The following is a 71,170-nucleotide window of genomic DNA, read 5'->3' on the forward strand; positions in this document are numbered from 1 at the left end:
GTCTTATAGTTAAACCTTGTTGTAGCTAATACCAGGGAGGGTTTGACCTCCAGGCCAAGTGGCTATGAGAATCAGCTGTGTCTGCAGTGAGAGAACTTCTGTCCTCTAGGGAGGTGCTAATCTAGCCTTTGCCTGAGGCTATCCGGTAAATGCCTGTGTGCAGGGCTTGGGCGGGGCGGGTCGCACAGGATCAACAGGGTGGGCCGGAGAGAGCAGTTATGGCGGCTCTCAGTCCTGTCCCCAGGGGCTCTGCCTCTCTGAGTCCCAGCACCCGCTGCAAAGCTTGGAGAGAAAGCTGCACTCGCTCTGACCGAAGCCAGACAGTCCCGCTTCTCCCGTTTGAGTCTGGGTCCCTAGAGACTCGCCCGGATCTGGAGCTCAGAGTCTGCGACTCCCTCCCGATTGAAAACGCCAACCGCGCCCTCCACTGCCAGCCCGCTCCGCGCACTCCGCACCTCAGAATTTGACTTCAGCACTGTGCCTCCTCTGAGTGTCCGTATGCGTTTCTCTTTCCTCCTAGTTGTAGGACTTCCAGTCAGCCAGCGTTCCTGTGGTTCTGGGTGATGTCCCTTCCGTTTTTTGGTTTCAGTTTTGAAGTAGTTGTTCAAAGCAGCAAACTCCGGCGTTAACCTATGCCGCCATCTTGGTTCTCCCTCATCATCATTCTATAATAAGTCTTGAAATTGTATACTGTCAGTCCAACTTTGTTCTTTTCCTTCAATATTGTGTTAGCTATTTAGGGTCATTGTCTCTCCTTATAAACTTGAGAATCAGTTTGCTAATATCCACAAAATAAGTTTTAGGGATTTTGATTGGAATTGCATTAGATCTATAGATCACGTTGGGAAGAACTAACATCTTGTCAGTATCAAGCCTTATCCATGAACATGGAATATTTCTTCAAAAATTAAAGAAAAACAAACACGTTTTATTGCCCTAGCTGATTTGGCTCAGTGGATAGACCATCAGCCTGAGAATCGAAAGGTCATGGGTTCAGTTCCTGTCAAGGGCATGTACCTGGATTGCAGGCTCGATCCCTGACCACGGTTGAGGTGCATGCAGGAGGCAACCAATCAGTGTCTCTCTCACATTGATGTTTCTCTCTCTCTGTTTCTCTCCCTCCCTTCCACTCTCTCTAAAAATCAATGGAAAAATATCCTCCAGTGAGGATTAACAACAACAAAAACATACACACAAAATATGTTTTTTATTGATTTTTAGAGAGAGAGGGAGAGGATAGAAAGATAGAAACATCGATGAGAGAGAAACATCATCGATCGACTGCCTCCTGCACCACCACCACTCCCTTCCCCTGCTACCCCCCCACCCCCACCCCGTCCCTGGGGATAGAACCCTAAGCCTGGGCATGCGCCCTGACCAGGAGTTGAACTGATGACCTTCTGATTCATGGGGTGATGCTCAACCATTGAGTCACATTGCCGGGCTGAATATTTCTTTAATTTTTTTTTTTAAAAAATTGATTTTAGAGAGAGAGGAAGGGAGAGAGATAAAAACATTGATTTGTCATTTCACTTATTTATGTATTCATCAGCTGATTCTTGTATGTGCCCTGCCCTGGGATGAACCCGAAACCTTGGTGTGTGGGGACTATGCTCTAACCAGCTGAGCTATTAGGCCAGGGCAGAATATGTCTCCATTTATTTAGTGTTTTTTTTTTTACTTCTTTCATCCGAGTTTATAGTTTTCCTGATGTAGAACTTGTACATATTTTATTAGATTTATACAAAGTATTTAATTTGGGGGAGGGATGCTAATGCAACTGGTATTGTGTTTTTAATTTCAAATTCCACTTTTTAATTGCTGGTACATAGGAAAGTGATGGACTTTTATATATTAACCTTGTTTCTTGCAATGTTGCTATAATGGTTTATTAATTCCAACAGGTTCTTTTGGTCAAAAATTTTTTGAATTTTCTACATAGACAATCATATCATCTAGGAGCAAAGTTTTATTTCTTCCTTCTAAATCTGTATTCTTTCCCTTTTCCTGTCTAGACCTTAAGTAGGAACTGGAAAGGAGAGGTGAGAGGGGACTTCTTGCCTTGTTTCTGATCCTAGTGGGAAGTCTGAGTTTCTCGCCATTAAGTACGATGCCAGCTGTCGAGTGTGGGGTAGATGTTCTTTATCAAGCTGAGGAAGTTCACCTCTGTATCTAATTTACTGACTTTTCCCATTTTTTTAAATTGTAGCAAAAATACACATAACACAAAATTACCATCTTAACTAATTTTTAAAATATGTTTTCATTGATTTCAGAGAGAGAAAGGGAGAGGGAGAAACATCAGTGAGAAACATCAATCAGCTGCCTCCTACATGCCCTCTACTGGGGATCAAGCCCCAAACCCAGGCATGTGCCCTGACTGGGAATCGAACCATGACATCCTGAGCATGGGACAATGCTCAACCAACTAAACCACACCAAGCAGGCACCAACCTATTTTTAAGTGTACATTTTAGTAGGGTTAAGAATATTCACATTGCTGTGTAATCAATCTCCAGAACTCTTCATTTTGCAAAACTGAAACAATTAAATAACTTTCCATTTCTTCCTCCTCCAGCCCCAGGCACCCACCATTCTATTTTCTGTTTCTACAAACTTGAGTCCTGTAGGGACCTCATATAAGTGCAATCACACAATATTCGTCTTTTTGTGTCTGGCTTATTTCATTTAGCATAATGTCCTCAAAATTTATCTAAGTCATAGCCTGTGTCAGAATTTCCTTCCTTTTTAAGACTGATTAATTCCATTGTATTTAACTCTTCTTAAAATTTCATTCCTGTAACTTGCCCGTTCGTATCCTGTTTGTCCCTTTACTTTTGGTTGGCTCTTTTTCTTGCTCATACTTGGGAGGGTTTTTTTGTTTCATTTTGTAATGGAATGCTTTGCAAATTTGCGTGTCATCCTTTTGCAGGGACCACACCAATCTTCTCTGTATTCCAATTTTAGTAGGTGCTGCCAAAGCGAGTATGGGAGTTCTTTCTTAAGGCTCACTCCCAAAAATCTCCCTACCCATTAAACAGTTATTCCATGTAGTAGCATGTGGTGCTTTTGTGTTTGTTTGTTTTTTTTTAATAGAGAGGGAGAGAAAGAAGAGAGAGAGAGAGAGAGAGAGAGAGAGAGAGAGAGAGAGAGAGAGAGAGAGAGAGAGAGAGAGAGAATCATTTCCTCCCATAGGCACCCCGACCTGGGATCCAACCTGAAAACTTTAGGTGTATGGGGTGACATTCCAACCAACCGAGCCACTAGGTCAGGGCTGTATCTCTTTCTTATGGCTGAATAATACTCCATTGTGTGGATGGACCACAATCTGTCTTCACCTGTTGATGGACCTTGGGGTGGTTTCCATCTTTTGGCTATTATGAAGGGTACTGCTGTGAACATTCATGCAAAATATTTTGAGTCCCTGTTTTCAACGGAGTCATATGTAACTATTTAACTTTTTGAGGAGCTGCCAAATTGTGCTCCAATGTTAACCATCTTATGTTCCCAGCAATGTATGAGGTTGTTCCAGTTTTTCCCCATCTTCACCAACACTGGCTATTTTATTTTTTGCCACATCCATCCTTATGGATGTGAAGTGGTATCTTGTGGTTTTGATTTACATTGAACATCATTTGATTTGTTGGACATCTTTTTATGTGCTTGTTAACTATTTGTATATCTTCTTTGGAGAAATGTCAAGTCCCTTGCCTATCCTTTTTGTTGTTCTTGAACTGTAAGAGTTCTTTACATATTCTGGATACTGGGCCTTTTTCAGATATATGGCTTGCAAATACTTTCTCCCGGGTTGCATGTTGTCTTTTTGCATATCGCCTTTAAAATACTTTTTAAAAATTAAATTTATTGGGGTTTAATTGGTTAATACAACTGTATAGATTTCAAGTGTATAATTCTATGATACATCATCTGTGTATTGCATTATGTCCACCACCCAAAGTCAAGTCTCCTTCTGCCACCATACACCCCACCCCCTCTACCCTTCACCACCCGCTCAGCTCTCTTTCCTTCTGGTAACCACCATACTGTTGTGTCTATGAGTTTTATTAGTTCATTTGATGCTTTCAATTTTATTTTTTAAATATACATATATATTTTTTATTTCAGAGAGGAAGGGAAACGTCAATGATGATAATCACTGATTTGCTGCCTCCTGCATGCCCCCTACTGGGGATCGAGTCCACAACCCAGGCATGTGCCCTTGACCAGAATCGAACCCAGGACCCTTCAGTCCACAGGCTGACGCTCTATCCACTGAGCCAAACCAGCTAGGGCAGATGCTTTCAGTTTTAGATCCCACACGAATGAAGTCTGCATATCCCTTTCAAATTGTATTTATTAATAATATATCTGTCATCACACCTCACAACTTCAAAAACTAGAATAGTGACAGTAATTTATATCTACCTGAATCCCATTCCTCTGCTTCACCAGATCAAAGGTAACGTATCAGTCTTCTGAATTTTCTGTCTATATTTTGCTTACTAAATAAATGCAGTAGTGTCTCCCTAGCCACGCTTTCTGAGGTCTGTTACCTGTGGTCAACTGCTGCACAAAAATATTAAATGTAAAACTCCAGAAATAAACAAAACATAGTATACAGGGTATTCCCCCAAAATGTATACACACTAACAGCTGATAGCTCAATTTTGAAAATGAAACGCATTTTAATAAACACAGCCTTTATAAATATTCAAAGTGTATATGTTTTGGGGGAACACCATAAACATAGGATTTGGTACAATCGGTGGCTTCAGGCCATCTGCTGAGGATCTTGTATAAGGGGGAACTACTGTAGTTCTACTAGACAGAAATTTATGCCTAAACAATACATCATTTTGAGATGCTCTGAACTTTATAAAATTGTCAACAATTTTACATGATGTTTTTCCAAAAAATTGTACCAGTTTACACTGTCCCCAGTAATACCTGATTCTTATTGATCCCACTTGCTTTGTCCAATGTATTTATTTTTGCCAACTGAATGGGTCTAAAATGGTATCTGTCTTGCTTGGCATTATCCCGATTATGAATGAGATTGAGTGTGTCTTCATGTGTTTATTGGTCATAAATGTCTTCTCTTCTGTAAGTGTGCATTGTGTCTTTTCCCCTATTCTCTCTTTAGGGTTCTGCTTTCTTTACTGACTTGTAGGCGTACTAGGGAGCGCTGGACGTCTCTAGAGACAAAGATGAAATCACCCGTCCTGCCAGTGAAAGCCCAGCGCCCCTCACGGCCTGTGCCACAGCAGCTCCCCTTCCCTGCAAACACCACCACCAGAGGGCGCCGTCACCGGCACTTTTGCCAGGATAGCTGGTGAGAAACAATTTGTCATTTTCATTTGCACTTAAAAACATGTTGAGCATCTTTTTTATTTGCTTCAAGGCCAAATTGCACCTTTCCCCTGAGTAACCTGTTCATCTTCCCATGGCTCCCTCCTCTGAGGATCTGCTTTTCTCTCTCAGTATTTACTGTAACATTCCTATTTGATAACCCTTTTATACTCCGTTTTCCCCCTTTGCCATTTCTTAGTCTTCTCTCCCTTCCCCCACAAGGTCCTTCCACCTCACAGATCTGACACTTCATCCTCTGAGCTCCAGGCCAGCTGCCTCTGCTGTCAGCCCACTCTCACCAGGGCCTTTCCCACCCATTACCCCAATGTCCCTTGTTCCCCTACTACCTGCCCCGCTCCTCTCTGTTCTTCCCCCTCCCATCTTTCTAGCCCCTTTCCAGCATCCTAAACACCCTTTCTCTTGAATCTCTTTCCTCTCCCTCCACCCTCTCTCAGTGGAGACAAAGCAGAGACCTTCCTGCTCTGCCATGTGTCTGTCCCCCCTCCATTCTCGCCTGCTGGTCTGCACAGAAGACCTGCATGCCTCCTCTCTTCTGCCTTCCCACTCCAGTCCCTCGGCCGTCTTCACAGGGTGTCTTCTCTTGCCTCTTCTGTCCCTCTTCCACGGCCACCTCTCCTAGCCATTTCTTCTCTCAGATCTGCTCCTCTCTGCTTCCCCTCAATGACGTGCCCTCCGTCTCTAACCGTTTCCTCTCCCCCTTGTCCCCACGCAGTGCCCTCCTCTGCCATTTCCTACTTTAGTTTCTACAACTCTTCCTTTTTGTTGTTCTCCCGAGGGCAGCGTGTTCTGGTCCTGCATGGGGCCGGGCTGGCTATGATTTCGGGGTCTGGGACAGTCAGCCTGCCTCCGCTGGGGAAGACGGGGCACCTTCCTGCAGAGCTCTGGAAGAGAAAGTGACCTCACCCAGGTTAACCCTGGGGAAGCCCCACTCACGGGCCCTATTTTCCTGTCTCCAAGGAGGCCCAGAGGACCATGAGGGTGGGGTTCTGCCAGCACTGAGCAAGAGCTGCAAGGATAGGGATGAACCTCCCCTTCGCCCTTTAGCTTGGCCTCTGACCTCTGTGACCTCCAGCTGTAAGCTGGGCGAGCAGCTAGCTGAGGGCTGCTCTGGTGGCAGGAGGTGGCTTCCGCTCACAAGCTGCCTGTTGTCTGGGTCTCGTGGGACTGGGCGTGTGTCTTGAGGTGGCAGCGAGTGTCCTGTCAGTGGAGTATGTAAACAGAGTCCTGGCTTCCTCAGGCCTTTGAGGAGCTGTGACAGGGACACAAACTCTGAGGCAGAGGATTTGGCTCTGTTCAAGTTTTATTGTACCCCTTACTGCCTGGGGATGGCTCTGGTGGGCTGCAGCACCCTGCCGCTGCCCACCCCCAGCTCTGTCTAGTGGCCCGAGGGGAGGCGGGAGGGGAGGCAGAAGGAAGGGGCTGGAGACAGATCATCAGCCCTCCTCCCACCCTGGGGTGGGGCCCTCTCTGTCTCCACAGAGCTGGCCCAAAGGCCACCAGTCCAGGCACCCCACAAATCCAAGGCACTGGGGCAGCCCTCACAGCCAATCCTCAGCCAGCTATGAGGCCAACATGTGCCCATTGACCAGCCGCCCCGCTGCCCGGCTCCGAGGGCCATCAGTGGGGACTGCATGGGGGCCTTGAGCTGCTCCATTCTTGAGCTGCGGAAGCTCCTCCCCTTCGCTTGAGGCCGACTCCTCCACATCACTGCGAATGTCCTTCTCCATCTAGGGAACAAGGAGTGGGCACAAGGCTCGGCTGGGGCTCCAGGGTGGCATACAGGAGCCCACCCTTGCTCGGCCCTACCTGGCCTTTCTTTATGAAGCTGTGGATCATACGAAGGATGAGGCAAGACCAGAACACATGCAGCAGCTGCAGTATCACCAGAAGCGAGTTGAAGAAGTAATAGCCGAAGAAGGGGCCCGAGTTGGCAATGGACTCGTAGTATGTGGTATAGAGGATCCTGGGGCAGGCAGGTAGGCAGGCAGGAGGGAGAAGCTCTAACTTGTGTGACCTTCCCTACTCCAGAACCTTTGATGGTTCCCCGTTGTCCCCAGGGCATTTAAATGCCCCCCCTCACTTGGTTGTGAGCAGGTCACACAAGTTTACCAACTGGCCTGTGCACAACCATGAGCCCCAAGGGAGCAGCACTTTGTATTCCCACTGCTCTGCTGGTGGTCTTTGCACACCTTTCCTTCTCTTCTCAGGCCCCTTCCCCCCACTTCCCGCCCCCCGTCCCCAGGCTTTCACCCACCGCCAAGGCTCCCCTTGACTGGCAAACACCAGGGGCTCCAGCATTGGGACTCTCTGTCCATACCTGGTCCCTGGATGACCCTGTCCAGTCTCATGGGGGCAAACACTGAATATTCATCTCTCTCCCAGTTGGTGTGCCCACTGTTTCCTCATGTCTTTTCTGGGGGTCCTTGGAGGCCCCTCAACCCCAACACAGCCAGAGCTGAACTCCTAATCCTGACATGACAACTCTGAGCTCATAACCATCTCATGACCCCGAGTCATCCCTGAGTCCACCCACTTCACCTGCGCTGGTCCGGTCCCATCATCGCTCACTTGGATCAGGGCAGTGGCCTTTGCCCTGGCTCCCAGGCTCCTGGGCCAGGATTGGGATGGGGGGTAGGGGTCAGGGTGTTGGTTCCGGGGCTCTCAACAGCTGTTCTCTCCGCAGCCACCAGAGGGTGCCTGTGAGCATCTGAGTCAGGTCCCCTCCCTCCTCTACTCAGAATCCTTCATTTCACTTGGGATAAAACCCGTCTTTCCCAGTGGCCCATAAGGCCCTGCACAACCTGTCTAGTCCCCTACCTGCCCTCACAACCTCCCTCTCGGTGTCTAGCTCACTCTGCTCCTGTCACATGGGCCTCCTTGCTGCTCAGGCCCAGTCCAGCCTCAGGGCTTCTGCCTGTGTTGTTCCCACTGCCTGGAGCGCTCTTCTGCTGTGGTCAGCACGGCCGCTCCCTCCCTCCCTCCCTCCAGTCTTCCTGCATGAGCGCTGCCAGTGACCCCCTGACCGTCCAACGACCCACACACTTCCGTGCCTGACTTTACTTTCTCTTTCTTGTCTACTGGTTTGCCTTCTTTATTTTTTCCCCCAAAGTCAGCTCCACGTGAGCAGAGATCTTTAGATTGCTCCCTCTGCGGGGAGAGGCTCAGCAAATACACTGGGCAGACTTGAGTGAGCTGGTGACAGACCCTGCCATCTGTTCCATGTTCCAGGCACACAGGGGATGAGGACTGAGCCCAGTGTTCGGTCTCTTTTGCCTCTGGCCCTTAGCACGTGCTGTGCCTGGGGCTGGGAACACAACACCCTTCTTTGTCTCCTCAGGGAAGTCTCCCTGCCAACACCCCCTGCTCCCTGGGTCTGGACGGGGGTGAGGCAGGCCTGGATCCCGGCTGCGCCCACCCACCTCCCCAGCCCCCCACTAGAGGTCTGACTCACTGGGTGGGGAAGAGCACGAGGCGAGTGTAGAAGAAGACCAAGGAGAAGATGAGGAAGAGAGTGTTGCACACTCGCCGCTGGTGCGTGTAGTTGAACATCTTACAGGCCTGGGGAGACAGCAGAGAGGACTCAGGCGGGTGGTAGGGAGGGGAGCCAGGTAGGAAGGGGTGAGGCCTCTTCTCAAGGAAAAGGTGCCGTGGGGCAGAGCCTTATCTCCAGGAACTGCCTAGAAAGGTACAGAGTGGGTCTCTGAGCGAGAAGCTTCAACTACCTGAAAGAGGGTGGGGCCTCACCTTCCAGGAATCTTAGGGGGTGGCCCTCACCTCCTAGGAAGACAAAGAGGGTCAGGGACACGATTCCTAGGAAGCCTGGATAGGGCGGGGTCTCCTCTCCCCGGAAAGCTGAGGGGGCGGGGCCTCACCTCACCGGAAGACTGAGGGGCAGGGCCCCATCTCCAGGGGCACCTGGGAGGGTGGGGAAGGACTGCTGAGAGGGGTGGGCTGGGCCCACCTCCAGCAGGTAGTCTGCGGAGTCATGCAGCAGCAGCACCAGAGAGCCAATGCGCAGCAGGTTTGCGCTGTAGGAGAAGGTGATGAGGATGATGGTCACGAGGTGGTGCGCCACCTGTTCCTTGAAATCCTACGAGAGACAGTGGGTGACCCTGGGACAAGGCTGGGTGGCCAGAGGGCCCTCTAGGGGACTGGTTGGCACCATGCTTCCTGCCTGAGGTACCAGAGGGTCTCCAGGTCGGGGGAGGCCATCCCTCCAACTGAGCTGGATCCCGATTCCCCCAGGACTTTGCTTCCCCAGCGGGAATCTTGGCCGGCCCTCACCTTGCGCCTGATGTCGAAGGGCAATGTCATCAGCAGTGAGATGTAGAAACTCAGCTCGAGGAGGTACCAACAGTACAGGGCTGGCTTCAGGGGCTGAGACAGGGTGAGTGGGACAGGGTTAGCTGAGGGAGAACTCCCTCAGGGCCCTCCCCAATTTGCTCAAAACCAGGACCCTTGAATCCCAATAATCGAAGAGGTGTGAGATCCGTATCCCTGGAGATAACCAAGGGCACCTCCTGCTCCAAGTTTCCTGCCTCCTAGCCCCTCTGCATTCTGCAGGGGAGGCAGAAATAGACAGACAGGCTTGGAGGGGGAGCATACTGTCGTGTCCAGGTGTGGTTCTGCTGCCTTTGGCCACAGGGACTCTGACTACCCCAATCCCCTCTCCAGCCCCCAGGCACCCCTGCCACTCACCTGGTTTGGGTAATTGTCCCAGCACATTGCTGGCCTCCACAGCCATGACTCCTGGGAGGTGGGGAAGGGGGCGGGTGGGGGTGGGGAGAGACACACACACAGACGTCTGAAGCTGCCCAAAGATCAGACCCCAGCTCACCACCCAGGCCTGGGACCTCCTTGGCCCTTGAGATGCTGCTGTCACTCAGCTCTGATCTTTTTTTCTTTTTAAAAAAATACTTTTACTGACTTTTAGAGACAAGAGGGGGAAGAGAAAGAGAAACATTGATGTGAAAGTGGAACATGGGGTTGGCTGGCTGCTTCCTGCACACACACCTCCTGCAGGGAATTGAGCCTGCAACCTAGGCATGTGCCCTGACCGGAGTCAAACCAACAAACCCTTGGTGCATGGAACGATGCCCAACCAATGAGCAACCCCAGCCAGGCTACTCAGCTCTGACCTTTCCCACCTGGCTACCTCTCCGCTCTCACTCTAAGCCAGGGCCTCACTCACTGCCGGAGCCCAGCCCCAACCACAGTAGGTCCCAACAGGCTCCTGTTGAGGGAACATCTACCATGATGTGAGCCAAGTTCTCCCTCCCTCTCCTGTGCACAAGCCTTCCCCACTGCTCACACCCCTCCACACCCCCTCACCCCCAAGCCAGGCCCAGTGCACAGTAGGTGCTTGTGGGACAGGTGGAGGGACAGGAAGCAGTCAGAACACTCACGTGGTAGAGGACGGAGAGGCCACCAATGAAGGAGCACAGATAGAAGAGAAACCTCCAGCTGCAGACAGACAGGAAGCCCCTGAGGCAGCTGCTGACACAGCAGACCCTCCCCCTCCCCCAAACCCCCCAAGCCCTACCCCGGGCTGACCTGGCTTCACAGAACTTCTTGGTCAGGCAAGGCCGGTCCTGGTTTCGGCGTTTTCGGAACCAGCGTTGGGTCTGCCGAAGCGTGAGGCCACACTGCGTGGCCAGGACAGCCATCCGAGGCTGGGAAAGGGGTGATGGGGGCCAGGGTCAGAGAGATGGCGTCCCATTCCTGTCCCAGGAAAGGTGGGACCCAGCTTTGCTACTCCCTCCCCTGCAGCTCCAGACCTCACCTGTGGGGCTGTCTACCTATGGAGATAGGGGAGTTGTGGGGTATGGGGTAGGGCCCCCCAAACAGTCAGGCCTATGAGAACCCAGCCCTGCTCACAGGACAGGCAGATGACGGATGGGGACTGGGATTAAGGAAGGGGCTGGGGTATGAGAGCAGCTCTCCACAGAGGTTTTCCTGTACCCCTCCCTATAGAAGAGAGCGTTCTCAGCCCTACTCCAGGCGGGCAGTTAAGACCTAGTCCTGACCCCTACGTGCAGAGGGGGGCTGGGGTCACAAGGCTCTCTATTCTGCAGGAGCTGAACCCCCTCCTCCCCCCAGGGTAGGAAGACCTCTCCCTTCCCTCTTCCCCCTCAGGACCCAGCCCAGACCCTGTCCAGGGGGCAGCTATGCCATGGGCAGGAACTGAGGAAGAGTCATGACTGCAGAACCCCCAGAACAGTCAGCCCTTCCACTCTTCCCCAGAATAAGAGAGAAACTCCCCTCCCCTCACCCTCTCCAGGCCCAGGAGCTGCCCACTGGTCAGCTGAGCTCACTGATAAGGGACCGGATGGAGTGGGAGTAGGTGAGGCACTGGGGTGGGGGGGCGGGCGGGGCTGCCCTGGGCTTTCTGTCCCCAAGAAGTGGGCTACATACCATTCCTAGCCCCATCCACACTGCAGCCACACAGGCAGATGGAGACGGAAGAGGGTATCAGGAGTCCTCACCTTGTCGGGTCTCCATCCTTCCATGAGGAAGTGTTTCTCCAGTGTGGCGTTGGGTTCTACTGGCCTCCTGGCCTGATGCCGCACACCCAGCCACCGGCTCAAGGGCAGGCCGATGAGTCTGGGTGCAGGGGACACAGGGCTTGTCAGTCCAGGTGAGAAGGGATATACATGCTACAGGCAGGGAAACTGAGGCTCAGAAGGGGCAGGTCATACCCTGGGACCCTGGAGGATAGCTTGGCTGCTGCATTAAACTGAACATAAGAAAAGTAGCTGGACTGGTCTTCAGAATTGGGGTGTGGTCAATTTTGGGGGTACCAAATCACCTTCATTCAATCTAACCCCAAACCAGGGGTCAGAGTCCCCTCACTGCCTGTCTCATGGTGGCCTCATCCTGGTCTGGCCCCCACCAGGCTGGGGCTATCCCCCCTCTCCCACTCCAGGGTGGACACTTGGAGGAGCTGGACTCTCATCAATCATCACATTGCCCACAAAGGGGCTCCTAAGCCAGGAGTCGGGACTGAATTTCATACCTATCATTCTAATATCGAGGCTTTATTGAGGAAACAGGCTCAGAGCAGCCCTGCAAGGGCTGACATGTGCTGAGTGCTTACGATCTGCCAAGCACATGCACTTAACCCTATTGTCGTCATCCTCTGTCCTGATGGACAAAGGCTCAGAGAGGTTGGAAATGTGCCGAAGTGACACAGTGGGTGGAACACCTGGAATTCAAATCCAGGGCTCACCTTCCCTTACTGAAGGGGAGAAGCCTGCCTCCCCCCCACTCCCACTGCCCTTTGGCAGCAATTGACGCCTTTGGGACCGGGATAACACTTTCACCTCAGTTGGGGCCCTCAGTTAAATATGCAAACCTCCCTTGGGGTCCAGTAGCGAACCTGGGCACACCCCTCTGGCACTTCCCACCCCTGTGGGAAAGCAGACCACCCATCAAGGACTGGCTAATTGTGCCTCCCAGAATCCCTCAGGTGAAGCCTCAGTCTCCACTGGCCAACCCACTGTGTGACCTCAAGCAGGTCACCTGACCTCTCTGTGCCTCCATTTCTTCTGTAAGATGGGGATGATAATAATAGTACCACCTCTCAGGGCTGCATTGAGGGCAAAGTGGGTTAAGACACAACTGCTTAGAGCAGCGGTTGGCACAGAGTAAGTGCTCAAAGGGTGCCTGTAAGATAAATGCATCAGTGGGTCCCCCGTGTCCAAGAAGCCCGTATCCAGGAAGCTCCTTATGCGTAGAAGAGAGAAAGCGAGATGCAGGATGCCTCCATGTCCCTGTGGTCAGGGCTAGACAGAGGTGGAGACCAGAGTGGCTCAAGGGAGTTAGGGCTCTGTGGTGGGAGGGGCAGGGCAGACTTCCTTGGGACCCAGCCTTAAAGGAACTGCAAAGGGGTGTGTGCAAACCAGGAATGGGTGTGAGAAGTGGAGGAAGTGCATGTGGAGAAAGGGGAGAGAGGGACCATCCCCTGGCAAGGCAGGTCTAGTTGTGATCACAGCACTGGTCACACGGGAAAGGGCGGGACTACCTGGGACAGGGGGAGGGAGCCCAGGAGAAGGACACCCAGGGAAAGAGGAAGAAACCCAATTCTGAGCAGCGTCTGGGTCATCTGAGAAATGACTGAAAATCTACAGGGTTTGGCAACCGGGAGGGGCTAGTGCCGGCTGCAGGAGACTGGGGGTGAGTGGAGGGAATCCCAAAGGGGAGGCCAGGGGAGGCCCACGCTCCTTCCTTTGGCTAAAAAGGGGAGTAGGGGGAGGGGTGATAGAAGGAGCAATGGGGAACCAGAGAGAAGTGGTCAGGGTGAGGGACTGGCTTGCCTACAGAGGAAGAGGAGGAGGGAGTGGACAGGAGTTTCTCTGACTGACTGGCCTCTGCAGACGTGTCCTTGGTCAGCAAGTTGGGCATATGCCCACCCGTTTTCTGAAGATGCTGGCATAGCCAGACTAGAGCTGCAGTCAGTGTTGCGACAAAACAGCCATCAGAGACCAGAAGAAACGTGGTGGCAGCTAGGGGCAGGATGGAGTAAGGGGCAATTTGGTTCAAAGCCAGAGACACTTCAGGACAAAGCCCCGCACAGGGTGGTAGCACAGGACCACAAGACACTCACCTCTCGAAGGCGAAGCGCATGACTACCAGGACCAGTGCCAGGGGCAAGGCTGCCAGCAAGTCCTGGGGGTGGGCATAGACCAGGCCATCCCGGTCCTCTAGGTCAGCCCATGAGTTATTGGGAGGTAGCCAGAAGCGGTCCTGCCACAGCCACTCGTTCAGACTAGACCACATCCTGCGGACAGACGGTAGGTTAGGGGGAGCTCACCGGTAGGGTGGGTGAAGCTGGAAGGCCCATCACCCGGCCCTCACGCCCCCAGCACCTGCAGTCCGGAGTTTATTACAGCCAGTGTTAGGAGAAACTTGGTCTGTGCGTCTTCAGACAAATGACTCGATCTCTCTGAACCTCAAGTTCATCTGTAAAACAGGGACAGTAATACCCACCTCTCAGCTGGGCCTGGTTAGGTACACAAAGTGCTCAGCCTGGCGCCTCCTGACCTTTAACAACACGGCTCATGACAGCAGTTATTATTCTGCACTTGACAGACAAGACGATGATGGCCAGAAGTTAAGGAAGTAGGGTCACGACCTCATGCTGTCAAATGCCCGGAAAAGTGGTTTTGGATGCAGCCCAAACACCAAAAATTTAAGGAAATCTGTAAGTCCCTCGCTGGCTTCCCTTCCCAATGTGGACTGCCCATGAGGTATGAATGTCACTGTCTCATTCGCTATCCCAAACCACGGTGGCAGCTGGGTGAGAGAACCAACAGCAAGACCGAGCTTCCTGGGTAACGGAGCAGTAACTAAGGTGAGTCAGCTTTCCACCAGGGGCTATCACGGGACCAGCCCCATCTGCAAACCCCGCCATCTTGAATAGCTCACAGTTTCTCCCTTTCTCAAGATCCTCCTGCCTCCCTCTTGTAAGGACCCCTGAGGTTACTTTGGGACCCATAGGGAGTCCAGGGTCATCTCTCATCTCAAGGTTAGCCTGTTAGTAACCTTAATTCCTTCTGCAAACTTACTCCCCTTTGCTATGTGAGGTAACATGCTCCCAGGTCTAGGGATTAGGACATGGACATCTTCAAGGGGTGCTGTTCTGCCAGCCACATAGCCGGCCATCAGGAGAGTGGTGGCTCTTAGGGACAGGTAGTGACCGGAGGGGCCTGCAGAGGGCTGGAAGGTTCAGCCCTCAGTTAAGAAAATTCACTGAGCTGTGCGTGTATGATGTCGGCCCTTTTCTCTGTGCAAATGAAAACACTTGTATTTAAAAAGTCCATACAGTTCTGCCCACCTGGCGTGGCTCAATGGTTGAGAGTCAACCTATGAACCAGGAGGTCATGGTTTGATTTCCAGCCAGGGCACATGCCCAGGTTGCGGGTTTGATCCCCAGTAGGGGGTGTATGGGAGGCAGCCAGTCAATGATTCTCTCTCATCATTGATGTTTCTATCTTTTTCTCCCTATCCCTTCATCTCTGAAATAAAAAATTATATATACACTAAAGGCCCGGTGCACAAAAATTTGTGCACTCGGGAGGGTCCCTCAGCCTGGCCTGTGCCCTCTTGCAGTCTGGGACCCCTCGGGGGGATGACCACCTGCTGGCTTAGGCCTGCTCCCTGGGGGATTGGGTCTAAGCTGGCAGTCAGACATCCCTCTAGCAGCCAGGGAGCCCTCGGGGGATGTCCACTTGCCAGCAGGGAGCAGGCCTAGCTGCAATCGGACATCCTTAGCACTGCTGAGGAGGCAGGAGAGGCTCCCACCACCACCGCTGCACTGGCAGCCATCAGCCTGGCTTCTGGCTGAGCAGAGCTTGCCCTATGGGAGCACACTGACCACCAGGGGGCAGCTCCTGCATTGAGCGTCTGCCCCTGGTGGCCAGTGTGTGTCATAGTGACCAGTGATTCCCAGTCGATCTGCTGGTAGGGTCAATTTGCATATTACCCCTTTATTATATAGGATAGAGGCCTGGTGCATGGGTGGGGGCCAGCTGGTTTGCCCTGAAGGGTGTCCCAGATCAGGGTGGGGGTCCTGCTGGGGTGCCTGGCCAGCCTGGGTGAGGGGCTAAGGGCCGTTTTCAGACTGGCCACACCCCCTTCAGGGAGTGGGGGGGGGGGGGGTGTGGTCCTGCTGGGGTGCCTGGCCAGCCTGGGTGAGGGGCTGATGGCTGTTTGCAGGCTGGCCAAGCCCCCTAACAGGGACCCTCACCCCATGAGGGTGTGACCATCCTGGGTGAGGGGCTGATGGCTGTTTGCAGGCTGGCCACAGCCCCCAGCCACCCAAGCTCCCAGTGGAGGCTGGCTGGAAGCCGGTCTCTGGTATTTATTTATCTTCTATAATTGAAACTTTGTTGCCTTGAGCGGAGGCCTCAGCCGGTCAGGGCAGGCAGGAAGCTTGGCTTCCTCCATCGCCAGGGCAACCAAGCCTCCAGCTTGTTCTAGCTCCGTGGCTGCCGGCCGCCATTTTGGTTGGGTTAATTTGCATATAGTTGCTCTGATTGGCTGGTGGATGTGGCTTGGGTGTAGCGAAAGTACGGTCAATTAGCGTCTTTGTCTTTTATTAGTGTAGATATATTTAAAAAGTCTACAAATCTGATTTTAGGTCTGACATGTGGGTTTTCTACCCCCACCAGCAAGCAAATCTGATACCACCTAACTGGAGACAATGTCAGATCCCACAGGTATGGACTCTGTCCTGCAAGACTGCCTCTCCTGACTTCACCTGGGCTTCTGACTGACAAGGGACTACATATCAGAGGTTGCCACCATCCCATTCTCGGGTTTGATGTATTTGCTAGAATGGCTCACAGAACTCGGAGAGACAGTTTACTTGCTAGATCACTGGTTTGTAAAGGATATAGCTCAGGAGCAGCCAGATGGAAGAGATGTGTGGGGCCAGGTATGGGGAAAGGGCACAGAGTTCCATGCCCCCTCCAGGCATCACCACCCCCAAATCTCCATGTGTTCACAGCCTGGAAGCTCTCTGAACCCTGTCCTATTTTTTTTTTTTTAATGGAATCTTTACTACACAGGCATGATTGATTAACTCATTGGCTATTGGTGATTGATTTAACCTTTAGCCTCTCTCCCCTCCTGGGAGGTCCTGGGGTGGGACTGACACATAGTTGGGTCCCCTGACAACCAGCCCCCATCCTTAGGTGACTAAGGGGCTTTCCAAAAGTCACCTCGTTAACATAATAAGATAACTTTATCCATGTCAATTCCCACAGTGTTAGGAGCTCTGTGCCAGGACTGGTGACAAAGACCAAATTTGTATTTATTATTATTAATCACAGTCTCACAAGTGAAATACAGAAAAAATAAAAATTCTTAAGAGACTGAGGAAATGAGTGAACCAGGATGGGTGAGAGGATTTGGGAGTAGTTGGGTTCAGTGCGAAGACAAGCTGGGTAGGGGTGGGAGAAGGCCAGGCAGGACTCATGAGTGTGTGGCCGATGTTTAAATCTATGGGCATGGATGGAATTGCACGTGTGTGAGACGGGGTGTGGATAAGGAGCAGCCCCGACCACACCGAGGCACCCAGCATTCAGTCTTCAGCGAGGGATTAGCAGTGACCACTGCCACTGGACACTCTGGTGGGGGAGGGGTGCCAGAAGGCAGTAGCCTGGGAAACAACCAAGGATGTGGGGCACTGACTAGTTTATTTTTTTACTATTATTTTTTAGAATTACCTTCCTGAAACTTGCATTTTATTTATTATTTTTTTATTTTTAATATATTTTTTATTTCAGAGAGGAAGGGAGAGGGAGAGTGAGAAACATCAATGATGAGAATCAATGGTTGGCTGCCTCCTGCACGACCCCTACTGGGGATCGAGCCCACAACCTGGGCATGGAATCGAACCACGACTTCCTGGTTCATAGGTCGATGCTCAGTCACTGAGCCACACCACTGGGCGCAGTGACAGTTGCGACCCACGAGCCTCAGATAATCCAGACAGGACAGACAGACGGAAAGGCACCTGCAAGGACTTTTGTCCAGGTCAGGGGTCCTCAAACTTTTTAAACAGGGGGCCAGTTCACTGTCCCTCAGACCGTTGGAGGGCCGGACTATAGTTTAAAAAAAAACTATGAACAAATTCCTATGCACACTGCACATATCTTATTTTGAAGTAAAAAAACAAAACGGAACATATACAATATTTGTATTTGCATGTGGCCCGCGGGCTGTAGTTTGAGGACCCCTGGTCCAGGTGGTTGATCTCTAGCAAAGAAACCATCTTCACTAGCAGGAAAGCTGGCTGATCCCATGTACCCACTGGGGCACAGGGCACACGCCCTTCCTGGACTTCCTGGCCTCACACATCCACCGCAGGACATCTCCAGCCTCTTCCTCAGGAGCTGTCACAACCATCCGATAAGACACCCCCCACCAAGAGCAGATGGGAGTGGGCTAGGAGTCCAGGTCCCTAGCCCCATGTTCTTCCCCCACCCAAGGGGGCCAGATGGGGTCCACTGAAGCCAGGGTGCTTCAGAGATAAGGGAAAGCACACAACAAGGGCATCTCATAACCTCAGGCCTCTGCTGATGTGTGCAGCCTCAAAGTCCACCACTCACTGCCTGACCCTTTGCTCCCATCACACTGTAAAATTCCACACACCCAGCTTTACAAATGCTGCCCTCTGCCTGGAAGGCCCATAGAATGTTTATTGCCCCAGGCTGGGTGCTGAGGACATAAAATGGTGGGGAAAGAGGGCAAGGTCTCTGTCCTTGCAGGTTGTTTAGTTGTCACTTCCTCCTGGAGGCACCGCCCGACTACCCCAACCTTGGATCCACTTAAAGAACCTCGCCAAGCCCTGCCTGGCTCACTGTGGTGTTGGGAGCTAGCCAGGCAGTCTTTCAGAGGCGGTGAGAGGTGAAGAAGGAGAACCAGCCTTAAACCCATCCCCTCAGGTGAAGCAGGCCCAGCCCTTTCTGGCCCCAGAGTCATTTTGAAAAAGTACGTTCCAAACCAGAGAGCCCTCCAAGGTGGCTTCATACCCTACCCTGACTGCAGAGGTCTTGGCCCTGGAAGTCCTACCTCTCTCTAACCTCAATGTCTGTCGTCCCCCCACCCCCCTCCCTCACCCTCTCGATAAAGAAGAGACATCAGTTTGGGAAGAGAACAGGGTCCGGAGCCCAGCAAAGTGGCCAAGTCCCAGGTCCAATGCTCCCAGTCCAGGGGCCTCCATTTCTTCACCCACCTTTGGTGGGTCAGGTGCCTGACACACAGGGTGGGCTCAGGGGCGGCTGTGAACAAGCATCTATAGTGAGCAAGGCCTGAACTTCTCTTTCACTCCCGATCCCCCGCCAGATGCCCTCTTCCCCAAGGACGGGAGGAAGTGGGGTTCTGGGTGGCACTCCTCCTCAGTCTTCACCTTTCCTCTTTTGGACGCCTGCACTGTGACCCTCTGCCTCCTTGGGCATCCGCTACCCTGTCTGAGAAATGCGTACAGTCAGGTCTCCTGCTTTACCACACACCCTGCATGCCCGTATTGCCACACACTGCGCTCCTGCCTCACCCATTTCCTCGGGCTACTGACCTGGCTGCTCTATGCCTCCATTTCCTCATCTATAAAATGGAGTAACCACAGGCCCTTCCACATGAGGTAGCTGGAAAGACACCAGGAGAGGAGTGGGCACAATTGTCAGCAGTAGAGAGGGGTGGGCTGGAGAATGTTCTGGAAAGGAGGGGTGGCAGGTTCTAGGTGGTTCTTCCAGAACAGGCTCTGACCTTAAAGCTGTACCTAATGAACTCAGGCTGGGCTCAGCCAGGGCCACAGAGGGGTCATTTGGAGAATGACCATGTGGGTGGCGGGGCCAGCCTGAGCCTTCATCTCCATCACCATCAGTCCGGCTGCATTTTGAAGCCTCTTTGGCCTTATTCCCAGCCCTGCCTCTGCCACCTGGAGCTAGACTCTGATAATCCTTCTTAGTGGCTAAAAATATCCCCAGATTGGGGGACGGGGAGAGAGATTAGGGCTTGCGCTGACATGAGGAGGGGGCAGGAGAGCAGAGGATCCCTGGTCTGCCTCAGGGGTCTGAAAGACCTCGCCTGGTCCTATTATTCCCCTGAACCCTCAAATGTCCCACCAGAGCAGGACTGTGCACACAAGTTTGTCTTATTTTCAATCTGACTGGAAATAGGACCAGCCTGAGTTTTCTAATTGAAATAGGAAATCAATTCAGACTCCAGATATCCAGGTCCAGCCCAGGGAAAGACAGACACACGACAGACAGACACAGACACGCACACACACACAATCACCCAGCCCCTATAGCCTGGCCTGCTGCCTGGAGTCACCTGACTCCTGCAGCTGGAGGCCCTGGCAAAGAACACATGATGTGCTAAGTGGGGATTGTTTGTCGATAACTACAGTTGCCCCTGTACTGGGCCCTGGCTGTGCCCTCCAGATGGCCCTGGCTCCCCGACTCTGGACCTCTCTGAACAGGGTGCCCGAGGGGTGCTAATAACCAATGATGCAGCCAGTCCAGGCGACACTACCATATTGCTCCCTGCAAAGATCTAAAGAAGGGCCCCCAAGTCCAGGGTTCTACATTGCCCCAGCCTATTTTATTTTTAAAAAATATTTTTATTGCCTTTTAGAGAGAGAGGAAGGGAGAAGGAGAAAGGGAAACATGGATGTGTGAGTAGAACATCTATCAGCTGCATCCTACACGCCCCCTACCGGGGATTGAGCCCACAACCTGAGCAAAACCTTTCGGTGCCCAGAATGATGCCCAACCAACTGAGCGACACCAGCCAGGGCTGCCTTCATCCATCATTCTTCTCAGCTCACCCATCACCTCCTCAGAGAAGCCTTCTCAGGCTACCAACAAAGCTACGTTATTAGTCCATCTCTTTACCCTGTTTCGTTCCTTTAGCCCCGTCATCTCAGTTGATCTGTTTTTTTATTCACTTGTTTGTCTGCCTCAATACAAGGCATAAGCCTCATGAAGGCATGGATGTTGTTTTAGTCACTGCATTTTCCTCAGAAAGGGCCTGGCACATTAGGTACCATCTAATGAGTAGATGAATGAGTGGATAGAACAGACACATTGACAAGTGGGTGGACATGAAGACTTCAGGTCAGGTGGTCAAACTTCCTAGAAAAATATGCCACTTTCTATAACAGGCAAGGTCAGCTTGATCCCCACTAAGCAGGTGTACTGTCTCCCTATAAACTGGGAAGCCTGAGGCTCAAAGCCAGAAGCTACTAGAAATAGGTCACCCAGCCAGCAAAGGAGGAAGCCAGGGTTGGAAACTCCCTCAGGGGGATCAGGACTCACAGGACCCTGTGGAGGCCTCTACAGTCCTGCTTCTGCTTATCAAGGTTTCTTGGCAAGCTCGGGGGCCTGGGTGAGCTGAGTCAGGTACCCTGGTATCCCCAGCCCACTAGCCACCCTTCATGACCTCATCCATCCCACCCACACCCCTGGTGGCCCCCCACCCCCCCAATCAAACAACCAACAGTGGGACCATAAAGTTGCTGCTCTACAGCTGCCTGGCAGCCCTGCTCTCCTAGCACTGCTCCCTCCCTCCAACAGCTCCATTCCAGTACCCCACCCCCCAACAACACCCAGGTCCTAGGATGCTCAAGAGCTTCCCCTGGTGTTCCTGCCTCCAGGGTCTTTATGAGCCTTTTGCCAGAAATGCCTCCACCCCTTTCACTGGGCCAGTTCCTGCTAGCCTTTCAAGACCCCGATCAGATTAACTTCCCTTCTCTGCCCTTCCCACTCTCAGCAGAACCCCCTCCTCAAGCCTTTTCTTTCTTTCTTTCTTTCTTTCTTTCTTTCTTTCTTTCTTTCTTTCTTTCTTTCTTTCTTTCTTTTTTCTTCTCTCTCTCTCTCTCTCTCTCTCTCTCTCTCTCTCTCTCTCTCTCTCTCTTTCTTTCTTTCTTTTTTTCAATCCTCACCTGAGGATATTTTCCCATTGATTTTTAGAGAGAGTGGCGGAGAGAGGGAAAGACGAGAGAAACCTCGATGTGAGAAAACCACTTGATTGCCTCCTGTACAAGCCCCAATTAGGGCCCAGGCCAGGGAGGAGCCGGCGACTGAGGTACGTGCCCTTGACCGGAATCAAACCCCGGCCCGGACCTTTGGGTCCACAGGCCGATGCTCTAGCCACTGAGCCAAACCCACTAGGGCAGCGGTTCTCAGCCTGTGGGTCGCGACCCCTTTGGGGGTTGAACAACCCTTTCACAGAGGTCGCCTAAGACCATCGGAAAACACATATATAATTACATATTGTTTTTGTGATTAATCACTATGCTTTAATTATGTTCAATTTGTAACAATGAAAATACATCCTGCATATCAGATATTCACATTACGATTCATAACAGTAGCAAAATTACAGTTATGAAGTAGCAACGAAAATAATTTTATGGTTGGGGGTCACCACAACATGAGGAACTGTATTAAAGGGCCGCGGCATTAGGAAGGTTGAGAACCACTGCACTAGGGCCTCAAGCCTTTCTTAAGAGCTGTGTTTTGGCCCTGGCCAGACCCCATGGAGCTTAGAGAGCTAGGTAGCTCTGAGTCTCCCTCAACAGTGAGCAACAGGGAAAGAGACGTCTGGGGTCCCCAGCATCACCTAGTGTGGGTATGTGTTGGAGGTCAGTCAGGGAGCTTTCAAGGACTGAGGGAGGATCAGGTCTCTGGAGGTTTGAGGGGGGAAATGAGCAGTCCCCAGCCTCAAAGGCAGGCAGAGGTGGGGCAGCAGGATCTGATGGATACCTGCCCAGGGTTGGGTCAGGAATACAGGTGAGGGTATAAGGCAGCCCTATAGGACTACAATTAAAATAACAACATAGCTTCATTGAGGTATCATTGACATGTAAGAAATGGCATGTTTAAAGCATGTGATCCAATGTATTTTGACATATACGCACAACCATGAAATCATCACTTCAATCAAGATATTGAATACAACTGACCCTTAAACAATACGGGTTTGATCTACGTTGGTCCACACTATATGCAGATTTTTCAAATCTTGTAAACAGATGACAAGCTTACATATTGATAAACATATAGAGTACTAAAAATGCATTCTCTTCTTAATGATTTTCTTCATAACATTATCTTTTAGTTAGTTTAGTTTACTGTAAAAACACAGTATGCATTTGTCGACTGTTTATGTTATCAGAAAGATTTCCAGTCAATAGTAGGCTATTAGTAGTTAAGTTTTGGGGAAGTCAAAAGTTAAAGACAGCCATAGCTGGTTTGGCTCAATGCAGCGGTTCTCAACCTGTGGGTTGCGACCCCTTTGGCGGTTGAATGACCCTTTCACAAGGGTCGCCTAAGACAATCCTGCATATCAGATATTTACATTACAATTCATAACAGTAGCAACATTACAGTTATGAAGTAGCAATGAAAATAATTTTATGGTTGGGTCACAACGTGAGGAACTGTATTTAAAGGGCCAGAAGATTGAGAATCACTGGGATAGAGCATCAGCCTGTGGATGGAAGGATCCCAGGTTCAATTCCTGTCAAGGGCACATGGCCGGGTTGCAGGCTTGATCCCCAGTAGGGGGCATGCAGGAGGCATCTGATCAATGATTCTCATCATTGATGTTTCTGTCTCTCTCTCCCTCTCCCCCATTCCTCTCTGAAATCAATTTATATATATATATAAAAGACATATTGTCAAATGGGGTTAGGGTCCCTGACTCTGTATTGTTCAAGGGTCACCATCACTTCCTAAGTTTCCTTGTGCCCCTTCAGAGGCCTCCGTCCTGCCCTTCCAGTGAAAAATGGAAGGAACTTTGATGTCCAACATTTGGGAATCAGGAGCCTCAGCATTCCACACGATGAAATATTAGGTATGCGTTTAAAAGAGGGAAGAGACATGGATGAACCTTGAGGACATTATGAACCTTGAGGACAATACGCCAATCACAAAACGACAAATACTACAGGACACCATACAGGAGGTCCTTAGGGGAATCAAAGCAATGGGAAGTTATTGTTTAATGTGATAAGAGTTTCAGTTTTGCAAGATAAAAAAGTTGTGGAGATAGGTTGCATAACAATGTGAACATCTCAACAATACTGAACTGTGCACTTAAACATGGCCAAGATGGTCAATTTTTGTTATATTTTTTTTACCACAATTAAAAACATTTTGTAATTTAAAAAAATTATCAAGGGAGGGGGAAAGAAGAGGACAAGCTATGTTCACTGACTTGGGAGGATCATCGAACTAAAAAAATAAAAGCAGAGACACACTGATGGCCTGACACGTAGATTATGAAATGGACAACCACCAAGACTTCTGCTTCTGGTAACAGTGGCGTTAGCCACATCAGACCAGTCAGTCCTCTTAGAGATGACAAATGCTGGACTAAATATTAAAAAGCAACGATAGCAAGTCCTCAAATAACGTCATTTCAGTATAATGTTGATGAAATGCTGTAGGAACTTAACTCTGTTTACATCAATTAGGCTTTGGTAAATTGGCTTTGGTATTCGTCATTTCACTTAAAGTCACAGAACCGATCAATGTTAAGTGAGGACTTACTGTACCCGAATGCTCTGGTGCTGCAATGTCCAATGTGGGAGCCACTAGCCTTAATATGTGACTATTTACATTTCAATTAATTAAAATTAAAAATTAAATATAATTTAAAATTCAGTTCCTCAGTTGCACCAGAAACATGTCTACTCCATGGGCAGTGCAAACGGAACATTCTCATTGTGCACACAATCCTACTGAGCAGCACTGCTCACCATTAACGGAGAAGGTGGATGGGAGTCCATACCTGGAACAAGGGAACAGTATGGGATGAGTTTCCTATTTTTTATTGTTATTTACTGGAAATAGAAACTGGCTTGAAAAATGAGAAGACAGAGCCCACAGAGACCATGACAGCTCAACAACAGATGGAATATGTAAAAAAAATGAGACAAAAAAAAAAAAAAGCAGCTCCAGGTTCTATACAAAAACTGTAAAACCTGAACCATACATGTACCGGGCAGACTCCAACCAGCTCAACTGAGGCTAAAAAGAAAGGGTGAAATTTCACCTGTCACCACCGTGTCAAAACAGACTTTGGAGCTTGAATCCAGATAGGTTAATTGCCTGATAAAATTAAAAAAAAAAAAATCAATGGTCTTCAGAGGAACAACAGAATCCAGAGTCTCAGCAACATATCTTTCACAATGTCCAGAATACAATCCAAAATCCTTGCCACATGAAGAAACAGGAAAACATGATCCATACTCAAGAAAGAAGAAAATCAACGGGGACTGACCCTGAGGTAACCCAGATGTTGTAATGAGCAAATAAGGACTTCGAAGCAGCTATTATACTTAGTATAGTCAAGGATGTGAAGAAAAATGACCTCCTAATGAATGAGCAAATAAGACACCTCAGCAGAGAAGCAGAAACTATAAAAATGAACCAACAGAAATTCTAAAACTGAAAAATACAATATTTGAAATAAAGTTGCGTGTGGGCTTTTAGCTCTGTCACACTCAAGTCGACCCCACCCACTGAACATGCTTTCTTTCCCCTGAGGCTTCTTGGCCAAGATCCCACCTTCCCCCCCAGACCCCTCCACACCCCGGACACTCAGCTACTCAACGAGTCCTGCAATTGTACCCATGTCCCTAGTCACTGTTGAGGAAGTCCCTGCTCTGCTGAGGCCTCATCTCTCCATCGCAATCACCGTGGCCTCTGCCCAGCTCTCCCTGACTAGGGTTTTGCCTCGGCCACCACCCTCCATCAGCATCCACGCCATCCTTCTACCATGCATACCAGACCCCCCTCAGCTTTAAACCCTGTAAGTGCTCCCACCGACCTGGCTTTATGCACTCAGGCACATCTTTAGGCCTTTGCATGAATGAATGTAGTTCTTCTAGTTGCCAAAGTCGTCATTCTGAATTTTGAAACTGTTGCCTTTTTTACACCACAAAATTCACATGACTCTATAGGAGTACTCAGATTGGTGGAGTAGTATGGGTTCCCATCTCCCCCACCAATAATGCCCTCCCTTTCTGCCCACCAAATCCCTCTGGTTCTTCAAGAATGTTCTACATACACACTTCTTCTAGGAAGCCTGCCAGATGCCCTCACACTGGGCTAGGGGCCCTTACCGTGGCTTCTCCTACCACCTTTCTCAGAAATTTTGGGGCAACTCTGTCTCTTCCCCAGTAGCCTGGTGATGGGGCCTGACCTCTCCATGTCCCCAGCACCTGACACAGGACAGGTGCCCAGAAGCTGGCCACCAAAGACTGAAAGAAAAAAGGCTAAGCTGAGACGCTGATTGGTTGCAGACACCCGGGCCTTGGAACGCAACTTAGCTCGTCTCAATCCTCCCCACTTCTCCCATCCCTGCCCCACCTGTGTGATTACACACCCACCAATCTCCTTCCAAAGGCTCACTTTTTCTCCCTAATTCCATTTGTTTTTAGAGAGAGTGGAGAGGGAGAGGGGAGAGACACATCGATTGGTTGCCTCCCACACACTCTGACTGGGATAGGGGGTTGAACCCGCAACCCAGGCACGTGCTCTTGACCGGAAATTGAACCTGCAACCCTTTGGTTCATGGCCTGATGCTCTAACCACTGAGTACACCAGCCAGGGCCCCAAAGGGTCACTTTTTTCTTCAAGTACATTCATTTTCAGATTGCCCCCCACACGCTAAGAGAAAGCCAGCCGTAGTGTCATGTGCAGACAGTGGGCATAAAACATAGTGAAAACATGATGACATTCATTCCTGGCCAAATTCTGAAGGTCCTGAGGCATAGTTTTTATACCTATTTCTAAAATTTTAATGGGCTATGCTCACTTGAGTCCTGGATGAATATGGTTGACCCAGGTGAACAGTTACAGCCCTTCTGTCTCACTCCTGTCTCAATGCAGACGTCACTGCAAGCATCTCTCTTATTGCATCAATACTCTTCCTGTATCCCTGGAGAATGTTCTGGAAACCCTGAACCTTCAGAGCCAGCTTTAAATCCAGGAACAACTCAGGCCGCAAGGAAGAGGTCTTTTTCTGTGTTACTGAGATAAGGCTCTTAGATCCAATAAACACATACTACTTCTCCAATCTGAATACTTCTATAGAGTCATGTGAATTTTGTGGTGTGAAAAAGGGCAAGTTTCAAAATTCAGAATGGCTACTTTGGCAACGAGAAGAACTACACTGAGGAGGCATGTGTGTGAGCAGCCTGACCCCTCCTCCAAGAACCACCATATGATCTTGAGAAAACCTGGCACTCCACAGTGGAGGGGAAATTGGACTTGATCATCAGAAATAAGCCATTTGGAAAATGGTACTGCTATCTCACATCCTAAAGGCCCATGGCATCTGTCCTGGAAAATGGTCTATGAAACGTTTCCTTTGTATCCGAAAGCAAAAGATAAACAATCTATGAAGAGAAAACAACAACATATATATGACCTCCTCAGAGAGGCTCAGACCACCTAAAGTAACCCCCTCTACTCTCAACACATGTCTTGAAAATCCTAGGACTATGTGGGAATGTTATTATTAAGTGTCCTCTCCCTGGTCTGACTTGCCCCCAGCTTTTTCCAATCTCCAGCCAGGAACCCAGAGAGCTACAGCAGGTGTCCAGTGCCAGGAGTTTCTGTAGTGTGTATTTTGCAGATGGGGAAACTGAGACACAGGCTGGAAAGTGGAAAGCTGGGATTTGAATCTAAGCCCACCTGTCTCCAGAGCCTGACACCCTACGCACCCTCCCCCGAGTCCCTCCCCTTCCAAGCCAAGCCTCTCAGGAGGTACCTGGGAGGCCTGTCATCCTTTCACAAACATGTATTGGGTGCGGACTGTGTGCCAGGTGCTGGCTGTACACTGGGGGGCCAGCAGGGTACTGACTACCACAGGATTCCCACCACATCCAGAACCTCAGCTCTAAAGGGTGGGAGTGGAGATGGCAAACAACATATATTTTATTAATTTGTTTCATGATGTCAGGTAGTAGAGAGAAAAATAAGGAAGGAAAAAGGACCAGGAGTTGATCAGTAAGGGCTGCAATTTTAAACAGGAAGGTCAGGAAGGCCAGGAAGGCCTCTCTGACAAGATATTTGAACGAAAGAGGCGAGGAAGGAAGCCACGGGGACAGAACATTCTAGGCAGCTAGAACAGCTTGTGCAAAGGCCCTGAGTGATGGGGCTGGAACAGAGGAGAGAAGGGGAAGAGGCGAGGTGAGGGTAGGGAAGTGACAGCCAATATCTAAGCAATATCTCAGACGGAGAAATGAGACTCAGAGGCAGACATCTCCAGAGCTTGTCCTGCCTGCTCTCTCCTGTCACTCAAGCTCCCTGTACCCTGCCATCTCAATAGTTTAGCCTGACCTCCTTGCCCCAACTGTGGTACCATGGCACCTGCCAGGATCACTGCCATGGCTGAGCCAGGGCCCAAGGGAGCTGCTCTTAGGTGCACCCATCCCCATTTTGGAGGGTGATGGGGGTGGTGGAGGGAATAGTCCCAACCATGGTGTGTCTTGGCTCCGATTAAGGTTCCAGGGTCCACGTGTCCAAAGCCTCTGAAGCCGGAGGGGTTTGGGGAATATCTGGGTGAGGGATGGGAGTGTGGAGGGTCACCAGGCCCAGATGACCAGGCCTTTCATAGGGTCTGTGTGTGAGTGTGGGTTGAGGGGGGGAGGGGTGCCTTTTTCCTCAACCTGGAAAGGGAGTGACTGGGCTGGTGGCAGGGCCATCCTCAGGGCCTGCCTCGGTTTTTGCTGCTTGTCCTCAAGGCGCAGTCAGACCCCAGCCTGTCATCCCTGTGTCCCTTAGGGCTCCGATCACCTTTTTGAGAGCATCCTACCTTAACACCCAGCTCTGAGCCCTGTACAACCCGCCTGGCCTGTAGGCCAGCCACCAGTGCCGGCGCCCCAGCCCCCCACGTCCCCCATCATTACCCTCCCCTGGCTACTTTCCTCCACTCCCTCTAGCCCCTCCAGGGTCTCCCAGGTCAGCTGAGCCCCACAAGTGCAGGGAGAAGGGGGTGGGCTTCCCTCCTGTCAGTCCCCTCAGCCTTCAGGGTTCCAGGACTTCAGAGCAGAATGACCAGTGCACACAAGGGACAAAGTACCAAAGCAATACCCCCTCCCTGCAAACCGCAAAGCAGTTCTGGAGCAAGGACACTCCAGGGTCTGCTGTTGCACCCGAGAGCCTGTCTCTTCATCTGCTCCACTCTCCCCCTCGCTCACTCCGCTCCGGCCACACCAGCCCCCTCACTACCTCTAACATGCCAGGCCTGGTCCTGCCTCGGAACTTTGACCATGCTGGTCCCTCTGCCTGAATGCTCTTCCTTCAGATGCCCACCCATCCCCAATCTGACTGGCTCCTTCTCATCCTTCAGGTCTCTTCTTATCATCTTCCTCCTTCCATCCTCCCAGAACATCAGTTCCATGGGAGGGGGGAGATTTTACTTTGTTCACTACTAGTCTCCACTGTCTCCCAGTGCAGGGACTTTCGAAGTATAGGCTGAATGAAGGTGGAAGGGAGATAAAGCCAGGCATGGCTGGCAGGGGACCCGTACTCAGATACACATACTAGGACTTGGGCCAAAATATGGTTTTGAAAGCCCAGGAGGGCGGGGAGAAAGCCAAACTCCTGCTGGTTCAGTGCGGGGAACTGGTGTGAGGGCATCATATAACAAGGGTATAAAATCAAGATAGGGAGGAGCAAGGCCTCCTCTTTGCCACTGCGGCCAGAGACAAATTGGGTCTGAGGTGCAGATACAGGTGCAGCTTCAAGGGTGGCAATAAAAAGCCCATTCTGAAAGGCTTCGGGGGGGGGGGGGGGGCGGGGGGGTAGAAAAGGCAAACAAATAAGGGAGTAAGACCCTGCCAAGGGAGGGATTAGAAGCAGGGGATTGAGAAACATGGCTTCGTCCTTTAAAAAATTTTTTTTTTTAGTGATTTCAGAGAGAGGAAGGGAGAGAGAGAGAGAGAAACAGCAATGATGAAATCACTAATCGGCTGCCTCCCACACGCCCCCACTGGATCCAGCCAGAAAACCCGGTACGTGCCCTAACCGGGAATCCAACTGTGAACTACTCAATGCTCAACCACTGAGCCACACCGGCCGGCTCGTTCTCCTTTTTGAAGCCCTTGCTCCTTCGGCTTTATTTTTTAAATATATTTTTATTGATTTCAGAGAAGAAGGGAGAGAGATAGATAGATAGATAGATAGATAGAAACATCAGTGATGAGAGAGAATCATTGATTGGCTGCCTGCTGCAGGCCCCTACTGAGGATCGAGCCCGCACCCCGGGCATGTGCCCACAGGCTGACGCTCTATCCACTGAGCCAAACCAGCGAGGGCTCCTTTGGCTTTTGACTTGTCACCCACTCCTGGTTTCCTTCCACCCTCTCTCCAAATTCCACCCCCCCACCCAAGGTGGGTATGTGTCCCAAGCTCCAGGCTTGCTTCTCCAAAGCCTGCCCTGCACCCAGCCGCACCTCACCTCCACCTGGACCGCCAGTAGCACCACAGAAACAGATTGCTAACTTGTACCTGAACCTGCTTCCCACGCAGCAGCTTCTGCATCCTATCCAACTGCAAATCTGCCCTGGACCCACCCACTTACTTCTCACACAGCCACGCTTCCACCTGGTCCAGCTCCATCATGATCTGGACCAGTGCAGCGTGCCTGCCTCCATGCTGGCTCCTGCAAGCAGCAACTCCCATGTACCCTGCAGTTCCTCCCCTCCACAACTTAGCTCACTGGTCTCTGCCCATTAACTCTTCTTTTTTTTTCTCTCCCTCTTCCCATTAACTCTTAATCATCCTTACTAATGAGTCCAACAGCCACCTCCTCCAAGAAGCCTTTCCTGACCCCTCCCCAGGCTGAATCAGCTCACTCCTCTGGTCCCCTACCCCCAGGCATTCTATTTTATCAGATGCTTATGGCCTATGAGCTGGACAATGTGCTCATCTCTGAAGTGATGATTGTTATTATTCCCATTTTGCAAGGAAGAAACTGAAGCACAAAGGAAGTGAAGTCACTAGCCTGAGGGCATTGACCTCAAACTGGCAGGACCTGGTCTGTGGCAACTTCCAGACAACCACAGCAGGAAAGGGGACAGCCTGCAATGCCTGGATAAGAGAGAACCTTGCCTCGCCACCCCATGCCTGCTTTCCTGTGGGTGTCCCAGGGGTAGTGGGAGGTGGGAGGAGTGAACCAAGGCCTGCTCCCCCATCCCCCCACCCCCACCAACTACAGTCATCCTAGCAGCTCCTGTGCCAGTGTTCACTCCATGCCAGGCACTGGGCCAACTAAACACTTTGCATGCCTGACTCAATCTGCAAATGGCCCTGGGTCTGGAGATGGGTGCAGTTACGAACTCGAACTCCCATTTCTCGGAACAAGAAATGGAGGCTCATAGGGCTGTGAACTCCCACTGGCACTGGAGTCTTCCCCATCTCCACCTAGTCAGGAGGCTGCCACTGGGATGGCCAAGCCCTTTCCTAGCCAAGGCTTCCTTTGACCTCCGACACTCCCAGGGATAGGAACTGCTGACCCATTTTGCAGATGGGCAAACTGAAGCTCAGAAACTTTCCCTGTGGCCAAAAGGCCAGTTCAAGGACCAAGGCTCCCAGCTTATTTTCACTGCCTCTTCCCTCTCCACTAAGACGTCTTTGCTGGGAGCTAGGAGGGCAGGCAAGGAAGGTCCTGAGAGCCTCCTCCCTGCAGTCTGGCCAGGCCTGTGGGACCCAGGTGTGCTGAGTAAGGCTCTAGGGCACTCACTGGTTTATTCACAGCAGCTGCTCTTGGAAGGGGACTGAGTTGAGGTGGGGATGCAAGGAGCTTCAAAGACAGCCCCATCCTCCAGAATTTCTAACTCAGATGATCGATCCCATGCAACAGATCCAGGCCGCCTCCATGGGGCCAGCTGGGGCTCAGTTGCTTGGGACCTTGCCTGGGCTCTCCCATCAGGTGGCATTCTCATAGGTTTTGCAAATCAGCCTTGGCCAAAACAGGCCCCTCCTCCACCCCCCACACACGTTTTTCCCTCAGTTTCCCTATCCCTGCCATGAAAGGCCCCTCCACACTCCCAGCTGCCCAAGCCAGCAATCTCCTCTGGGCACTTTCCTTCATGCCCCACTTCTGAGCAGGGAGGAGATAATGATGTTCAGACAAAATTAACCCCCAATTCACCTAGTTTCCACCACCCCTGCCAGCCCGGCCGCAAGCAGCAGCCTCCTCCCCTCTGTTCTGCCCACAGCAGCTGCTGGATCTTCTTAAGACTACCGCACCCACTTTGTTCTAAGCCTTCTGGGGACCCCACAGGCTTGAAAATGGAAACCACACACTCCTGCCACCCATCTTCGAGGCCCGGGCCAACCTCTCCCACTTCCAATCCCCGCGCTTCAGCCACGCTGGCTCTGTTCCGCCCTGCAGACACACCAGGCTGGGCCCTACCTCTGAATCTTGCCGTTTCCTGGGCCTAAGAAGCCCTCGTGGCTGGTTACTCCGGCCCGGACGGTACCTGCTCCGAGAAGCCCTCCCTGACTTGACTTACCCCATCGCCTGATGCGTAGTCTTCCCCGCACTCAGCAGGGGCTGGAACGGTCGGTTTCTGTTTACGCGGCTCCTAGCAGCCTCTGCGGCCCCGGCTGCACCCCCAACTCGGGCACGTCGGGGGCACCCGGGAGTCGCTCCGGATGGGTTCGCGGGTGAGGGACCGACACTCGCGCAGCGCTCCCCGCGTCCACAGCGATTCCCTGGCGTCACGGTGCCAGGCTGCCCCAGTCCTTCCCGCCCGCGTCGCAGCCGCATCCCCGGGAGCGCGCGGCGCCGGGGCCCTCCAGGGAGCAGGGCTCTCTCGGGGAGGCAGCCCGGGCCTGGGACCAGATGGGAAGCCCCAAGAGGCCGTCCGGGCAGGGCGCTGGGGGGCCGAACTGAGTCACGTGGGGGCCGGGCCGGGGCCGCCATGGCTGTGGAGGAGGGGCGGGCGCTGGCCGCGAGGGTGGCGTTTGGGACGGCGTTCTGGGCGCGGGAGGTTCGCTTACCTGGGGGGCGGGCGGCCGAGCTCACCGGGTTGGGGTCTGCACGCCAAACAGAGAAACACGCAGGGAGCACCAGGTAGCCGGACTCGGCACGGCGCCGGCTGGGGCCGCGGGAAAAGGCTGGAGGGGGTGCGGGGCGGGGCCTGGAAGGGCGGGGCTGGGGGCGGGGGCGGCGGGACGCTGGATCCTGGCGGCGCTCGGCTCCCTCTCGGCAACCGGCCACTCCCCTCCCGCCCGCGGGCGGCCGCAGACCCTCCCCGCCGCCGGCCCCGCCCCGAGGCTTTCTTGGCTGCGATCCAGCCTCAGATTTCTCGCCGGAACCTGCCGCTCGCCTCTGAATACGGCCCAGTACGCCGCGCGCTCAGTCTGGCCCCCTGCTTCTCCTGCGTTCGCCGCTCGTACCCCGGCCCCCGCGGAGCCCGCTCTGGCCCGGCTCTGACCCGTGCACCTGCCAACACTCGGAGGCGCCCTGATCTGCCGAAGCGCACGACTGGGCGTTGCAGAGGAGGCCCAGACACCGCCTCCGGCCTCAGGCCGCCTCGGTACCTGGAGTCTAGGGTCCTGTCCCAGCTCGCCGGCCATGCGGGTCCAGTTCGTGGTGCGTGGGGCCCAGGCGCGCCCAGAGGCCATTCTAGAGGCTGGGAGGCGTGGAGGGCAGCCGGGCAAAGTCTACGGGTTGGAGTCACAGTAGGAGATGTGAACACCCCATTGACCTCAGTGGATAGATCTTCCAGACATAAACTCAGCAAGGAACCAGCAGCCTTAAATAACACACTAGATCAGATGGACTAAACTGATATCGGCAGAGCATTCCACCCCAAAGCAGGAGAATATACATTCTTTTCAAGTGCACACGGAACATTTTCTAGGATAGACCACATGTTAGGACACAAAACAAGTCTCAATAAATTTAAGAAGTTTGAGAAAAAAATAAAAGGTCTGCGGATGGGTGGGGTGTAAGGGTCAGGTAGCCCAGCAGAGGGCAACAGAGGAAGGTGCTGGGCCCCCTCTTGGCAGCTGGAAGCTAAAGTGTGAATGGAGGACAATCCAGTTTTCTCTGCACACCTGAGGCTCACCTGGCACTCAGGGTCCAGCTGTTGCCAGTTGGAGGCCAGGGGTTTCCAGAGCCGCTGGCCAGCCGGCGTTATCTGGGGAAGTAGCCTCACCTTTGGACAAAAGCCTCTCCCTGAAGCAGATCCAGGGAGGTGGGGGGGGGGGGGGAGTCCTCATTTTCTGGGCTGTGGGGCCCCTAGGCAAGTTGCTTTGGGTCGCTGATATTTGATTTCCACACATAGAAAGTGGAAGGGAGTGGTGCAGAGGCCTTGGAAGAACCTGGCCCTCCAATCCAGCTTCTGGCCTTGCATTTGCTGCCCCCTTCACTATCCCCCTCAGGCCTCAGTCCCCTCCAAAGACACCCCACCTCCACTTCTGCCCCACCCTCCACTTGCACTCATTCTATTCCCCTCCAGCCAAGAACTTCTTTGCAAAGAAACTGTTCTCAGTTGTGGCCACTAGGAACTGTCTTGTATCACATGCCTTGCACAGGGCTGCTCAGAACAGGACAGTCATGTGTATGACTCCCCCTGAATGGGGACAAGTGGCAGATTCTGGGTGAAGTGCAGCGAGAGGCCCTCCAAAGAGGATGGGGTGAGCCAGAGCCAGGGGAAGATTTCAGGTGGGAGGTACTCTCCTTTTCCTGGTCCCCCATCCCCCTTCCATGAGCATGCTTCCTGGAGGAGGAGGTGACCTCAGAGAAATGAGTAGGTAGGGATTAAGCTGAGTCAGGGTCTGGAAGTGAATGAGGAGAGGACAGTAGGGTGGGGCCAGTGTTGAAAGGCCCTCAAAGGCTCTCTCTGGAGAGGCACAATTTATTTATTTATTTATTTAACATATTTTTATTGATTTCAGAGAGGAAGGGACAGGGAGATAAAGATAGAAACATCAATGATGAGAGAGAACCATTGACTGGCTGCCTCCTGCACGCCCCCTACTGGGGATCAAGCTTGCAACCCAGGCTCAGTCCGCAGGCCGATGCTCTGAGAGAAGCTGGATTGGAGGGTCAGTGGTTCTCAACCTTCCTAATGCCGCGACCCTTTAATACAGTTCCTCATGTTGTGGTGACCCCCAACCATAAAATTATTTTTGTTGCTACTTCATAACTGTAATTTTGCTACTGTTATGAATCGTAATGTAAATATCTGATATGCAGGATGTATTTTCATTGTTCGCGACCCACAGGTTGAGAACCGCTGAGTCAAATTGGCTAGGGCGAGGCACAATTTAAAATTAGACTCAGGCAGGTCAGATTTAAAATGAGTGGGCAGTGAGAGCAGCTGGGGCCTGATATGGAGGTTGCAGACGGAATGAAAGGAGGGACGCCAGAGGGATTTAAAGATAAAATGGTCAGGGTTTGGGGGAATTCAGGGAAGGCCAGGGCCTGGTTAGTGGGAATGGGGAAATGGGGCTGTTTCTAAGCTGGCCCGGCCAGCTCAGTGTGGGGTGTTGTGGGAGGGGACCTAGGAAAGCCCAGAGCTCAGACCTGAGGGGAGAGAAGGAGCTCCTTGCCTCCTCTTCCTCCCTCCCAGGGCTTCACAGGAACAAGGAGGGGGGATGGAGGAGGCTGATGGCCTGGATCCAGGTGACTCCCAGAAGATCTCCTTGTCCCTACTGCTTGTCAGTCCGCTTGTCCCAGCCACATGGTCCATTTTCAGACCCTGGGGCCATCATGGCCAGGCCTGGAAGCTGGACCGTGGACTCCGACGCTATGATAGGTGGAAAATAGCTACCCAGTGATGTCCATGAGTCCTAATGCCTGGAACCTGTGACTATGTGACCTTATATGGCAAAAGGGTCTTTGCAGATTTGATTTTAAGGATCTGGAGATGGGGAGATGATCTTGGATTATCCAGATGGGCCCATGTCCTATGACAGAGAGGCAGGAGGGTTAGAGAGACTAGAAGATGCTATGCTGCTGACTTTGAAAATGAAGGAAGGGACCATGAGCCACGGCATGCAGGAAGCCTCTAGAACAGCGGTTCTCAACCTGTGGGTCGAGACCCCTATGGGGGGTCGAACGACCCTTTCACAGGGGTCACCTAAGACCATTGAAAGACACATATATAATTACATATTGTTTTTGTGATTAAACACTATGCTTTAATTATGTTCAATTTGTAACAATGAAAATACATCCTGCATATCAGATATTTACATTACAATTCATAACAGTAGCAAAAATTACAGTTATGAAGTAGCAATGAAAATAATTTTATGGTTGGGTCACAACATGAGGAACTGTTTGAAAGGGCCGCGGCATTAGGAAGGTTGAGAACCACTGCTCTAGAAGCTGCAAGAGGCACAGACCGTTCTCCCCTCAAGCCGCCAGAAGGACCAAAGCCTGCAGACAGCTTGATTTTTATCTCAGTGAGACCCCTGTTGAACCTCTGATCTCTAGAACTATCAGATAACACATTGTGATGATTGTTACTGTAGCCATAGGAGACTCATACAGAATCTGAGGCCCCTATTCACAGTCCTGCTTCTACTATCAGACCCCCCTCCCTTCCCAAGTTGACTCATTTTCCAAATTATCACCGCTCTGGGCTGGCCCCCTCTCCAGGGCTGATGCTCTCCCGTTCTGGAGGGTTGGGGACTGAAGCCCTGAATGTCTGTCTGTTACTGCCTCTCTGGGCCCTGCAGTATCTATCCAGTTAAGTAACTCACACTCCAGTGCATCATGCAGGGCAAGTGTCTGCTGTCCCATGGCCTGACTATCCTGTCTATCCCAGACTTTGCCAATCAAGATTCCTGCCCTTGGAATCTAAAGAGTAAAATAAATGAACAAACAAAACAGAAACAAACTCACAGATACAGAAAACAGTTTGATGGTTGCCAGATGGGTGGGGGACTGGGGACTGGGTGAAAAAGGTAAAGAGATTAAAGAGTACAAATTAGTAGTTAAAAATACTCATAGGAATATAATATATAGCATAGGAAATATAGTCAATAATATCATAATAACTATTTATGGTGCCAGGTGGGTACTAGACTTATTGGGGGATCACTTTGTAAGTTATGTAAATGTCTAACCACTATGATGTACACCTGAAACTAATATAATATTGAATGTCAACTGTAATTGGAAAAAAAAATTCCTGCCCTCAATAGGGGTGAATCTACTCCCTGAAGTCAGAGGCCCCCAGTTCGGATAGACCTGGGCCCCATTTGTGCTGTGACCTCAAGTGTGTCACACAGCCTCTCTGAGCCTGTGGTGTTCCATCTGTGGAATGGAAGGTGACCAGGCCCACCAGGGGGCTGACACCTGGAGGGATCACTTTCTCCATTTGCCTGTCCTGTCCCTTCCCCTTCTAAGTGGCCTGAGTAGAAACTAGGGGAGGGGATTAGAGGGGAAAAATGGGGACTGGAAAGGCCTTGGCACTGGCTGTTCCCTCGGCCTGGAACGCTCTTCCTGCATGCCTGCAAAGTCCCCTCACTCACTTCCTTGGGCCTTTAGTCAAAGGCCCCCAGCTCCTCCATCCTGCCATCCCCATGATGGCTCCCCAGTCCTCCTGCCTCTTGTTCAGTATTTTTTAAAATTTGTTTACTTAACCCTAACCCTCACATGAGGATATTTTTCCTATTGATTTATTTAGAGAGAGTAGAAGGGAGGGAGAGAGAGAGAGAGAGAGAGAGAGAGAGAGAGAGAGAGAGAGAAACATCGATGTGAGAGAGACACGTTGATTGGTTGCCATCCACATGCGTCCCCAACCTGGGTCAGGGATCAAACCTGCAACCCAGGTATATGCCCTTAACCAGGAATTGAACCCGCAACTGTAACCACTGAGCAAACCTGGCCAGGACCCTCTTGCTCAGTATTGATCCTTGCACTGGCAGCCTCCCTGGACAGTGTCTGTCCCCCAAGGGCAGGGACTCTGCTTTGATTGCCTGTGATGCTAGCACCTAGAACAGGGCCCACTGCACAGTGGGTGCTTCGTAAATATCTATTAGGGGCAGAGACGATGAGATAGACAAGACAAGAAATAGGGATTGTTGGAAAAAGGTTTCAGAAAGAGGGCTTGCTGAGTGTCTATGTGTCTGTCTGCCTGCTGGGTCTCTGTGTGTTTCTCTGTATTCTGTGTCTTTATGTCTCTGTAATTGTCTGGGTGTGTATCTATTCTAGGTGTATGTGTGCCTGTGTATGGAAGTGTCTGCCTGACTCTGGAGTATCCCTGTGTGTCTGTCTGTATGCCTCTTCTTTTCTTTTTCTTTTTTAAAAAATATATTTTATTGATTTTTTTACAGAGAGGAAAGGAGAGGGATAGAGAGTTAGAAACATTGATGAGAGAGAAACATCGATCAGCTGCCTCCTGCACACCCCCTACTGGGGATGTGCCCGCAACCAAGGTACATGCTCTTGACTGGAATCAAACCTGGAACCCTTCCGTCTGCAGGCCAACGCTCTATCAGTGAGCCAAACCGGTTAGGGCAGTGGTCGGCAAACTCATTAGTCAACAAAGCCAAATATCAACAGTACAACGATTGAAATTTCTTTTGAGAGCCAAATTTTTTAAACTTAAACTATATAGGTAGGTACATTGTTATTAACTTAATTAGGGTACTCCTAAGGCTTAGGAAGAGCCACACTCAAGGGGCCAAAAAGCTGCATGTGGCTCGAGAGCCGCAGTTTTCCGACCACGGGATTAGGGTATCTCTTTTCTTTGTGTGTTTGTTGGTCTGTCTCTCGCCAATGTGACAAGAGTCCTATCTTGTCTTCATCAGGCCCAGAAATAGGACTAGTGTCCAGATATTTTGCACCATTGGTTCAGCTCATGTCTCTGTTCTTTTTTTTAAAAAATCTTTATTGTTGAAAGTATTACATATGTCCTCTTCCCCGCTCCCCCCCAATAACCCCCTCTAGCCTGCTCCTGCACTCCTCCCCCTCAGCCTCAGACCTTCACCACCCTTATTGTCTGTGGGTTACACATATATGCATACAAGTTCTTTGGTTGATACCCTCCCTCCCACCTTTCCTTCCCTGCCTTCCCTCTGAGATTCCTCATTCTGTTCCATGCATCCATGTCTCTGGATCCACTCCCATCATCAGTTTATTTTGTTAATTAGATTCCACATATGAGTGTGATCATGTAATACTTGTCTTGCTTGACTGACTTATTTCACTTAGCATGATACTCTCCAGGTCCCTCCATGCTGTCTCAAAGGGTAACAAATTGTTAACTTTTACTGCTGCATAGTATTCCTTGGTATAAATGTACCACAGCTCTTTTATTCACTCATCTACTGATGGGCACTTGGGCTGTTTCCAGATCTTAGCTATTGTCAATCATGCTGCTATGAACATAGGGGTGCATACATTCATTCTGATTGATGTGTTGGGTTTCTTAGGAGATATTCCTAGAAGTATGATCATGGGGTCAAATGGCAGTTTCATATTTAGTTTTTTTAGGAAACTCCATACTGTTTCCCATAATAACTGCACCAGTCTGCATTCCCACCAGCAGTGTACTAGGGTTCCCTTTTCTCCACATCCTCACCAGCACTTGTCATTTGTTGATTTATTTATGGTAGCCATTCTGATAGGTGTGAAGTGATACCTCATTATCATTTTAATTTGCATCTCTCTGATGATCAATGACTTTGAGCATTTTTTCATGTCTCTTGGCCATCTGTATGTCCACTTTGGAGAGGTATCTATTTAGGTCTTTTGCCCATTTTTTAAAAAAAATATATTTTATTGATTTTTTTACAGAGAGGAAGGGAGAGCGATAGAGAGTTAGAAACATCGATGAGAGAGAAACATCGATCAGCCACCTCCTGCACACTCCCCACTGGGGATGTGCCCGCAACCAAGGTACATGACCTTGACTGGAATCGAACCTGGGACCCTTGAGTCCACAGGCCGATGCTCTATCCACTGAGCCAAACCGGCCAGGGCCTTTTGCCCATTTTTTGATTGGATTGTTTGTCTTCCTTTTGTTAAGTTGTATGAGTATTCTATATAATAAAGAGGTAATATGCAAATTGACCATCATTCTAACACACAAGATGGCCGCTCCCATGTGGACACAAGATGGTCAGTAGGGGAGCACAGTTGTGGGCAATCAGACCAGCAGGGGAGGGCAGTTGGGGGGGGGGGGACCCAGGCCTGCAGGGGAGGGCAGTTGGGGGGTGACCAGGCTGGCAGGGGAGGGCAGTTGGGGGGGACCAGGCCTGAAGGGGAGAACAGTTAGGGACAACCAGGCTGGCATGGGAGGGCAGTTAGGGGTGGCAAGGCCAGCAGGGAAGGGCAGTTAGGGGCAATCGGGCCAACAGGGGGGCAGTTAGGCATTGATCAGGCTGGCAGGGGAGTGGTTAGGTGGTGATCAGGCAGACAGGCAAGTGGTTGGGAGCCAGCAGTCCTGGACTGTGAGAGTAAATGGGCAGTCAGATATCCCTTGAGGGGTCCCAGATTAGAGAGGGTGCAGGCTGGGCTGAGGGACAGCCCCCCCTGCACAAATTTCATGCACCGGGCCTCTAGTCTTATATATTTTGGTTATTAACCCCTTATCAGATGTATCATTGCCAAATATGTTCTCCCATTTAGTGGCATTCTTTTTCATTTTGTTGATTTTTGTTGTTGTTGTGCAGAAGCTTTTAATTTTGATACTAGAGGCCTGGTGCACGAAATTCAGGCACTGGGGGGAGGGTTCCTCAGCCTGGCCTGTGCCCTCTCCTAGTTCGGGAGCCCTTGGGGGATGTCTAACTGATGGCATAAGCCGGTAGGTGGACATCCTTAGCGCTGCTACTGCTGAGGTGGGAGAGGCTCCTGACACTGCCACTGTGTTCACCAGCCATGAGCCTGGAATAAATCTCACTTGGACATGGTGAACCATCCTTTCAATATATTGCTGGATGTGATTTGCTAATATTTTGTTGAGGATTTTAGCAACTATGTTCATCAGGGATATTGGCCTGTAATTCTCTTTCTTTGTAGTGTCTATATCTGGTTTTGGAATTAAGATAATGCTGGCCTCATAAAAAGAACTTAGAAGTGTTCTTTCCTCTTGGATTTTTTGTAATAGTTTGAGGATATAGGTGTTAGTTCTTCTTTGAATGTTTGGTAAAACTCCCCTGTGAAGCCATTCAGACCCGAGCTTTTGTTTGCTGGGAGGTATTTTTTTGTTTGTTTTGTTTTGTTTTTGTTTGTTTTGTTTTTTTTTTAGTCACTGCTTCTATTTCCACAGTTGTTATAAGCTTATTCAGGTTTTCTGATCCTTCCTGATTTAGTTTTGGGAGATTGTATTTTTCTAGGAATTTGTCCATTTTATCCACATTGTCCAGCTTGTTGGCATATAGTTTTTCATAGTATTTTCTTACAATCCTTTATATTTTTGTGGTGTCAGTGGTTACTTCTCTGCCTTCATTTCTTATTTTATTTATTTGGGTCCTCTCACTTTGTTTCTTTTTTTCTTCTTCTTCTAATTCTTCTTCTCCTCCTCCTCCTCCTCCTCCTCCTCCTCCTCCTCCTCCTCCTCCTCCTCCTCCTCCTCCTCCTCCTCCTTCTTCTTCTTCTTCTTCTTCTTCTTCTTCTTCTTCTTCTTCTTTTACTGCTCCAGTCAACAAAAGAGAAACTTTATTGAGGCCCCAGGGTCACAAGGTTCAGATAGGTTCAGGCTGCCCTGTGGACCCAAGGAGTTAGTGGAGGGGCTTTATTTAACCTTCTTCTTGGGGTGCAAGTTGTTGGTGTGGCCACACTTCTTCTTGAGGCAGTTGACAGTGTGGGGGTGCAGGTGGGTGTAACACTTGTGGCAGATCATCTTGTTGCAGTTGTACTTTTGTGTGAGCTGGTGGAGGGAGGGTTTGATGATGCCACCCCTCAGATGAAGCACCTAGTGCAGGATGGACTCTTTCTGAATATTGTAGTCTGAGAGAGTGTGGCCATCCTCTAGCTGTTTGCTCACAAAAATCAGATGGTATTGGTCAGCCAGGATGCCATCCTTGTCTTTGATTTTAGCGCTGACATTCTCAATGGTGTCACTAAGCTCAACCTCAAGGGTGATGGTCTTGCTAGTCAGGGTCTTCACAAAGATCTGCATCTCTGTCTGCAGGGGAGGCTGCTCCACATACTTGTTGACGAGTCACTCTTGATGAGTGTGGCTAATGGTTCATCAATCTTGTTTATCCTTTCAAAAAACCAGCTCTTAGTTTCATTTACTTTATTTTATTGTATTTTTTTAAGTCTCTGTCATTTATTTCTGCTGTAATCTTTATTTCCTTCCTTCTACTTACGCTGGGCTTTTCTTATTGTTCTCTTTCTAATTCTTTAAGTTGTAAGGTTAAATAGTTCATTATTAATTTTTCTTGTTTTTTGAGGTATGCCTATAGTGCTATGAACTTCCCTCTCAGGACTGCTTTTGCTGTGTCCCAGAGATTTGAGGTTGTTGTGTGTTCATTTGTTTCTAGGAAGTTTTTTTTATTTCTTTCTTGATCTCATTGGTAACCCATTCATTGTTTACCAGTAATGACATGCTATTTTGCTTCCAGGTATTTTAATGTTTTTGGGTGTTTTTTTACTGTAGTTGATTTCTAATTTCATTCTACTGTGATTTGAGAAGATGTTTGATATGATTTCAATTTTCTTGAATTTGTAGAGACTTGTTTTGTGTCCTAACATGTGATCTATTTTTGAGAATGACCCATGTGCACTTGAGAAGAATGTATATTCTGCAGCTTTGGGGTGAAATGTTCTATAAATGTCAATTAAATCCATTTAATCCAGTGTGTCTTTTTTTTTTTTTTACCTTTTTTTTTTTTATTAGTTAAGGTATTACAAATGTGTCCTCATCCCCCCCTACTAACCCCCAACCTCCCCCCCCACACACACACAAACTCATGCTCCCATCCCCCTGTTGTCCATGTCCATCGGCTTGGCCTATATACATGTATACAAGTCCCCTGGTTGATCCCCTCCCCTTACCCCCACCCTCCCCTACTTTCCCTCTGGGGATTGACAGCCTGATCGCTGTTTCTCAGTCTTTGGGTCTGTCCATTTTCATCAGTCTATGTTGTTCTCTATAATCCATAAATGAGTGAGATCATGTGGTATTTATCTTTCTCTGACTGGCTTATTTCACTTAGCATAATGCTCTCCAGTTCCATCCATGCTGTTGCAAAAGGCAAGAGTTCCTTTTTTTTACCGCAGCATAGTATTCCATTGTGTATATGTACCACAGTTTTCTAATCCACTCATCTGCTGATGGGCACTTAGGCTGTTTCCAAATCTTAGCTATGGTGAATTGTGCGGCTATGAACATAGGGGTGCATATATCCTTTCTGATTGGCGTTTCTGGTTTCTTGGGATATATTCCTAGTAGTGGGATCACTGGGTCAAATGGGAGTTCCATTTTTAGTCTTCTGAGGTAGCTCCATACTGTTCTCCACAGTGGCTGCACCAGTCTGCATTCCCACCAGCAGTGCAGAAGGGTTCCTTTTTCTCCACATCCTCTCCAACACTTGTTGTTTGTTGATTTGTTGATGATAGCCATTCTGACAGGTGTGAGATGATAACGCATTGTCGTTTTGATTTGCATCTCTCGTATAATTAGTGACTTTGAGCAGGTTTTCATATGTCTTTTGGCATTCTGTATGTCCTCTTTTGAAAAGTGTCTATCTAGGTCCGTTGCCCATTTTTTTTATTGGATTGTTTATCTTCCTTTTGTTAAGTTTCATGAGATCCCTGTAAATGTTGGAAATTAAACCCTTATCGGTGGTATCATTGGCAAATATCAGTGTGTCTCTTAGAGTCACAGTTTACTTGTTAAATTTTTGTCTGGAAGATCTATCCAGTGCAATTAGCAGGGTGTTAAAGTCCCCTACTATGACTGTATTGTTGTCAATCTCTCTCTTAAAGTCACTCGAAGTATTTTTTATATACTTAGGTGCTCCTATATTGGGTGCATATATGTTTACCAGGGTGGTAGCCTCTTGTTGGATTGATCCCTTTATGTAGTGACCTTTGTTGTCTCTTGTGATGGCCTATTTTGTCGGATATGAGTATTGCTACCCCAGCTTTTTTTTCTTTTCCATTTACATGGAAACATTTTCTACCCTTTCACTCTCATCCTGTGTGTGTCTTTTGTTCTGAGGTGGGTCTCTTGTAGACAGCATATAGTTGGGTCATGTTTTTGTATCCATTCAGCTACCCTATGTCTATTGATTAGAGCATTTAATCCATTTACATTTAAGGTTATTATTGATAGGTACTTGTTTATTGCCATTTTAATTCTGTATGCCTACATTTTTTCTCTATTTTTTCTTCTCATTACAGCATTCCCTTTAGCATTTCTTGTAGTACTGGCTTGGCGGTGATGAACTTCTTTTTTTTTCCAATCTTTAATTTCTTTATTGATTAAGGTATTACATATGTGACTTCATCCCCCCATAACGCCTCCCCCCCACTCATGCTCTCAAGTGATGAACTTCTTTAGCCTTTTTTTTACTGTCTTATTTCACTGTCTATTTTGAATGACAGCCTTGCTTCTTGTAGTAATCTTGGTCTCATATCCTTGCTTTCCATTACCTTAAATACTTCATGCCATTCCATTCTGGCTTTTTGAGTTTCTGATGAGAAATCCTGTGTCAGCCTTATGGAAGCTCCTATGTAATTAACGATTTGCTTTTCTCTTGCTTCCTTTAAGATTCTTTCTTTGTCTTTAATTTTTGGCATTTTAATTATGATGTGTGTGGGAGTGGGCCTCTTTAGGTTCATCTTGCTTGGGGTTCTCTGTACATCCTGAACTTGTGTGACGTTTTCCTTCATCAGGTTAGGGAAGTTTTCTGCAATGATTTCTTCAAAAACTTTCTCTATCTCTTTCTACCTTTCTTCCTCTTCTGGTACACTTACTATGCAAATATTGTTATATTTCATGTTGTCCCACAACTTTCTTAACCTGTCATTCTGTTTTTTAATTGGTTTTTCTTTATGGTTCTATGATCAACTAATTTTTTTCTACCCTGTCTTCTAAGTCACTGATTAAATCCTTTAATCTCATAATCTGCTATGTATTACTTTATTTGTGCTATGTAATTCTTTATTTTTGACTGTTCTGTTTTCATAGTTACTATACCTTTTCTCATGCTGTTGCACATGTTTACTATCATTATTCTGAATGCTATATCAGATAAATTTCTTATCTCAATTTCATTTATCTTCTCTTCTGGAGAATTCTCTTGTTCTTTCATTTGGGGATTTTTTTTGTCTCCTCATTTTGGCTGCCTGTTAGGGTTTGTGACTATGTATTAGGTAGATCTGCACCTCTCAATATCTAGTGCAGGATAGTGTCAAAAGATGTTTTGGACTAATTAGATCAGGCAAAGACTCCAAGTGTCCAGAGACCTGCCTCTGCCTGAAGACTGGTTGGATTCAGTCTTTTTTTTTTTTTTTAAATAAATTGTTATTGATATCAAAAAGGAAGGAAGAGGGAGAGATAGAAACACCAATGATGAGAGAGAAGCACTGATCAGCTGCCACTTGTATGCCCCACACTGTGGACGAGCCCACAACCCAGGCATGTTCCTTAACTGGGAATTGAACCATGATCTCCTGGTTCAGGGGTTGATGCTCAACCACTGTGCCATGTGGGCTGAGCTGGATTTGGTCTTGAATAGCCTTCAGGTAATTTTCCACAGGTGTGGCGAGAGTTTTTTGAATAGGGTGGGGCAGTTGCTTCTGCCTGGAGGCTAATTGTTATTATCAGTCTCTTAATGGGCCTCACCAACTCCACACCAAGGTGCAAGGTGTTTTCCAATAGGGTGGGTCAACTGTCTTATCCCAAGCCAAATACCACCAGGATAGCAATTGTCTGCCTGAGAGAAATGACCTCCACGGTGTACCTTGGTTGCAGGCTCAAATCTCAACCTTGGTCCTCAGCCCTGGTCACGGAGCATGCATGAGGCCACCCACCAGTTGATGTGTCTCTCTCACATCAATGTTTTTTTCTCTCTGTCTCTCCCCCTCCCTATCAGTCTCTCTAAAAATCAATGGGAAAATATCCTTGGGTGAGGATTAACATAAGTAAATAAAAAGGCCCTACCAGATTGACCTGTAGCATTCCAGATGCTGCAGTAGACATGGGCATCTCTACTGAAAGTGCAAGTTTGAATAATGGATCCTGAGGTAAGACCTTCCTGGGGAATGAAGAATAACCTGTTGTGCCAGCACCCAGGACATACACTATGGAGCTAATGTATTAGCCTGGCCTTGGGAAACTCAAACTTGTACCCTTTGGTGCACTCTCGCAGCCCCATGGGGGGAGAGTCTTCCCCAGGACTTGCTTATACAACCTACCGTAACTGGTAAATGGCTAACTACTATTCAAGTAAATAACCCTAAGAAACTTATTTGAGTCGGTACCTTAATTATTTCCATCTGGCAGATTCAGACTTTTCCTCTCACAGCTCACACTCTAGGCCAGGGGATGTCACCAGTAAAAGTTAGGGTATAGGAGACCAGGGAGACCACCTGGTGCTGATATGCCTCTGCTGATGCCTGCTAAACATTTGTCTTATTCCCCTTAGTTTAGTGCAGGCTGACAGCTTTGTGAGATGGGTTGAAGAAGTGGATCTCTGGTCCAATGTTTTGGATTTTTGGGTATATTTGGAGATTCCCCCCTCTTCTACTGCTGGGCTGTTTTGGAAAACAAATCCAGTCAGTGATCCTATCTCAGCATGGTTTGGAAACTTGTTTTGGGGCTGATGATCAGCTTTATATACTCTGATACTGATATGTATAATTCTGTTATTCTTTTACTGTATATTGTTGCTGTGGTATATAGATACAATGCCTCACCCATTTTTGTCCCTCTCCAAGGTTTGTGGAAGAGGTAATGGGCAGATTATATGGAGTGGAGAAGAATGGTACCCATGCTGGGGTGGAGTGTGTGATATGTGAATATGTGAGAACATAGGCCCCTTCCCAGGTTCCAACTCCCCCGCTCACCCTTTGGGCATGCTGAATAATGAAGGCCATCTGTGAGTGTCCTGTGGAACCTTGGGACCCTGGCCAGCTCCTCATTCAAGAAATCACCAGAAAGAAACTGTTTCTGGATGTGAGCCTGGATTGTAAACATTATTACTCTGGTCACTTTGTTTTTTGTACTCTATATAATCCTGTAGCGAGAAAGTCTGTGTTGCAGAGACTTCACCAGTAGGCTGCCCTCCCCTCCCCTCCTGCACATGTAGGTCCTAATAAACTCATGTCTTTCGCAGCCAGTCCTCGGAGGGTTTTTTTTTGTTTGTTTGTTTGGGTTTTTTTTGTTTTTTTATCAGCAAGAAATAACAGTCAAACCTCAGTTCTCTACTGTCTCCCATCTTGAACAATTCACTTCTCAACCCGACAACCCTTTTATGCTGATACCTGTATGACCAGTCATGTGTCTCTCAGGCAACGAACAAAGGAGAGAATGTGCCAGTATGAGTTAGTTTACCACTAAACCCCACATTGTTAACATCAGAAAATTGTGCTGTGAATATTTTTGTGGTTTTTTTTGCTTTGGTTGCTGCTTATTATTATTAAATTTTCATTTTTTACCATATATTTCATTTCCTTTTTGTTAAAATTTCATTTCACATCCTTTTTGTTAAATTGTTTATTTACAGATTAAACAGTACATTAGACATGTACCATGCATAAGAAGGGTTAGAACAGGGAATCATTCGAGGGTCTGGAAAGGATTAATTGAATGTATATTATTTCTAATGGGGAAAAGTGATTTGGTTTTTGAACAGCCTTCCAAACGAATTAAGTTTGAGAACCGAGGTTCCACTATACACTGAAGCCTTCTGGACCTTGGCTCTTTGCACAACAGGATGAAGCTGAGCATCTCTCACTCTTTAAAAAAAGATGGATCGCTATTATTTTCCTGGGAAATTTTTTTTAGCTGTCAGACTTCTCAAAATTTATTTATAGAGGCTCTTTTTAAAAAACGATGGTAAAATACACAGAGAAGCTCTTTTTAAAAAAATTGAGTGTAGAGAGAGGAAGGGAAAGGGAGAGAGAAACATTGATCAGTTGCCCCCTATATGCTCCCCACGGGAGATCTAACCCACAGCCTGGATATGTGCCCTGACTGGGAATCGAACCCTTGATCCTTCGGTGCATGGGACAACACTTCAACTAACGGAGCCACATTGGTCAGGGCTCAATTGTTATTTTTAAAAGGCCCCCATGTGGTTTTTTCCCCCTAGCACTTTTATGATTTTATTTTGCACATGTGATACTTTGATCTGTCAGAAATTTATACTGAGATCAATTGTGAGCTATGGATTTCCCTTTTACTTCCCTAGTTGTCCCAAAAGCATTTATTGCATCATTCATCTTTTTGATGTGCAGTTTTGGGAAGGTCCCTAGGGATGTCACAGCTGCAAGGAGGGTAGTTCTGAGTGTGGAGGGAAATTAGGGTTTTACAACATGGAAACTGCTTACTACTACAGTGATGATTAAGAAGAACAGTCCTCCAAGTTTTACAGTGCCAACTGCACCCCCGGCATGCGATTTTTTTTAAATCAGCTGTTCTCTGGTTGTGGGATGCTGTAGATAATCCATAAAAATAATGTTGACACAATGATAGGACAAATCTTGCAACTTGGTGGGATTTTATGTGGTGGAAGGAAGTGACTGTGGAGAGGAAACGAAAATGCCTATGAGTTATTGACAAAGGAAGACTTGGTGGTCAGTCCAAAGAATAATTGATCATGGGGAGAATGGCCACTGGTGAAGAAGGAGGGGGTGCTCCAGGAGGAGAGACCAGAACATCACATGAGTCAGACCAGGACATATGTATGGTTTCCGGAGCCACCAGAACCAAGTCCCACAAATTGGGTGGCTTAACAACAGAAATTTATTCTCTCCCAGTTCTGAGAGTTCAAAATTCAAAATCAAGGAGTTGGCAGGTCCATGCTCCCTCCAAAGGCTCTAGGGAAGACTTTCCTGCCCCTTTCCAGCTTCTGGTGCTGCTGGCACTCCTTGGCATTCTTTGGCTTCTAAAACACACCCCTCCCATTTCTAGGTCTATACCCACATGGCCATCTTCCGTCTCTGTGTCCAAATTTATCTTATAAGGTTACCAGCCATTCGGTTAGGGCCCATTCTACTCCAGGGGACCTCATCTTAACTTGCTTTCATCTGCAAAGACCCTATAGTAAACTCCTCAATGCAATAAGTTCTATGACTTTAAGCAAAATGATTTATAACAAAACTAATTTTATCAAAAGTTAATTGCTATAAGCAAGAGTTCCATTCTCATCAAGGTTATAACAAAATGACTGACACGACTTTATTCAAGGACCTGCTGTATTTCCAAATATGATCACATTTCCAAATACTAGGCGTCAGGACTTTAACTGATCTTTCGAGGGGACATGATTTGATCTAAAATACCTTCCAAGCACTGTTTGTTTATTTTCTTTGTGTTTGTGCATCTGTTCCTCTCCCCCTAAATGACTGTGTGCTGTCAGAACCCTATTGAAATATAGCATGTGAATAATTAAATATGAAATTTTAGGGGCAAAAATGCCCCCTCCAAAAAACCCAGTGAATTCATTTCCTTTTTTGTTTAGAGAATTAGCCTGTAATTTCCATTATAGCCTTCATCTTGTTCACTATAAAGCAGAATGAATTCTTTGGCATAATTTGGACACTGTTTTTGAAAGACATAGCTCCTTCCAACCGACCCTCTCATTTTCTCCTCTGGGTTTTGGTGCCTGTGTTTTGGAGGGCCTTTTCTCTGCGACCAGTGATCCAAAGGTCATGAGGAGGCCCGTTTGTCAGTCCATGTCAGTGTGCTGCTGGGTGAGTGATGGGGGGTGTGGGGAACAGAATGTTCAGGACGTGGATATGAGGTAGGGGTGACCTTCTCAAGGATGGAATGTCCCTCAGCTGAAGGGGCAGTTGGGCAGGGATGGGCGTGCCAGGGAGACAGGGCTCCATTGAAGCAGAAAGCCCAGTGTGACCTGAGGGCCGTGTGAAGCAGACTGTCCACTCAGGCCTGTGGGATCCAGGCTCAGACTTCATGGGACCACTATCAGGTTTTTACAGAGAGTGCCATGCTCTGGTTTGCAATCACAGGGGTCACAGGGCCACATTGTGGGAGGTGTCAGGGGGAACAGAAAGGCCCAAGCCCTGTCTCCACAACGAGGGCCCTTGGCACTGGTAGGACCAGGGGAAGGAGGAGAGGGAGATGGGTGGGAGGTCTCACGTGCGCGGCTGGACTGTGCACTTAGCACGATGTCCCTCTCTGGCTGTGCTGACTGGTGGGCAGCACAGGGTGCCAGCAGATTTGGAGGGAGGTGCTAGGCTGGATGGGAGGGGTCCAGATGTCCTGGAAGACATGAGCTTGAAGCCCACTGTGTCTGTTTGAGCTGGAAATGCAGTGCCCATGGGTGACAGCCTCTGTGGGCGAGGCCAAGAGGAAGGAGTATGGGGGAGGTTCGGCCTAACTGCAAGGGGGACGTCTGGCTGGTGCTTGTCCCCACGTCCTCCTCATGCCAGCTGCATGGCCACCCTCAGCATCCAGGCAGAGGAGGCCACCCAGCAGCTTTGCTGGGCAGATGAGACTGGAAGACCAATCCAGACTGTTAGGGGCAGAAATAGAATAATGGGAACTAGCTATAGTTATAAGAAATATTAATTATGCTCCGTTAACCATGCTTATTCTGTTCTGATCAAAGAAAGCACATTCTAACTTGGCTGAGAGTTGTACGCCCTGGGACATGGGAGTTAACCCTGGAATGCAGTCCCTTCTCCTTTTCCGAGAACTGCCTGTCTTCACGGAAAGATTAACAACCTCATTGCTGAAACAGTCTGGCCTTGGAGGCACCCTCTGCGACCCACCCCCCAACCCACATTGCCTGTAACCTGTAGCCAGTATACCGGACCTACTTCCCCATGCCTGTAATTCCTACTTTCCTGTGTAATCTTTTTCCTTCTACACAATATAAGCAGCTAGTTTATGGGGAGAGGCAGAACTGCCAGCATTATTGGAGTAAATGCTCCTATGTGATTCAACTCTGTCTCTGCTTAATTGGCTCTGGTAGTGACAGGCAACCCGGATCCCATGGTTGCCTGGTTTCAAGACCTTGAACTTGGAACTCCAGACCACCATGGGGCAGGAGCTGCATGGAGACAATCAGAAAGGAGGAGCAGGATGGGGGGAAGTAGCACTTATTGCATTTACTGACCATTTACCAAACACAGGGCGTATCCTAACCTCTTGCCCAGTAAAAATAACAACAGTGACAATTGTCACAGGGTGCTCATGTGCCAGACACTATTTTATTTTTATATTTCAAGAAAAATGACTTTAAATATAATAAAGTTACATGGAAAAAACATTAATATTTCAAGAAAAACGACTTTAAATATAATGTTACATGCAATAAACATTAATATCTCAAGAAAAACTATTTTAAATATAATAATATTACATGCAATAAACATTAATATTTCAAGAAAAAAAGGATTTTAAGTATAATAATATTACCAAAACTGTACTAACATAGTATGATATCACAAAAGTTTTAGGAAATATTAAAAATCTGCAAATAACAGGATTACTTCTATTATAGTCTAAAATATTTTTTTTCTCCTGGCTCTACTTTTGTTCATCAGTTTATGTTGTTCATTATATTCCACAAGTGAGTGAGATCATGTGATATTTATCTTTCTCTGACTGGCTTATTTCACTTAGCATAATGCTCTCCAGTTCTATTCATGCTGTTGCAAATGGTAAGAACTCCTTTTGTACAGCAGCATAGTATTCCATTGTGTAGATGCACCACAGTTTTTTAATTCACTCATTTGCTGATGGGCACTTAGGCTGTTTCCAAATCTTAGCTATTGTAAATTGTGCTGCTATGAACATAGGGGTGCATATATTCCTCCTGCTTGGGGTTTCTGATTTCTTGGGATATATTCCTAAAAGTGGGATCACTGGGTCAAATGGGAGTTCCATTTTTAGTTTTTGAGGAAACTCCATACTGTTCGCCACAGTGGCTGCACCAGTTTGCATTCCCACCAGCAGTGCAGAAGGGTTCCCTTTTCCCCGCATCCTCGCCAGCACTTGTCATTTGTCGATTTGTTGATGATAGCCAGTCTGACAGGTGTGAGATGGTACCTCATTGTCGTTTTGATTTGCATCTCTCGGATGATTAGTGACTTTGAGCATGTTTTCATATGTCTCTTGACCTTCTGTATGTCCTCTTTCGAAAAGTGTCTAAGTCCTTTGCCCTTTTTTTGATTGGATTGTTTATCTTCCTTTTGTTAAGTTGTTTGAGTTCCCTGTAAATTTTGGAGATTAAATCCTTATCAGAGATAACATTGGCAAATATGTTCTCCCGTGCAGTGTTTTGTTTTTTTTTTTGTTTTATTGATGGTTTCTTTTGCTGTGCAGCTTTTTATTTTGATGTAGTCCCATTTGTTTATTTTCTCTTTAGTTTCCATTGCCCTAGGAGCTGTATCGGTAAAGATATTGCTATGACATATATCTGATATTTTGCTGCCTATGGCTTTTTCTAAGATTTTTATGATTTTCTGTCTTACGTTTAAGTCCTTTATGCACTTTGAGTTTTTCTTGTGTATGGTGTAAGTTGGTAGTCTAACTTCATTTTTTTTTGCATGTATCTGTCCAATTTTCCCAACATCATTTATTGAAGAGACTATCTTGACTCCATTGTATGCTCATACCTCCTTTGTCAAATAACAATTGAGCATAATGGCTTGGGTCAATTTTTGGGTTCTCTGTTCTGTCCCATTGGTCTATATGTCTGTTCTTGAGCCAATACCAGGCCGTTTTGAGAACAGTGGCTTTTTAATATAGCTTGATATCTGGTATTGTGATCCCTCCAACTTTGTTCTTCTTTCTCAGGATTGCTGCAGCTATTCGGGGTCTTTTTTTTCCAGATGAATTTTTGGAGAGTTTGTTCTAGGTCTGTGAATATTCCATTGGTGTCTTAGTCTTAATGGGGATTACATTGAATCTATAGATTGGTTTGGGTAATATGGACATTTTAATGATGTTGATTCTACCAATCCATGAACATGGTATATTCTTCCATTTATTTATGTCTTCCTCTATCTGTTTTTTTCAATGTCCTGTCGTTTTCTGAGTACAGGTCTTTTACCTTCTTAGTTAAGTTTATTCCTAGGTATCTTAATTTTTTTGGTGCAATGGTTAATGGGATTGTTTTGGGTTTTTTTGTTGTTGTTTTTTGTTTGTTTGTTTGTTTCTCTTTCTGTGAGTTCATTATTGGTGTATAAAAAAGCCCCAGATTTCTGGGTGTTAATTTTGTATCCTGCTACATTGCCAAATTCATTTATTAAGTCTAGTAGTATTTTTTTTTTTATTATTTCAGAGAGGATGGAAGAGGGAGAGAGAGATAGAAACATCAATGATGAGAGAGAATCATCGATCGGCTGCCTCCTACATGCTCCCCACTGGGGACCAAGCCCGCAACCCGGGCATGTGCCCTTGACCGTAATCGAACCTGGGACCCTTTGGTCCACAGGTCAATGCTCTACCACTGAGCCAAACCGGCTAGGGCAAGTCTAGTAGTTTTTTGATGGAATCTTTGGAGTTTTCTATGTACAATATCATGTCATCTGCGAATAATGACAGTTTTACTTATTCTTTTCCAATTTGGGTGCCTATTATTTCTTCTTGTTGTCTGATCACTATGGCTAGCACGTCCAGTACTATGTCGAACAGGAGTGGTGAAAGTAGGCATCCCTGTCTTGTTCCTGTTCTCAGGGGAAATGGTTTTAGTTTTTGCCAATTGAGTATGGTGTTGGCTGTAAGTTTGTCCCAGGGATTTGGGGTTGTTGTGTGTTCATTTTCATTTGTTTCCAGGAAGTTTTTTATTTCTTTCTTGATCTCATTGGTAACCCATTCATTGTTTAATAACATGCTATTTAGCCTCCATGTGTTTGAATATTTTGGGGTGTTTTTACTGTAGTTGATTTCTAATTTCATTCCACTGTGATCTGAGAAGATGCTTGATATGATTTCAGTCTTCTTAAACTTGTAGAGACTTGTGTTGTGTCCTAATATGTGGTCTATCTTTGAGAATGACCCATGTGCACTTGAGAAGAATGTATATTCTGCAACTTTGGGGTGAAATGTTCTCTAAATGTCTATTAAGTCCATCTGGTCCAGTGTATCCTTTAGAGTCTCTGTTTTCTTGTTAAGTTTTTGTCTGGAATATCTATCCAGTGAAGTCAGAGAGGTGTTAAAGTCCCCTACTATGACTGTATTGTTGTCAATCTCTCCATTAAAGTCCTCTAGAAGTTTTAAAATATATTTAGGTGCACCTACCAGTATATTGGGTGCATATATGCTTACCAGGGTTATATCCTCTTGTTGGATCAATCCCTTTAGTATTATGTAGTGACCTTTGTTGTCTCTTATGATGGCCTTCATTTTGAAGTCTATTTTGTCGGATATGAGTATTGCTACTCCAGATTTTTTTTTTTGTTTTCCATTTGCATGGAAAATATTTTTCCATCCCTTTACTTTCATCCTGTGTGTGTCTTTTGTTTTGAGGTGGGTCTCTTGTACATAGCATATAGTTGGGTCATGTTTTTGTATCCATTCAGCTACCCTTTGCCTTTTGATTGGAGCATTTAATCCATTTACATTTAGGGTTATTATTGAGAGGTACTTATTTATAGCCATTTTAATCCTGTATGGCTAGGTTTCTCTCTCTGTTTCTTCTCAGCAATCCCTTACAGCAATCCCTTTAGCATTGCTTGTAATGCCGGCTTGGTGGTGATGAATTCCTTTAGCTTTTTTTTTTTTTTTTTTTTTTTTTTTTTTTTTTTTTTTTGTCTGGGAAACTCTTTATTTGACCATCTATTTTGAATGAGAGCCTTGCTGGATATAGTAAGCTTGGTCTCAGATCCTTGCTTTCCATTACCTTGAGTACTTCATGCATTCTCTTCTGGCCTGTAGAGTTTCTGATGAGAAATCCAGTGTCAGCCTTATGGTGCTCCTTTGTAGGTAACAGTTTTCTTTTCTCTTGCTGCCTTTAAGATTCTCTCTTTGTCTTTAATTTTTGGCATTTTAATTATGATGTATGTAGGCGTGGTTCTTGTTTAGGGTTCTCTGTGCCTCCTGAACTGTGTGACTTTTTCCTTTACCAGGTTAGGGAAGTTTTCTGCCATTATTTCTTCAAACACTTTCTCTATTTCTTTCTCCCTTTCTGCCTCTTCCGGCACACCTGCTATTCTAATATTGTTATGTTTCACGTTGTCCCACAGCTCCATTAAGTCCTTCTGTTTTTTAATTGTTTTTTTCTTTTTGGTTCTCTGATTGAGTGATATTTTCAACTCTGTCTTCTAATTCACTGATTCAATCCTCAGCTTCCCCTAATCTGCTGTGTTTCTTCCAATGTGTTCTTTATTTGTGTTATGTCATTCTTTATCTCAGACTATTCTTTTTTCATAGTTACTATATCTTTTTTCATACTGTTGAGCATTTTTACCATCATTACTCTGAACTCTGTTTCAGATAAATTTCTTTTTTTTTTAATTTCTTTTTTTTAAAAATATATTTTTATTGATATTTTACAGAGAGGAAGGGAGAGGGATAGAGAGTTAGAAACATCAATGAGAGAGAAACATCGATCAGCTGCCTCCTGCACACTCCCTACTGGGGATGTGCCTGCAACCATGGTACATACCCTTGACTGGAATCGAACCTGGGGCCTTTCAGTCTGCAGGCCGATGCTCTATCCACTGAGCAAAACCAGCCAGGGCTCAGATAAATTTCTTGTCTCTGCTTCATTTATCTCTTCTGGAGAATTCTCTTGTTCTTTCATTTGGGGGTGTTGCGTGTTTCCTTCCCACATCTCGCGTGGATCAGGGTTCAGAACCTGGAAGTGGAGCCGCACACAAATGAAAGAGAAAAGACACGAGATAATTTGGAAATATTGGGGGACCAGGCGAGTAAGTCCAACTCAGGAGGAAGGACTTCCCCAGGTGCTCAGGCCTCACCAAGCTTTTATTGATCTGGGATACACCCATAGCATAGCCCTTAGGCATGCAACCCCTGGCAACAGGAAGACTAGCCCATCAGCAAGGATTTACATAATAATAAATGGGGACGTTGCTTCAGCTACCACTGTCTGGACAAACCGAGGTGGCACCTAGCTCCGACCTTTGCTAGGGCTTCAAAGGCACCCAGCCTTGGGGGGGGGGGGGGGTTCTCTGTCTATGCTTATCAGCTAGTGAAGACAATAAACGGTTTCCCACATGGGGGTTGTTTCTTTGTCTTCTCATTTTGGTTGTCTGTTTGGGTTTGTGACTATGTTTTAGGTAGGTCCTCTACACCTCTCAATCTCTAGTGTGGGATGGTTTTAAAGGCTGTTTCTGACTAATTGGATCAGGCAAAGACTCAAAGCCTCCAGAGACCACCTCTGTCTGCAGAGTAATATGATTCTGACTTAAATTGCCCCCCAAGCAGTCATCCTCAGGTGTAGTGAGAGTTTTTTCAACAGGGTGGGGCAGTTGCTTCTGCCTGGAGGCTAATTGTTACTTTTAATCTCTTAAGTGGCCTCCAGGCAAGGTGTTTTCCAATAGGGTGTGCTGACTGTCTTCTCCCCAGGCAGGGCAAATGTCTATGTGGGAAAGATGTCCTTTGCTGCGTGAGGGAATGACTTATCCCAGGAAACTTGGGGTATCTACCTTCTGAACTCTATGCCCCGAGTCCCCAGTCCTGGGTTCTGCTCTCACAGCTCCAGTCTACTTCACCCTCCCTCTGCCAGAGCACATGGTGGGTGGTTCCACGGGGAATTTTTGTGCATTGGCCCTTCAAGAGGGTGTCTGAACTTTCAGCTGCCACTCCCTAGCAGATAGCACCCCACTGCTTTTCACAGCTAGATGTTATGTGGGTACCCTCCTCAGATTTAGTGTTCTCTGCTGGGGAGCCTAGCTTGGGTATTAGATCCCAGAGTTCTCAGTGGCACCCCCCACCCCCAACAGCTGAGATATCTCTCCAGGACTTCAGTTGCCATCTGTGGGCACCTTGCCAGCCCTTTCACACCTCTGCCCCTCTTCCCAGTCTCAATGCTGTTTCCATCTTCGGTCCTTGGGTATCAGGGTTCTCTCCTGTGCGTTTTCCATTGATTATTCAGGAAGCCTTTCCATATTTCATTTGTAATTCCAGCTTGTTCCTGGGAGCATCCAGACACTATTTTAAATACAATCTCTCAATAGCCCTGTGAGGTGGGTATTTTTTTTTTTTTTTTTTAGCTGAGGGACCAGACACATAGAGAGGTTAGGGCACTGTCCCAAGGTCACAGAGCAGCTGAGCTGGAAGTGAATCCCTGGGCTATGTTTCTGCTCTACTGGCAGTGAGTCAGTGGCAGGTGGACTGATGGAGCCCATTTTCTGGGCAAAGTTTGGCTCTGATTGAAGCCTGTCACTGGGGGTGTGAGCTGGAGGGGGGACCAACCTAACCCCACTTCCCTGGAACCTCCTTCCCAACCACTTCCCCGTTAGCAACAGCTGCAAGCTGGGGAGGTGGGGGGAGAAGGGGGAGAATTCTCTGGAATTCGAGAGGTGGGAGGAGGTAGCCAGGGATGGATAGGCAGAGCTGGGGGAGGGGCCTGGAGATGTGGGGTTGGGGGACACAGGAAGGGCCTGCCAGGAAAGCAGAGGGGCAGTGTTCAAGCTCAGGACCTTTGGAATCTCTGCCTTGTCCTCCCCGACTGGGGTAGGGCGCAGTCTTTAGGCAGAGGCTGGTGGTGGTGGTGGTGGTGGGGGTCCTGAAGGAAAGGATCCTAGGGTGAGTGGCTAAACTTTTGCATATTACTCAATACTTTCTCTTGCATTTTGCAAGAGAGAGAGAGAGAGAGAGAGAGAGAGAGAGAGAGAGAGAGAGAGAGAGAGAGAGAGTGTTGACTATAAGAAAATCAGTTATGATCCCAAAGCTTCTTGTCTGGAGATCTGAGCTGGGGCAGAGGAAAGGTGGGCAGGTGAGTTCCAGCGCAGGGACACTGGAGCTGAACCTAAAAGGGCAAGAGTGTGTCTGGGCAGTCAGGCAAAGAGGACAGCAGGTGCAAAGGACTGGAGGTTTCAAGCAGTGTGTTCTGGGATGAAGGTTAATTTCATGGTGCAAGGAGCAGAGAGGGTAGGTAGAGATGAAACTGCAAAAGAAGCACCAAGGAAGTCTTTAAAGACTTGGATCCGATCTTGGGGGCAATAGGGAGCCATGAAAGGTTTTAGAGCAGGAAGGGATCCTAGAGATCCCCTGGCTGCTGTCTGGAGGACAAGCAGGGGAGAGGTGAGGGCAGTTGCTCAGTGCAAAGTTGATAAGGCCCGAACAGGGCAAAGGGGTGGAGGGAAGGGGGAGAGTTTTTAACTTTAGAACATTTTATTCAAATATAGCACGCAAACAGAAAAAGCGCACAAGTCACAACGGTACAGTACAAAGTTTTCACAATGTGAGCATGCTTGTGTGGCCAGCACCCAGGACAACGACATACCATCACCAGCCCCCGGAAGTCTCCACTGTGCCTCCTTTCATTCATTTCCACCCATGGGAACCACTAACTTGACTTTCAACAGCATAGAATCATTTTCTCTTTCATGTCTGGCTTCCTTTGCACAGCATTAGGCTGGTGAGCATTATCCAAATTGTTCTAGAGTGGATAAGTGTTTTTTGTCATTGTTGTACAGCAGGGCTGCTCAATCACTAATGACATCTGGGGCTGGATAATTCTTTGTGTGTCTGTCCTATGCATTGTAAGATGTTAAGCATTGTCCCCATGAGATGACAGTAGTACACCCTCCACATTATGACACCCACAAATGTCCCCTTAGGTTGGGAATCACCCCTGGTTGAGAATCACTGCTATAAAGTATTCCATTTTGTGATGTCACTGCACTTATTGACCCATCTTTTTTGTCGGGTATTTAAATTGTTTCCAATTTTGGGGTATTACAAGGAGAGGTGTTATGAAAATTCTTGTAGAATTTTTATGAACATAAATATGCATTTCCTTTTAGTTTATTCCTCAGAGTCATAGTGTAGGTGTTTGTTCAACTTTATGAATACTGCAAACAGTTTTCAAAAGCAATGTGCCATTTTTCACTTCTACCAGCAGCACAGCATGACTTGATATTGTTGTTCTCCTGTTAGCCATTCTGGTAGGTGTAGAGTGCCATGGCATTTTGGTTTTAATTTGAGTTTCCACAATGAGTCATGATATCAAGCATTTTCATTTAATGGCCATTTGGAGATCTCTTTTTATAAAAAGCCCATTTTTTTTTCTGTGGGGTTTCTGCCTTTTTCTTTTTGATTTGTAGGAACTCCTTATATATGCTGGGCAAAGTCTTTTGCCAGAGATTTCTATAGAAGACCTTTTGGAAGAGATCTGGGGAGGTATTCAGGAGGTAAGGTCAGCAGACTTGGGTGACTGACTGGAGGAGAGAGAGAGGAAGGACTGGAGAATGATTCTACGTGCCAGGTGACTGATGGGGCCATGCTCTGGTGGGATCATGGGAGGGCCTGCAGATGAGGGAGGTGCTGGTGGATCTGAGGAGTCACTAGAATTTGTCCTGGGGTGCCAAGGACAAAGTAGGGCTTGTAGGGAAGGGCGCCTGGGTGGTCTGAAGACCCCAGACATCGTTGGCAAGATGTGCAACTTTGTGTGTGTGTTCTGAGCATCTGCAGCTTACTGCAGGTCCAGACATGCCAATCCTTGATTCAGAGCACAAAACCCAACAGGGTCCTGTGGACTAGCTGAGGATCTGGCAACAGAATTTTCTTTTTTACATTAAAATTTTAAAAAGTATATCCGCCATGGCCGGTTTGGCTCAGTGGTTAGAGTGTAGACCCCTGGACCGAAGGGTTGCAGGTTCGATTCCCAGTCAAGGGTATGTACCTGGGTTGCAGGTTTGATCCCCAGCCCAGGTCGGGGCATGTGCAGGAAGCAACCAATCAATGTGTCTCTCTCACATCAATGTCTCTCGCTCTTTCCTCCCTCCCTTCCACTCTCCCTAAAATAATCAATGGAGAAAATATCCTCGGGCGAGAATTACTCCCCTCCCCCTCCAAAAAAAGTATATCATAAAATAAAATTAACATTTTACCTTTGTTATGTAGCTCTGTGAGTTTTAACATATGCATAGATTCATGTAATCATGACAATGGATATAGAACAGTTCCATCAACCCCCCCAAAACTCCCTCACACTACACCTTTATCATCTCACCCCACTCCCTCCCCTGGCAACTCTGTCCTCTGTCTCTGGACTCTAGTCCAGTGGTCGGCAAACTCATTAGTCAACAGAGCCAAATATCAACAGTACAACGATTGAAATTTCTTTTGAGAGCCAAATTTTTTAAACTTATACTATATAGGTAGGTACATTGTTATTAACTTAATTAGGGTACTCCTAAGCTGGCCTTTGCTAAAAACGTCCTCAATCTGATTGAGGTACGTTCGCTGAGGTCGATCCCTTCCAACTCTCCCATCCACACTCATCTTGTATGCTTGTTTCAGATAGACGAGTGTGGATGGGAGAGTTGGAAGGGGTTGACCTCAGCGAACGTACCTCAAAACAATGTACCCCCTCCCCTGACCCCGCACTGCGCATCCCGCGGCCCGCCTGCGCCGAGTCTCCCATCGACCGACCGACCGACCGACACCCCCCATTCCTTCTAACGCCACTTCTTCAAAATAGACTCGCCCAGGCCGAAAACCGACTTCTGCGCATGGGCCACGAAGTTTCAATCGCACTGTATGTGCGCGCCCGCACGTGGTATTTTGTGGAAGAGCCACACTCAAGGGGCCAAAGAGCCGCAGGTGGCTTGCGAGCCGCGGTTTGCCGACCACTGGTCTAGTCTTTCTGAGACTGTCGCATAAATGGAATCACACAGTGTGTAGCCTCATTCAGCATAAGGGCAACAGGATTTTACTTTTTCAATAGACTTTATTAGAGCAGTTGTAGGTTCACAGCAAAGCTGAGCAGAAAGTACTGAGATTTCTCATACCCCTCCTGCCCTACCAGTACAACAGCCTCCCCACTAACCACATCGCCACCAGAGTGGTGCATTTGTTACAATCCCTGACCCTACATTGACACATTGTTATTGAAGCAGGAAAGTTAGAATAGAGAATGAAGGACTCAAGCTCTACCCCTGCCTTTTCTGTCTTGGCTGGAACATCGCAGACTCCACCTTCACTGACCACCCGTTCCCCTGCTTCCCCTCCCCAATTTCCTATAATTAATAGCACCCAAAACATAGTTACCTGGAGAGTGGGGACAAGGACGAGCAGCATGGGGGGGAGGGGTCACTCCACCAGCCCACCAGCATCAGAAGCAGAGGACCACCCTCTCTATCTGTATACATGAAAGCCTAAGCGACCGTCGCAACTGAAACAATGGAACAGGCTGCGTGGGGCGACCAGGCCAGCAGGGGGTTTAGTGAGGGACGACCAAACGACTGAACAGCAGGCTGTGTGGGGTGACCCTGCTGGCAGGGGGGTTAGTGAAGGATGACCAAACGACTGAACAGCAGGCTTCATGGGGCGATCAGGCTGGTGTGGGGGGGGGGGGCATGAGGGGCGACAAGGCCAGCAGGGAGGAAGTTGGGGGCGGCCAGGCCAGCAGGGGGGGGCAGCTGGGGGTGACCAGGCCAGCAGGGGGGCAGTTAGGGGCAACCAGGCAGGCAGGCAGGCAGGTGAGCAATTAGGAGCCAGTAGTCCAGGATTGTGAAAGGGATGTATGACTGCTAGTTTAAACTGGCAATCAAACATCGCCCAGTGGCCCCAGATTGGAGAGGGTGCAGGCTGGGCTGTGGGGACACCCCCTCCATGCACAAATTTCGTGCACTGGGCCTCTGTGTATATATAAAAAGCCAGCAACCCAAACACCGTAATGACCAGTCGCTATGCCCCCCACTGAGGCCACCAAATCAGCCAATGGAGGGCCCTCTCCCCCCGTGGCCAACCTCCTGCAGCCCTTCCCCTTATCCCAGTCAGCCCTGCCCCTGATGGGCCCCCACCACCCCATTGGCCGGCTTGCCCCTCCCCCAAGCCAACTTCGCCCCTGATCGGCTACCCCACTCCAATCAGGGGCAGGGCCAGATGGCCAACCTCCCACAGCCCCTCCCATGGCCACTGACTCCCAAACGGCCCCCCTACCCCATTCGGGGGCAGGGCCATCAGCCCACCACCCATAGCCCCTCCCCATAATCAGGCCACCCCCAATTGGCCCTCCCACCCCAATCAGGAGTGGGGCTGCTGGCCAATCACCCACAGCCCCTCCCCCCAGCCAGCCCAGCCCTGATCAGCTGATCAGGGCGGGCAGGGCAACCTGCCACCGTCTCCTCCCTACAGACCCGGTCGCGATCCACTGATTGGGGCCGGGCACCAGGACCCCACCTGGGCCTCTAGTCCTATCTAATAAAGAGGGAATATGCTAATTGACCCTCACGCCATTGCAAAGATGGCGGTGCCCACAGCCAATAAGGAGGGAATATGCGAATTGACTGCCCTGCCCTCAAAGATGGCAGCGCCCACAGCCACAAGATGGTGGTGCCCAGTCCCCTCAGCCCCGCCAGGGCGGCAGGCATGTGGCAAGGCTGGGCCCACTCCCAGGCCTTAGAGACCCCCAGTTCCCTCAGCCCTCCAGCCCTCCCGGAGGCGCCTGAGGCTCAGGTAACCAGGCCTGGCCAAGTCTGCGCTGCCGGCAGTGGCAGCAACAGAGGTGTGATGGGGCGTCGCCTTCCCCTGATTTCCAGGTCGCCTCCAGCCCCTGAGGGCTCCCGGACTGTGAGGGGGGCAGGCCGGGCGGCTGGACCCCCCTCCAGTGCATGGATTTTCATGCACCAGCCTCCAGTCTTTAATAAAAACCTTACACCCAGACTCTATCCGCGTGTCTTGTTCCCCAAGATTGCCCATGCTCACTTCTCAAGTGCGCACCATCTCTTTAATAAATTTAGTGTGCTTTGTTAAATCTTTCTGTCACACTCTTGAATTCCTTCTTGTCCCATGACAAGGACGTGGATCAGGTTGAGGCCTCCCTTGGCCTCCCTGGGTGCTGCCCAGCATCCGGGATCACCTCAAGTTCATAATTTACATTGGGGTTCATCCTGATATTGAACATTCTATAGGTTTGAACAATGTATTACAATATGCATCCATCATTACAGTATCACACAGAATATTTTCACAGCCCTACAAAACCTTTGTGCCCCACCTATTCATCCCTCCCCCTCCCAGACCCTGGCAGCCACTGATCCTTTTGCTGTCTCCATAGTTTCATCTTCTCCAGAATGTCATCGTGTTGGAATCATGCAGCTTGTAGCCTTTCAGACTGGCTTCTTTTACTTAGTAACATACGTTTAAGCTTCCTCCATATCTTTTCATGGCTGACACCTCATTTCTTTTTCACGATGTATAATATCCCATTGTCTGGATGAACACAGTTTGTTTATCCATTCAACTGCTGAAAGGCATCTTGGTGGTTTTGGTAATTATGAGTAAAGTTGCTATAAACATCCACAAGCAGGTTTTTATGTAGACATAGATTTCAACTCACTTGGGTAAATGCGAGGAGCATGGTTGCTGGGTCATATGGTGACTATGTTTAGTTTTGTAAGAAACCACCGAACTACCTTCCAAGTGGCTGCACCATTTTTTCCCACCATCAATGAATGAGTGTTTCTGTTGCTCTACAGGCAACAGGATTTTAGTACCAGCTAATTTTATTAGAGATCTTTGTTGTATATAAAATAATTTTATGAACATTATTTCTTTTGGGGGCAGAGGAGGATCTCCTTTTATTTATTTATTTTTCCAGATTTATTGTGATATAATTGACATAGAACATTTTGTGTGATTATGTGAGTTTAAAGTGTACAAGATGTTGATGGATTTGATACACGAATATACTGAAATTGATGACTGAGATAGAGCTGGCTAACACTTTACATCATTACCATTTCCTTTCTGTGGAGAACGTGAAGATCCACTTTTCATCCTAGCAGGTTTGGCTCAGCAGATAGAGTGTTCGATTCCGGTCAAGGGCATGTATCTTGGTTGCAGGTTCCCCGGCTCTGGTCAGGATACACGCAGGAGGCAACCAATTGATGTGTCTCTCTCACATTTATGTTTCTCTCTCTCTCTCTCCCTTCCACTTTCTCTAAAAATCAATGGAAAAATATTCTCGAATGAGGATTAAAAAACAAACAAACACAAAAAAAACCCCAACTCTTCAAGTCTGGCAACTTCAAATCTATAATACAGTATTAACTATAACACCATGTTGTACAGTAGAGCCTCAGAATTTACCCAGAATTTAAAAAATTTAATTTAATTTTTAAAATTAAATTTCTTGGGGAAGCATTGGTTAATAACACTATATAAATTTCAGGTGTACAGTATTATAATATGACATCTGTGTATTCTACTGTGAGCTCACCGCCTGAAGTCTAGGCTCCTTCCATCACCACAACTTTACACTCCGTTACCTTCTTCATCATTCTCTATGCAGCAAGATTTTTAGTCACAGAGAAATCTAGAAAAAAAATTTGATTCCACCTGTATGCAGCTTTTTTCTTAAAATATTATATGAAAACACTTTCCACACTGTTGAAAAAAATCTGTTCATGTCATTAGAAAAATCTCCACATATTAAAAAATGCCACTTAGTCTGTGTGCTAATTGAACATTAAAATAATGCTCCATGAGTATTGTTATGTGTATATATTTGCCTACTTCTCATATTTCTTCAGAATGAATTCTCAGAAGTGGAAATACTGGCTTGCAGAAGATAAACATTTTATGATTCTTGGCATATGGTGCCAAATGCTCTCCCGAAGGCTGCACTTTATACTGAAAGCAGCAAGCCAAAGCAAAATTTTGTAATTTTTTAAAATATATATTTTTATTGATTTCAGAGAGGAAGGGAGAGGGAGAGAGAGATGGAAACATCAATGATGAGAGAGAATCATTGACTGGCTGCCTTGTGCACATCCCCCACTGGGGATTGAGGCTGCAAACTGCGCATGTTTCCCAACCAGGAATCAGACCTCGACCTCCTGGTTCATAGGTCAATGCTCAACCACTGTGCCATGCTGGCTGAGCCAAATTTTGTAATTTTTAAAAAGTCACTATTAAAATAGACAAAAAGATATCTCATTTTAAATTAGCAATTAGTATCTTTGAGTGCTTGTGAGGTTGAACATCTTTCCCGGATGGATCAGCACCATTGGTTTGCTTTTTTCACCTGGATATTTGTGATTTCTCTGTTCATGGGCTTTTCTATATCTTGGTTGCAATATTCATTTCAATCAATTCATATAGGCTCTTTAAGTTTTAAAGAGAAATAACCCAGTACATTTCTTGCCCATTTCTCCCACTGTGATTAAGCCTAGAAAGAGCTTTGAATCCATTTCCTACTAGTCACATGGAAGTGTGTGGTTTGATTTGTAGATATTCAACTATTTTTTAAAAAAACATGTTTTTATTGATTTTTTTTTCTTTTTAGAGAGAGAGGTAGAAACATTGATGAGGGAGAAACATCAATACCAACTGGCTGCCTCCTGCATGGCCTCAACTGGGGGGTTGAAACCACAACCTGGGCATGTGCCCTGATCAAGAATTGAACTGGTGGAGAAACCAAGATGGTGGCATAGGTAAACACCTGAAATTGCTGCCTCGCACAAGCACTTCAAAAATACAACTAAAAGACAAAACAGACATCATCCAGAACCACAGGAAGGCTGGCTGAGTGGAAATTATACAACTAGAAGGAAAGAGAAAAGCACACTGAGACTCAGAGGAGGTGCAGAAGTAAAGTGCAGAGGTATAGAGGCGCGCGCGGAAAGGGGCTGGCGACAGAGGATGCCGGTCTTTTGCAATCGGGAGGGAGGCACAAGCTCCTGACAGCCCTGACTCCAGTTCCGGGCGAGTCTCTGGGGACCCAGACTCATATGGGGAGAAACTGTGCTGTCTGGCATCGGTCGGAACTCGAGGGCGGCTTTCTCTCAGAGGTGCTTGCAGCGATTACCAGGACACTGAGACCCGGGACCTCTTAGGGCAGGACTGAGGATCAGCCATAGCTGTTTGCTCAGCCCTGTTAATGAGACCCTGCCCCACCCAAGCTGTGCGCAGAGGTTTTTGCATATGAATGGGCTGGCCCTTTGAGATCTAAAATTACCTAACAAACTGCAGCTGGGTCAGAAAGACCAAGAACCTCCAAAAGAAGGCCCAAGGCCCCACAGCAGCTTGCATTGCTTCACAGCTGGGCCTCATCTGGGCACCTCCAAAACCCAAACAAGGAAGAGGAACCTGCAGATCTCTCCATAGCTCCTGCTGGGTAGCCTCAGGCAGAGGCTAAATTAGCACCTCCTTACAGATCCAAGAGCCTGTGTACCCAGTGGTCAGATTGGGACCATCCAGATTACAACTCCTCAGATCCATAAGGGACACACTCAGGGGGCAGACTCAGTGAGCACCAAAGCCCCACTGAAGCAAGTCTTGCCCCAGAAGGGTGTCTCCAGCACAGAAGTTCTCCCACTGTAGACACAGCTGATTCTCACAGCCAATTGGCCTGGAGGTCAATTCCTCCCAGTGATACCTACAACAATTAAGGCTTAACTACAACAAGACTGTGCACACAGCCCACAAAGGGGTGCACCAAGAGTGCCCACCTCAAATAATTGGGGAGGCTGAGCCACTGGGCCCTATAGGACACCTAGCACACAAAGCCACTCTATCAACACAGGGAAGCAAAAAAAATGTGGAGACAAAGAAACAGATCACAAATGACAGAAATGGAGGAAAGCAAACTACTGGATATAGAGTTCAAAACCATGGTTATAAGGTTTTTCAAGTATTTTCTAGAAACCGCCGATAAATTTAGTGAGACCCTCGAGGATATGAAAAAGGACCAACTAGAAATTAAGCATACACTGACTGAAATAAAGAACAATATACAGAGATCCAACAGCAGACAAGAGGATCCCAAGAATCAAGTCAAAGATTTGAAATATGAAGAAGTAAAAAGCACCCAACCGGAAAAGAAAAAAGAATCCAAAAATATGAAGATAGTGTAAGGAGCCTCTGGGACAACTTCAAGCGTACCAACATCTGAATTATAGGGGTGCCAGAAGATGAGAGAGAGCAAGATATTGAAAACCTATTTGAAGAAATAATGACAGAAAACTTCCCCTGTCTGGTGAAAGAAATAGACTTACAAGTCCAGGAAGCGCAGAGAAACCCAAACAAAAGGCATCCAAAGAGGACCACACCAAGACACATCATAATTAAAATGCCAAGGGCAAAAGATAAAGAGAAAATCTTAAAAGCAGCAAGAGAAAAAAAGTCAGTTACCTACAAGGGAATACCCATATGACTGTCAGCTGATTTCTCAACAGAAACTATGCAGGCCAGAAGGGAGTGGCAAGAAATATTCAAAGTGATGAATACCGAGAACCTACAACCAAGATTACTTTAGCCAGCAAAGCTATCATTCAGAATTGAAGGTCAGATAAAGAGCTTCACTGATAAGAAAAAGCTAAAGGAGTTAATCACCAGCAAACCAGTATTATATGAAATGGTGAAAGGTATCCTTTAAGAAGAGGAAGAAGAAGAAAAAGGTAAAGATACAAATTATGAACAACAAATACACATCTATCAACAAGTAAATCTAAAAATCAAGTGAATAAAAAAATCTGATGAACAGAGTAAACTGGTGAATATAATAGAATCAGGGGCATAGAAAGGCAGTGGACTGACAATTCTCGGGGGGCGGGGGAAGAGGTGTGGGGGGTGTGGAAAGAGACTGGACAAAAATCGTACACCTATGGATGAGAACAGTGGGGGGGGAGTAAGGGCAGAGGGTGGGGTGGGAACTGGGTGGAGGGGAGCTATGGGGGGAAAAAGAGGAACAACTGTAATAATCTGAACAATAAAGATTTATTTTTTTAAAAAAAAGAATTGAACTGGTGACCTTTTGGTGCATGGGTCGACACTCAACCACTGAGGCATACCAGCTGAGCTAGATATTTAACTCTTTAGATCACCTTGTATTCATTAGCTATTGCTGAGTAACAAGTTACCTCAAGATTTAATTGCTGAAAATTAAAGGCTATGGATCAAGTCTGACCCACTGCCTGTTTTTATAAACTTCTACTGGAACACATGCTCATTTGTTTACAAGTTGCCTGTGATTGCATTTGCACTGCAAACAGCAAGTTAAGCCATTAAAACAAAGATTGTATGGCCTGTAAAGCACAAAATATTTACTATCTAGTCCTTTACAGAAAATATTTGTATTGCCAAGGCAGAAATTACCATGCTATTTATGACCTAGCCTTGGAAGTCACATACTGTCCTACAGAACGCCATTAGTCACACAGATCACCCCACCTCTAACTTCATATGGGAGGCGACTTGAATACCAGAAGGTGAGGATCACAGGGGCCAGCATGGAGGCTTACTGCCACCTCAGAAATTTGTTTGCAGGTATCTTTGCAAAGATGCTTAGCTGCCTGCCCCATATTCATTTTCCTTCTTCGTTACTAAAAACATTGATTTTGTATGGGGCAGCACTATGCTTTATTTATTCATTTATTTTTCTAAAAACATGTTTTTTATTGATTTTAGAGAGAGGAAGGGAAGGGGAGCTAGAAACATTGATGCGAGAGAAACACCGATTGGTTGTCTCCTGCATGCCCCTTACTAGGGGTCAAGCTGGAACCTGGGCATGTGCCCTGAAAGTGAATCAAACCCGTGACCTTTTGGTGCATGGGTCGACACTCAACCACTGAGCCACACACTGGCCAGGTAGTAATATGCTCCATTTAAAATACAAATGTCCCCAGATTCCCTTGTAGCTAGAAGTAGTCATGTGACGCATTTGTGACTAATGAGATGTAAGTGACGTTAGGGCTTATGAAAACTATTGTTTTCCTAATTAAAAGTAAAAACTCTCCATCCCTGCCTTTAAAAAAAAATGTTATTGTTGAAAGTATTACATATGTCCCCATTTCCCCCCCATTGACCTCTCCAGCGCCCCCAGCCCCCCACCCCAGGCTTTCACCACCTAATTGTCCATGGTCATGGTTATGCATATATACATACTAGTACAAGATCTTTGGTTGATTACCTCCCACCCACCCACCCTCCCCTGCCTTCCCTCTGAGATTCCACACTGTGTTTCATGCTTCCATGTCTCTGGATCCTCTCTGTTCATCAGTTTATTTTGTTAACTAGATTCCACATATGGGTGAGATCATGTGATACTTGTCTTTCTCTGACTAACTTATTTCACTTAGCATGATAATCTCCAGGTCTCCCCATGCTGTCTCAAAGGGTAAGAGATTCTTCTTTTTTACTGCTGCATGGTATTCCATTGTGTAAATGTCCCGCAGCTTTTTTATCCACTCATCTACTGATGGGAACTTGGGCTGTTTACAGATCTTAGCTATTGTACATTGTGCTGCTATGAACATAGGCATGCACACATTAGTTCTGATTGGTGTATCTTAGGGTATATTCCTAGAAGTGGGATCACTGGGTCAAATGGCAGTTCCATATTTCATTTTTTGAGGAAATTCCATACTGATTTCCATAATGGCTGCACCAGTCTGCATCCCCACCAGCAGTGTACTAGGGTTCCCTATTCTCCACATCCTCGCCAGCACTTGTCATTTGTTGATTTGTTGATGGGAGTCATTCTAACAGGTGTTAAGTGACATCTCATTTGTCGTTTTAATTTGCATCTCTCTGATGATCAGTGACTTTGAGCATTTTCATGTCTCTTGGCCATCTGTATGTCCTCTTTGGAGAAGTGTCTATTTAGGTCCTTTGCTCATTTAAAAATTGGATTGTCTATCTTCTTTTTGTTAAGTTATATGAGTTCCTTATATATTTTGGATATTAACCCTTTATCAGATATATCATTGCCAAACATGTTCAGTGGGCCCCCTTTTCATTTTGTTGGTTTCTTTTGCTGTGCAGAAGCCTTTTATTTTAATGTAGTCCCATTTGTATATTTTCTCCTTAGTTTCCTTTGCCATAGGATATGTATCCGTAAGCATACTGCTATGAGAGATGTCTAAGATTTTGCTGCCTATGGTTTCTTCTAGGATTTTTATGTTTTCCCGACTTACACTTAAGTCTTCTATCCATTTTGAGTTTATTCTTGTATATGGTGTAAGTTGGTGGTCTAGTTTCATGTCCATTTTCCCCACTGCCATTTATTGAAGAGACTGTCTTGACTCCATTGTATGCTCTTGCCTCCTTTGTCAAATATTAATTGAGCGTATTGGCTTGGGTTGATTTCTGGGGTCTCTGTTCTGTTCCATTGATCTATATGCCTGTTCTTGTGCCAGTATCAAGCTGTTTTGCTTAGAGTGACTTTGTAGTATAACTTGATATCTGGTATTGTGATTCCTGCAACTTTGTTATTCTTAAGATTGTTGCTGCTATTTGGGGTCATTTTTGGTGCCTTATAAATTTTTGGAGTATTTGTTCTAGGTCTGTGAAATATGCTATTAGTATTTTAATAGGTATTACAATGAATCTGTAGATTGCCTTGGATAGTATGGACATTTTAATGATGTTGATTGTACCAATCTATGAACATGGTATATTCTTCTTCTTGTTTATATCTTCCTCTATCACTTTTTTCAACGTCCTGCAGTTTTCCGAGTACAAATCTTTTCTCTCCATGGTTAAGTTTATTCCTAAGTATCTTAATTTTTTTTTGTTGCAATGGCAAATGGGATTGTTTGTTTAGTTTCTCTTTCTGAGAATTCATTATTGATGTATAAAAAAGACATGATTTTGGGGTGTTGATTTTGCTACCTTGCCAAATTCATTTATTAAATCTAGTAGTTTTTTGGTAGAGTCTTTAGAGTTTTCCATGTACAATATCATGCCATCTGAGAATAATGAGAGTTTTACTTCCTCCTTTCCAACTTGGATGCCTTTTATTTCTTCTTGTCTGATCATTGTGGCTAGGACTCCAGTACTGTGTTGAATAAGAGTGGTGAAAACAGACATCTCTGTCTTGTTCCTGTTCTTAGGGGAAATGGTTTTAGTTTTTGCCCATTGAGTATGATGTTGGCTGTAGGTTTGTCATATATGGCCTTTATCATTTTGAGATATGCTCCTTCTCCTCCAACTTTCCTGAGAGTTTTTTTTTTTTTATCAAAAATGGGTGTTGGATTTTGTCGAATGCTTTTTTTTCCGTCT

The 71,170-nt window shown here is 47.6% G+C and overlaps 1 protein-coding gene and 2 pseudogenes across 7 annotated transcripts; all 3 read right to left on the reverse strand.

Annotated features, from left to right (window-relative positions):
* Window positions 1–2,887: 2,887 nt before the first annotated feature.
* On the reverse strand, window positions 2,888–2,983 carry LOC118659431 (annotated as a pseudogene).
* A 3,669-nt stretch (window positions 2,984–6,652) lies between these two features.
* On the reverse strand, window positions 6,653–33,044 carry CERS4 (ceramide synthase 4). 7 transcript variants are annotated; one of them, XM_036315368.1, is made up of 12 exons: window positions 32,910–33,044; window positions 14,238–14,331; window positions 13,976–14,149; window positions 11,856–11,973; window positions 10,924–11,042; window positions 10,776–10,833; window positions 10,069–10,119; window positions 9,655–9,747; window positions 9,332–9,460; window positions 8,822–8,928; window positions 7,177–7,333; window positions 6,784–7,097 (listed from the first exon to the last, which is right to left on the reverse strand). In XM_036315368.1, the coding sequence occupies exons 3-12, from the start codon at window positions 14,146–14,148 to the stop codon at window positions 6,930–6,932; spliced, it is 1,173 nt and encodes a 390-aa protein (XP_036171261.1). In that variant the 5' UTR covers window position 14,149; window positions 14,238–14,331; window positions 32,910–33,044; the 3' UTR covers window positions 6,784–6,929. The 7 variants fall into 7 exon arrangements, 6 of the variants coding, with proteins under 6 accessions (XP_036171259.1, XP_036171260.1, XP_036171262.1 ...); XR_004968465.1 differs by having other exon boundaries at window positions 6,955–7,097; window positions 9,243–9,460; XM_036315366.1 differs by lacking the exon at window positions 7,177–7,333 and having other exon boundaries at window positions 6,653–7,097.
* An 8,567-nt stretch (window positions 33,045–41,611) lies between these two features.
* LOC118659202 lies at window positions 41,612–42,004 on the reverse strand (annotated as a pseudogene).
* Window positions 42,005–71,170: the final 29,166 nt, after the last annotated feature.

This window comes from Myotis myotis, unplaced genomic scaffold, assembly GCF_014108235.1.
Source record: "Myotis myotis isolate mMyoMyo1 unplaced genomic scaffold, mMyoMyo1.p scaffold_m19_p_6, whole genome shotgun sequence".
Taxonomy (NCBI): Eukaryota; Metazoa; Chordata; class Mammalia; order Chiroptera; family Vespertilionidae; genus Myotis; species Myotis myotis.

What these genes read in the sequence shown, in the direction of transcription:
- CERS4 (XM_036315366.1), bottom strand. Translation starts at nt 14,148, where the DNA reads ATGTGGTCTAGTCTGAACGAGTGGCTGTGGCAGGACCGCTTCTGGCTA. An exon ending in GCCTCTCCGTCCTCTACCAC is followed by an intron (nt 10,120 to 10,775) that starts GTGAGTGTTCTG and finishes CCCACCTCCCAG; the next exon opens with GAGTCATGGCTGTGGAGGCC. An exon ending in CCGCAGACTACCTGCTGGAG is followed by an intron (nt 8,929 to 9,331) that starts GTGGGCCCAGCC and finishes CTGTCTCCCCAG; the next exon opens with GCCTGTAAGATGTTCAACTA.